Source organism: Chiloscyllium plagiosum, unplaced genomic scaffold (genome assembly GCF_037043375.1).
Source record: "Chiloscyllium plagiosum isolate Xiang-an unplaced genomic scaffold, Cpla_swu_hap1 HiC_scaffold_20, whole genome shotgun sequence".
Taxonomy (NCBI): Eukaryota; Metazoa; Chordata; class Chondrichthyes; order Orectolobiformes; family Hemiscylliidae; genus Chiloscyllium; species Chiloscyllium plagiosum.
In genome coordinates this window covers 72108224-72180312 of record NW_028270158.1, presented here as the reverse complement: position 1 = coordinate 72180312, position 72089 = coordinate 72108224, and the positions used below count along the sequence as shown (strand labels likewise).

General features: G+C 44.0%; 1 pseudogene; it reads left to right on the top strand.

Moving 5' to 3' along the window:
* The first annotated feature begins 56850 nt into the window (after positions 1 to 56850).
* LOC148146662 (uncharacterized) lies at positions 56851 to 58269 on the top strand (annotated as a pseudogene).
* Positions 58270 to 72089: the final 13820 nt, after the last annotated feature.

Here is a 72089-nt window from a genome sequence, read left to right as displayed (position 1 = left end):
CCTTTAGCTACGATGGGTTTGTTCATCGTTACTATGCTCCTCACTAACACGTCATCTACTGTATGCGTTGCACCCAATGTGATCTCCTCCACATTGAGGAGACAGGACACCAACTTCCGGATTTTTTCAGAGAATATCTCTGGGACACACGCACCAATCATCCCCACCACCCTGTTGCTGAACACTTTAACTCCTTCTCCCACTCCACAAGGCCATGCAAGTCCTGGGCCTCCTCGATTGCCAAACACTAACCTCCTGACGCCTGGAGAGAGAACACCTCATCTACCAGTTTGTGACCCTACAATCACACTGAAATAATGTGGATTTCACCAGTTTCCTCATTTCGCCTCCTCTCAACATACCCCAGGCAACTCGGTACTGCATTCTTGATCTGTCCATCTTCCTTCCCATCTATCCACTCCAACCTCGTCTCTGATCTATCACCTTTCCTCCTACATTCATCTACCTATCACATTCCCAGTTACCTTCGCCCCAGCTCCACCACCTCCCATTTATCTGTCAGCCCCATTGGTTCACAAGCGTCATTCATGATGAAGGGCTTATGCTCGAAATGTTGACCCTCCTACTTCTCAGATGCGACCTGACCTACTGTGCCTTTCCAACATCACACTCTCGACTCCTCACCTAGCCTACCTTATACCTTCCCCATCTTCTTCTTACGCCGACTTCCCTGCTTAATTGTCATCTTCTGAATTTCAAACTCTCACTTTTTCTTTGTCTTCTGCTATAACACTTCTTCCCCTTTCCTTCTGTTTTGTTTTTCACTGAAATGCAAACTCTCGCCTTCCTTTCATTCTCCGATTCCAGTTGTCTCATTTGCAATCTATTGTTTTCTAACTGCACTGCACTTGTCTGTTTCTCTGGCATACCTAAATATTTGGCGAAATCCATCACAATTTCAGCTTTATTATTATCCCTAGTTAAACTCAATTTTAGTCAGTTTTCCATTTCTATAAGCCTCGCCGTTTTCGGTCTTTTTAAACTTTCTTGGCAAATTTGGGAACCGTCTTCGACCAGCAGCACCCATTTAGCAATGTTAAGAGACATTTCCCAACTTTTGGTTTAACCGAAAACAAGCAAACAAAATTCAACAGATTTTTCACTTTTCAATTACGTTTTATTTAAAGACACAGAATACTAGTCCCCAAGTCTGTTAAAATCTGCTGGGACCTTTTGTTCATTAAATCTAGTCAGATCTGTATAAATGTATCCAAGTCATTCCAGATGTATCCACATCTCAGACCTGCTCTGTCCAGATCCTAGACGAGCCCCCAATCTGTTCGAAAGCGGAGGTAGAGGTATCTGTGAAAGCTAAAACGGAATGACCCAAAGGGGAGTGAATCACCTTATAATCTGCTAAGAGGAGTGTGAGAAGGGGTGTCATCTACTTTTTAGCAACTTCTAGTGGTTAAGTAAAATAAATCCCAGCACTCATTTTTACAATCAAAAAGGAACAATTTATTTCGCTAACTCTAAGAGTGAGCAGAATAACTAAGCTATTAAAAGATCGAACAATTCCCCTCTAACTACTAACTATTGCCAAATAAAACAGGATTCTAACGATATGGTATTCCAATAAATGCAAATTCCACTTAAACAACAAACAATAAAATTTAGTCTACTGAAATCAGAGCCATGTTACACGTCTTCTGGAACTTCCTGTGTCTTCTCCTCTGATCCTTCTGTCAGGAATGCTTACTGTATATTTTCTTCTGTCAGGAATTTGGATGGTGTGCCGTGGTACAGTAGTAAATAGATGGTGCTTTCTCTAAGAGCTGATATCTGTTTCCAGATGGCAGTTCAGTCGGTTTGAAAACTTACCCATTTACAATTGGATCGGTCCTGGGTCGTCTAACCATCAGATTTAAATTTAATCGAATTTTGGAAGCTACGTGCTTGGTTTAAACTGATTGGCTAAAATCAAAAAGGCTGTTGTCTCGGTAAAAACACTGCTTGACCATTCGATACAAAATGTTACAATTTGGGCGCTCTCTGAGTACCTGCATGTTAAGACGGCTGTTCGGACATTCATTTTAACTCTAAGCACCAAAAAGCATCTTTAAAGGGAGCACACCATGCTTTTCCCATTTTACCATTTTGCAGACAACAACTTAGCAATAACAGCATCAGTTGAAATAATTTGCGTTCTGGGGATGAGGTTCATGGTATTTAGGTGCATAGTGTTACTGCTGGAAAATTCCAGATTCTGTTTATTTATTTCATTTTGATGTATGAACAGCAGCAGTTGTTCATAGTTGGGATTAAACTTGTTATTGTAATGAGTTTGTTCATTGACAGAAATTTTAAAAGCAACAAAGCTGAGTAATGCTGTAACCTTGACCTCCCCAAGGACCTTCCACACAGTATAAGGCAGCGTCTCTGGAAATGCATCAGCTCAGCTTCTGAAAGGGACAGATCACCACTCATGGAAAAATGCATCTACCAATTCAACAAGTGGAGAAGGTGTTCTATACCATCATTGTTTTTATTGGTGTTCCTGGTATGGGATAATTACTTTTAAACATGTTTTAATCTACTGCTGATCTCTAGATTTATCTTTTGAGGAATAATGTCTCCAGCTCACTGACTGGTCATCCTTATCCAGATACTGGAACCATGGCAATGGGAAAAGCATGTCAGGCAGCATCTGAGGAGCAAGAGAGTCAAAGTTTCAGGCTTAACGCTTCATCAAGACCAGACCAGTGATAGCAATTCACCGAGCAGCATTTTCGGTACAATTCTCCACTAACAAAGACTCCCAATATCGCTGCTGCTGTATTTTCCGATCTCAGTGATCTGTCATCTGTTCTGGTATCAGACGATCTGAAGGTGTGAGGAGAGATCAGGCAATTTAGTTCTGAAGGGTCTGGACATGAACGGTTAACTCTGCTTACTCTCTCTAAGACAGATGCTGCCAGACCTGGTGAGAAATTTGTTTTTGCTCCTATTTCCTCGAGAATTTGGAAGGTTTAGCGGTGGATCTGAGCGAAGTCCTACAAGGTATTAACAGGAAAAGATGATGAACTGCATCCACTAGGTGTGGGGTCCCAAGGTGAGGCGACACAGTTTGAGAATTTGGGCCAGACCATTCAGAGGCCATGTTAGGAAGCATTTCTCCACCCAACGGATGGGAGAGGCTGGGAAATCTGTTCCACAAATAGCCGGGGATGCTGGATCAGTTATGAATTTTAAATCTGACATAGATTGATTTGATTAAGCAAAGGATTTGAAGGATATATTCCCTACTTTGATTTGTAAAAGTTCGTCTAACTACCATCCCTTCTGGAGATTCTCTCCTTCTCACCGTCTCTGGTAAGAGAATTCAAATTCTTACAGATTACCCTCCTGATCCCTGCACAATGAAATGTTTGAGATGTACAGTGTCAACATCACAACAGTCCTAACGCTCACATGTTGTCACTGAGAGAGCCCTGCATGTTCTGTACAGCTGTACTTTTGTAAGAGGCATGCAGTAGTCTTATTTGAAATCTTGTGCAGGTCTGATGATCTGTTTCCTGCTCCTCTTGTGGCTCCGATCAGGATTTGGTCCAATGCTAAGATTGGGGAAAGACCTGATCCAAGGAGCAGGGGAGAGTTTGGTTTATTGACAGTGAAATCGTCACTCTGATGACTGAGTGGGGAGCCAGGTTTCTAATCGGGTTCTACACCTGCCAGAGATAACGCTATGAACTGTAAGAATCCATTACAATTATTCAACGAGTAACTTTGGAACCAAACCAAAGCATAGAATTCCTTCTGCTCTCCTAGGAGGAGCAGTGACTGCAATCTCTGTGCCATCTCCGTAATCACAGGAATGATTGGGCTGGAGGACAATCGGAGGTGGATTGAACATCTTGGGTGGCACGGTGGCACAGTGGCTAGCACTGCTGCCTCAGAGACCCGGGTTCAATTCCCGCCTCAGGTGACTGACTGTGTGGAGTTTGCACGTTCTCCCCGTGTCTGCGTGGGTTTCCTCTTGGTGCTCCAGTTTCCTCCCACAGTCCAAAGATGTGCAGGCCAGGTGAATTGGCCATGCTAAGTTGCCTGTAGTGTTAGGGAAGGGGTAAATGTAGGGTGGTTTGTGCTTCGGTGGGTCGGTGTGGACTTGTTGGGCCGAAGGGCCTGTTTTCACACTGTAATCTAATCTAATCTTAAAATTCAAACTCACTCAACCCCAACCACAGTGTGTCAGGTTTTGGTGGTAAAATCTTATTTTTGCCCTCTGGAACAGACAGGTGACATTTCTGTCAGTAATTGACCATGTCTTTTCCCATTTCTCTTTCACAGTTAATTTGCTGGTGGTTGTTACTCTTCCCCGGGGAAAGTGCGGTATTTACTCCTGTACTACTCGTTACCTGTTGGTTATGGCAGCTGCCGATCTGATGGTCATTATCACTGATGTTATACTGGACAGATTTCCCTATTATTATTACCCACGGTCTTTCCTGGATATCACTCCTGTGTGTAGTGTTACTGGAGTCCTGCTACGTGTTGCGAGGGACTGCTCTGTCTGGTTCACCGACACTTTCTCCTTTGACCGGTTTGTGACCATTTGTTGTCAAAAGCTGAAAGCAAAATATTGCACTGAGAAAACTGCGACTATGGTTCTAGCAACAACCTGCACCCTATTCTGTTTGAAAAATATCCCCTTCTATTTTCAATATGAACCTTGGACGATCATCAACAATGTGCCATTCTACTATGATACAAAATTAAGCTACCATACTGAGACTTGGTGGGTGCCATTAGATTGGCTTGATACAGTTTTGACCCCTTTACTGCCATTCGTTTTAATTCCATTGCTCAATGCTCTGACTGTGCGACACATTTTAGTGACCAGTCGAGTCCGGAAGAGGCTGAAGAGTGAGAGCAAAGGAGAGAATCACAGAGACCCAGAGATGGAGAGCAGAAGGAAATCTGTGATTTTACCCTTCACTGTGTCTGGGAGCTTCATCCTCCTGTGGTTAATAGTTGTTATAGATTTCTTATATTATGTCATTCAAGGAATCAATACTGCCACATACCCACCTTTCCTATTTCACTTTAATAGCGTTGGTTACATGCTGCAGAACTTAAGTTGTTGCACAAATACATTTATTTATGCAGCAACATTATCTGGGTTCAGAGCAAAGATCAGTAATCCAGTAAAATACAAGATTGCACGATTTCCTCGTGTTATGAATAAATGAAACTCCTCAGTGAACCCCACAGGATGGTGCTATGATTTCCAGACCATGAAATGCTTTTCCTTATTCACTAGTGGGACATGGGTATCATTGACTGTGTCACCATTTATTACTCACCTTAGTTGCCCTTGATAAGGTGGTGGTGAGCTGCTTTCTTCAAACAATGCATTGCATGTCCTCTCCACAGAAACACATTGTTGTTAGGGAGGGAATTCCAGGACTTTCGCTGAGCGGAAAAGAAGGAACTGTGACATGTTTCCAATCAGAATGGCGAGTGTCTTGAAGGGGATATTGCAGGGGCTGGTGTTCCCATGTACTTGCAACGCTTGTCCTCTGAAGTAGAAGTGTTCATAGTTTATGGAATGTCCTGCCTGAGGATCTTTGGTGATATCCTGCTGTGCATCTTGTAGATAGTTCACACTGCTGCTTGGTCGTGGAGGGTTTGAATATTTGTAGACCTGGTGCCAATCAAGAGGGTTGCTTTGTCCTGGATGGTGTCAAGCTTCTTGAGTACTGTTGGAGCTGCACAAATCCAGGCAAGTGGAGACTATACCATCACACTCCTGACTTGTGCCTTGTGGATGGCGGATAGACTTTGAGGTGTCAGGAGGTGAGTTCCTTGCCGCATTATCCCTCGTCTTTGACCTGCTCTTGTAGCCACTGTGTTTATGTGGTGAGTCCAGTTGAGTTTCTGGTCAATGATAACCCCAAGGATGTTGACAGTGGGGGATTCTGTGATGGCAATACCGTTGAATATCAAGGGCAGTGGTTAAAGTTTGTCTTATTGGTAATGGTCATTGTTTGGCATTTGTGCAGTGTGAATGTCACTTACCACTTGTCGGCTTTAAACTGGATATTGTCCAGATCTTGTTTTGCATTTGATCACAATTTGATCAGTATCTGAGGAGTCGCGAGCATCGGCAGTGATGGGAGTGGATGCTTTTGAATGTGGTGCTAATCAAGCGGGCTGCTTTGTCCTGGATGGTTTTTGTGGACCTGATAGGAAGGTGACAGCACAGGAGGATCCTCCCGGTTGTCTGGCATGCCAATGTCTCCTGATTCAAGGGATACAGCTGAGGAGGAAACTTTTACACTTCCATCCCTCTACCCGGCAGCCTCGACCCTACCTTCGACATCCACTGCAGCTGCTCTCGAGTCTGTGACTCACTGCACTAGATTTGTCTTGACCTCTCATCAGAACACCAGTCCTGCTCCTCACTAGATCAGTCCCTTCGGAATATTTCTCTCAGCCTGCGGACAAAGAGCCTCTTCCTCTGCTGCCACCAACCTGCCAACTCTCCCCTTCGGTCTGCTATCAATCTCCGACTGCTGCTGATAACCAAGGGTAGTGGGTATTCAAGTCTGGCAGCCTTCAGACCCCAGGTTTGTGTTTAAGCATGAACCACTGTCAGTCCTGCAAGGCACAGATCATTTCCGACTGACCCCTGTGCTTCACCGCCATGATCGCCTTCCCCGTAACGCTTGTTTTAACCTTGGGAAGGTGGGGCCATTACATCCAGCCTTTGCCGTTGCCATGAAAAACAGGCCGGCGTCTCGTCATAAGCCGATAGTCTTCACTACCTGTAACTATTTCTCACCAGCCCACGCAAACTACCCGGTCGTCTCACGTGGAAAGAGTTTTTATAAATTGCTAACGATTGCTGTGGAGTGACATTGGCTATTCCGTGTTGCTCCTGTAGTACAATGAGGGCAGGATCAGTAACTTTCTCACACCGTTGTATTGATACGGCTGGTAGACATTTGTTTATTACAGCACAAGCAGTCATAAGGTACAATGGGACTGTCCGTCTGTGTAGTTAGGAAGGTGGACTATGTATGAGAAAATACCTGACTGAGAAAATGGTTTTAAGGGTTGGAGGCCTCTGTGAGAGATTGGAAATTTTAGTATATTCTTTGTGGGAATTGGGTAACTTGGTAAATTGTTTTGTACAAATTAATGGATTTCCAGTTTAAATATTTGGGCGAATGTAATGGTGCGTGCAGTGTAAGCTTTTGATATAATGGGGAATTGATTCCCAAACTATGATTTTGTCAACAAATGGGTGACATGGACAAAGAACTGACAAGCCATTATCACCTGATGGTGCTTTTAGTTACGATTGCATAGAGCAATTGGCAGAATTTTTAAAAAATCTCTTTGAATAGGAAACTGGAGCATAGAGAGAGAGGAAAGGGGTGGGGGGGGGGGCGAGTGACAGGCTGCTGGTTCTTGCTTTCAGTGGACAGAGTGTTAACTGTTCGTGGTCTGTTATGAATGTACATCATCATTACATGTGGAATTGTGTAATCTGTGTTTACTTTATCCTCTCGGACTGGAGATCCGTGAATGTTTTGATTTCAGTCCGCATGTTGGAAATTCATAGTGATTTTGAAGTGTAGTCTATGCCTTTTATTACTTTAGGTCGTGCATGGTGAATATTACTTCCCTTTGAGGGACTTTCTATACTGACTGAAATCGATCTGTGCCAGGCAAGGTTCATTAAAAGAAAAGTTGGATTGTAAGGATTGGGTAAAATTATCATGTTTGAATTTATCAGTTTGAGGTTTAATTTTCTGTTCAGAGTGAATTTCCAAACACTGTTTCAACATTTAAGCTAATCTTTAATTTGAGATGATAAAATTTTCTCACGGTACATGTACTTTGTGAAAATTGGAACTTTAGGAACGCAGTTCTGAAATCTGAGAAAACTGATGAAGATGTGAGGGTGATATCGCACGATATTAAGTATTGAAGTAGATGTGGGGTCACTTGCCTGTGTAAGTGCTATCGTAAGTAGGTTGAAACCATGTATGAAATGACTGGTCTGTACCCTCTATGTAGGTCAGAAATCTAGGGACCTGCGAATATTGCCTTTTGTGAACAGACAGTGAACCTAATTTGGGAGAGAAATTATGGGATAAAAGTGGAAATTATTAATTAAATAAAGTAGATAGCGAATGAAACGATGCCTAACTGGCCAGTTGGGGTAATAATGTTTGTGATTGGTGGTAGTGGAGGGATGGGTGGGGACAGATGCATGTACATCAGATGGAACTCCCAGAAGCTGGGAGACGTTAAAGGCTGGGTGGGTAGACAGAAGGTGAAAAACGAAACAGGAAAACCAGCATAAAAAGGCTCAGAAAGATACGCCTTGCTCGCCCTGATTTGATTAATAATTAGTAGGATACTGTTTACCTCCTCACAAGTCTCTGTTCACGGGGATGTGTGGTCCCACCCACTAAGGTTCAGAAAGGTCAATTGCTAGTGAAAGTTTTGGGTGTTTTGATCAGTGCTACTGACCATTCTCTTATTCGGGAATGCATTAGTCCCATCTTGCAAACCCGACCCCTTACGTCGCCCAAATGGTCGAGGGCCCTTTTGGGACTGGTAAGCTTTTGCAGTCAGCGGCTTCAGATATTACAACTTTTACGCAAGAGCTTATTCCATCTTCCTTTCCGAACGCTCCCCTTAAGTTTCAGCTGGCCGACTCGGGGACACAAGCATTTTCTGCCCTCAAAGATGCCTTGGCTACAGCGCCGGTGCTAGGGTGCCCACGGTATGACAGAACCGTTCAGTTGGATGTTAGTGTCATAGATGAAGGTTCCCCTGTCGCATTAGTGAGTAGAGATTTTTGACGTGATATTTCCCACTTGTATTTATGGAATCTGTTGTGGTCATCATTAATCATTTCTCAAATCATTCTGCGGCTGTTTTGCTCTGTTATTCATTTGGCGAGTGGGGGGAGGGGAGGTTGTATTTAAGACATTTAGACATAGGACATAGGACCTGTTTCTTTTGGCATTCATGCAGGAAGTACAGCTGTTTGTGGTGGTGCTCTGTCGGATGACATTGGTTTCCCACCTTTCGGTTAATTTTAGTGTATTGTGCCCCTAGAGGTTAGCGACTTTGGGGAAGATTCAGAGCTCTGAATCATAGGTTGGGATTCTAGATGTAAGTTTGCTCGTTGAGTTGGAAGGTTCATTTTCAGACGCTATCACAATGACATCACCAACACAGGAAATGACATCACCAACCCAAGGAAACCTAAAGACATAAATAGAAAGTGGGCCATAATGCCAGTGCTTAACCAGAGGCTCACTGATGATGTTACCTGGGATGGTGACGAAACGTCTGAAAGCGAATCTTCCACCTCAGTGAGCAACTTAAATACTAAAGTACAATGTTATGTATAAATACTGTTTAGTGATTTTCGATGCATTTAGCAAATGGATTGAAGCCTTCCCCTCCACTAATTGTACTGCACATACAGTAGACAAAATATTGTTTTTTGAAGTTATCCCCCACTTTGGGTTACCGAAAGTGACGAACTGAGGCAATGTACCACATAGAACATAGAACATTTCAGCCATTACAGGCCCTTCAGCTCTCGATGTTGCCTCACCCTGTGGAAACAATCTGAAGCCTATCTATCCTATACTATTCCATTTTCATTCATATGTTTGTCCGATAACGATTTCAATGTTTTTAAAGTCGGCGCTCCACACCCCACCTACTCTCTGAATAAAGAAACCACCTCTGAAATCTGTCCTATGTCTATCACCCCTCAATTTAAAGCTATGACCCCTCGTAGTAGCCATCAGCATCCGAGGAAAAACGTTCTCACTGTTCACCCTGTCTAATCCTCTAATTATCTTCATGTCTCAAATAAGTCACCTCTCAACCCTCTTCTCTCTAGAAAACTGCCTCATGTCCCTCAGCCTTTCTCATAAGACCTTCCCTCCATACCAGGCAAAATCCTAATAAATCCCCTCTGCACCCTTTCCAAAGCTTCCACATCCTTCCGATAATGGTGACCAATACTCCAAGGGTGGCCACACCAGAGATTTGTACAAGTGCAGCATGGCCTCATGGCTGTAAACCTCAATCCCTCTCCCAATATAATCTAACACTCCGTGTGCCTTCGTAACAACCCTATCAAACTAGGTGGCAACTTTCAGCGAACTGTGTAAATGGACATAGACACCTCTCTGCTCATCTACATTATGCAGAATCTTACCATTAGCCAGTAAACTTTATTCCTGTTGCTCCTTCCACAGTGAATCACCTCACAATTTTCCACAATACCTCCATTTTCGACCTCTCAGCCCAGCTCTGCAGCTTATCTATGTTCGTCTGTAACCTGCAACATCTTTCAGCACTATCCACAACTCCACTGGCTTTAGTAGCATCCAAACATTTGCTAACCCATACTTCAACGCTCTCACCTACGTCATTTATAGAAATGACATACAGCAGTGGACCCAAAACTGATCCTTGTGGTACACGACGAGTAACTGAACTCCAAGATGAACATATCCCATCAACCATCACCCTGTCTTCTTTCAGCTAGCCAATTTCTGATCCAAACTGCTAAATCACCCTCAATCCCATGCCTTTGGATATTGTGCGATAGCCTACAGTGGGGGACCTTATCAAACACCTTACTGAAATCCACATACACCACATCAACTGCTTTACGCTCATCCATCTGTTTGGTCACTCTCTCTAAGAACTCAATAAGGTTTGTGAGGCATGTCCTACCCTTCACAAAACCGTGTTGACTATTTCTAATCAACTTATTCCTCACTCGATCATTATAATTCCTATTTCTTCTAAAATTTTCCAACACTTTAACCACAACAGAGGTAAGGTTCATTGGTCTATAATTACCAGGGTTGTCTCTACTCTCTTTCTTGAACAAGGAGACAAATTTGCATTCCTCCAGTCTTCTGGAAACAATCCTGCAGACATTGACGACATATAGATCAAAGTCAAAGTCTCTGCAATCTCCTCCCTGGCTTCCCAGAGAATCCGAAGATAAATCCCATTTGGCCCAGGGGACCTACCTATTTTCACACTTTCCAGAATTACTAACAGCTCCTCCTTATGAAACTTAGTCCCATCTAGTCAAGTAGCCTGTATCTCAGAATTCTCCATAACAACATTTTTCCATTGTGAATACTGATGAAAAATATTCATTTAGTGTGTCCTCCAACTCCTCAGTCTTCGCGCACAACTTCCACGGCTTTCCTTGATTGGCTCTAATCTTACTCTAGTCATTCTTATATTCCCTATATACCTATAGAAAGCATTAGATAACAACTCTGTTTGTTCTAGCTCTAAGCTTCCACCCTAGCTCGCTGGATTTCTACCTTAAATCCCGATCTCTCTTCGTAACAATGTAATTAGTGCCTATGTATAGCACAACTTGGGGCTGCTCCCCCTCCCCTGCAAAGATCCTGAAAACACAATCTGAGACATCACAAAACCTGGCACCTGGGAGGCAATGCACCAACCATGGGTCTCTCTCATTCCCATAGAACCTTCCATCTGTCCCCATTGACTGTGGAAGCTCCAATGACTAATGCTCTGCTCATCTCCCCTCTTCCTTTCTCAGCAACAGGGGCAGACTCTGTGCCAGAGACCTGTACCCCCATGGCTTCCCCCTGGTAAGTCGCACCCCCCTCCACAGTGTCCAAAATGGTATAGTTGTTATTGAGGGGAACGGCCACAGGAGCTCTCTGCCCTGTCTGCCAGTTCCCTATCGGTCCCCTGACTGTAACCCATCTGCCTTAGTCTTGTACCTGAGATGTGACTACCTCCCTGTAACTCCTTTCAATAATGCCCCCCTCACCTCCGAATTCCATCGAGCTCCAACTCCAATTCCCTAACACGGTTTTTGAGGAGCTGGGTTGGGTACACTTCCCAGCGATATTGTCAGCAGGGAAATTAGTGGTGACCCTTACCTTCCACATTCTGCAGGAGGAGCATTCAACTGCCCTAACCACCATTCCCACGCTGCTAAATTCCCAAAGAAACTATTGAAAAATACAAAACAAAAAAAAAAACTAGGTACCTTACCAATCCAGCGGACAGAACCTTTTTTTTGGTTAGAGGAGGAGCATGGGTGGGAGACACTACCTAAGTATTGTGTCAGGAAACACACCACCCAAATATATTACTTCACTTACCCAGCAGTCCCGTGTCCGCTACTACTCAGCGTGCGCTCTGCCTCTTCACAAGGGAATTATTTAAATACGTGATTCACCTTCTTGTCAGCCCTTTGGTTGACGCTCCCGCTCTTTCTGCTGCTGAAACAAAAATGGAAGGCTCCAGAGCTCTCGGTAAGTTTTTAAATCAGTGATTCAACTTCCCGTCAGCTCCATGGTTGACGCTCCCGTGCTTCCTGCTGCTGAAACAAGCATTTCCTGGTTCGAATCATTACTGAATTATGTGATTCACTGTCAATTAAAAAGCAACTTCTCCGTGCATATCATTAGCATGCAGCAGGGATTGTGGAACGGGCCAATCATACTTTAAAATACAGATATCCAAATTGGTCAAAGAAATAGAGTTAAACTGGCTCCGAGTATTGCCCTTGGCAGTACTGCATGTGAGTGTGCCCACATTCGCAGACCAGACTGTCAGCTGCAGAGATAGCTTACAGTCGGCCAATGAGGATTCTTGGGATGCCCATGATAAGCCCCTTGACGGTGTGGATCTCCATGTCATGGGTGAGCAAATGCAGAACTACTTGGAACAGTTGACTCTTTCTCTGAAGTTTAGAACATAGAACATAGAAGAATACAGCGCAGTACAGGCCCTTTGGCCCTCGATGTTGCGCCGATCCAAGCCCACCTAACCTATACTAACCCACTATCCTCCATATACCTATCCAATGCCCGCTTAAATGCCCATAAAGAGGGAGAGTCCACCACTGCTACTGGCAGGGCATTCCATGAACTTACGACTCGCTGAGTGAAGAACCTACCCCTAACTTCAGTCCTATATCTACCCCCCCTTAATTTAAAGCTATGCCCCCTTGTAATACCCGACTCCATACGCGGGAAAAGGTTCACACTGTCAACCCTATCTAACCCCCTAATCATCTTGTACACCTCAATCAAGTCACCCCTAAACCTTCTTTTCTCTAATGAAAACAGCCCCAAGTGTCTCAATCTTTCCTCATACGATCTTCCTTCCATACCAGGCAACATCCTGGTAAACCTCCTCTGCACCCGTTCCAGTGCCTCCACATCCTTCCTATAGTATGGCGACCAAAACTGCACACACTATTCCAGATGCGGCCGCACCAGAGTCTTATACAACTGCATGACCTCAGGACTCCGGAACTCAATTCCTCTACCAATAAAAGCCAGTACGCCATATGCCTTCCTCACTGCACTATTTACCTGGGTGGCAACTTTCAGAGATCTGTGTACATGGACACCAAGATCCCTCTGCTCATCCACACTACCAAGCATCCGACCATTAGCCCAGTACCCCATCTTTTTGTTATTCTTCCCAAAGTGAATCACCTCACACTTAGCTACATTGAATTCTATTTGCCACCTTTCTGCCCAGCTCTGCAGCTTCTCTACATCCTGCTGTAACCTGCCACATCCTTCCTCACTGTCAACAACTCCTCCGACTTTTGTATCATCCGCAAACTTGCTCACCCAACCTTCTAACCCCTCTTCCAGGTCATTTATAAAAATGACAAACAGCAATGGTCCCAAAACAGATCCTTGCGGAACACCGCTAGTGACGGCACTCCATGAAGAAACTTTGCCATCAACTACTACCCTCTGTCTTCTTCCATCCAGCCAATTCCTAATCCAAACCTCCAACTCACCCTCAATGCCATATCTCCGTATTTTCTGCAGTAGCCTACCATGGGGAACCTTATCAAATGCCTTACTAAAATCCATATATACCACATCTACCGCTTTCCCCTCATCAACCTCCTTCGTCACCTTTTCAAAGAATTCAATAAGGTTTGTGAGGCACGACCTGCCCTTCACAAAACCATGCTGACTATCCTTGATCACATTATTCCTATCCAGATGTGCATAAATCCTATCCCTTACAATTCTCTCTAAGACTTTGCCCACAACAGAAGTGAGACTCACCGGCCTATAGTTACTAGGGTTATCCCTACTCCACTTTTTGAACAAGGGAACCACATTTGCTATCCTCCAGTCTTCTGGCACTACTCCAGTAGACAAAGAGGACATAAAAATCAAGGCCAATGGCTCTGCAATCTCCTCCCTTGCTTCCCAGAGAATCCTAGGATAAATGCCATCAGGCCCAGGGGACTTATCTATTTTCACCTTTTCCAGGATTTCCAACACCTCTTCTCTACATACCTCAAAGCCATCCATTCTACTTATTTGTGACTCAGTATTCACAACGACGACAACGCCCTGTTCCTGAGTAAATACTGAAGAAAAGTATTCATTCAGTGTCTCCCCAATCTCTTCCGCCTCCACACGCAACTTCCCACTACTATCCTTGACTGGACCTATTCCTACCCTAGTCATTCTTTTATTCCTAACATACCTATAGAAAGCCTTAGGGTTTTCCCTAATCCTACCGACTAAGGACCTTTCATGTCCCCTCCTTGCTGCTCTTAGCTCTCTCTTCAGGTCCTTCCTGGCTACCCTATAACTCTCAATCGCCCCAATTGAACCTTCACATCTCATCTTGAGATAGGCCGCCCTCTTCCATTTAACAAGGGATTCCAATTCCTTATTAAACCACGGCTCCCTCGCACGACCCTTTCCTCCCTGCCTGACAGGTACATAATTATCAAGGACACTCAATAGTTGCTCCTTGAACAAGCTCCACATATCATTTACACTCTTGCCTTGGAGTCTACTTTTCCAAGCCACACATCCTAAGTCATGCCTCACCGCATCATAATTTCCCTGACCCCAGCTATAACTCTTGCCCTGTAGTACACACTTATCCCTCTCCATCACGAGTGTAAAAATCACCGAATTATGGTCACTATCCCCAAAGTGCTCACCTACCTCTAATTCTAACACCTGGCCTGGTTCGTTACCCAGAACCAAATCCAGTATGGCCTCACCTCTTGTTGGCCTGTCTACATATTGTGTCAGGAAACTCTCCTGCACACATTGAACAAACACTGACCCATCTAACGAACTTGAGCTATAGTTTTCCCAATCAATATCAGGAAAGTTAAAGTCCCCCATAACAACCACCCTATTACTGTCACTCATCTCCTGAATCACCTTCCCTATCCTTTCTTCACAGATCAAAAGTCGCATTGCCCCAGAGAGGAAGAGACAATCGCCTCCCAATATCCACGAGTAAACCCAGGGGAATGTGTATTGTTTAATAACTGGGAAAGGAACAAATTGGGACAATGCTGAAGCGGCCCCTTTCAAGTCTTACTAACAGCACCAGCCTCTGTCAAGATTGAATGATGCTCGAACTGGGTCCACCTATCGGATTGTAAGATTACTACTCAAACAGGAATGGACACAGCATGAAAACGTTTTTGGTACTCTTTGGACTTTCTGAATTCTTTAATGTAGGTGGAAATTTGACGTTGAAAAACAAGCCTACGTGGGAACTGCATGCAAACACTTATCTACATATGTCATATATATATGCTGAAAAATTTATAAGTAATTGTTGGTTTTACATCTAGCTCTCCATCCATTCAAGGGAAGGAACATCTCTTCAACCCCACCCTTTTTATTTTGCAGAAACTATTGAGTGGATGTTATGTCGGAATTAATGGGGACGCGAGAATATAGGAATTGGCAGGTTATGAAATGGATACATTTTCGACATGGTATCACCCTGCATCTAATCATGACTCAGTTCCTCATTCCCTGACCGTCCATTCAAATGATGCTACAGGTTCCCTATGTATTAGAAATCAGGAAAGGGAAAGTTGATAGGACAAAGCAGGTTTAACTTCACATTTGACTGGCAAGGCCCAGTAGTGAACATTTCTGATAGTGCAATGTTTTTCTGTAATTTGTCCAGAGTATGGAATATAACTTCTAATAGTTCATTGGCCTGCTCTGCCCGACAACCTTGGATGACATTGGCTAATGATTTTACAGCTTTTAATGGCATATACTTTATATTCGGCACCAGAGCTTATCCATGGCATCCAACCAGTTGGATAGGATTCTGCTATCTGGGTCATGTGGTACCCTATGTGCATCATATGACCTTCCTTTAGCACTACCATCTACGAGCCAAAAGACTAATTTCCAAAACAGACCATTTCCTCACGATGTCCTCTCCACTGGATGGAATGGGCTGGGCATCCGGTGAATTGATTCACATGGCCTCAGCATTGAAACATGTGGCCAATGACACAGCTTTAGAAGCAAGGCCAACTGGACAAGTACTTTCTGAGGTCTCAACTGAGCTTATGGCTGTCCAGACTGTGGCATTGCAGAATCATAGATCATTAAGCAACACAGCGCAGAACAGGCCCTTTGGCCATCGATGTTGCACCGACCTGTGAACTATTCTCAGTCGTCCACCTACACTATCCCAAAATCATCCATGCGCTTATCTAAGGATTGTTTAAATCTCCCTAATGTGGCTGAGTAGACTACATCGGCAGGTGGGGCATTCTACGCCATTACCACTCTGCGTAAAGAATCTGCCTCTGAAATCTATCTTAAATCTGTCACCCCTCAATTTGTACTTATGCCCCATCGTACACGCTGACGTCATCATCCCAGGAAACACTGTATACCCTGTCTAATCCTCTGATCATCTTGAATGTCTCTATCAAATCTCCACTTAGCCTTCTTCTTGCCAATGAAAACGGGTTCAAATCTCTCAGCCTTTCCTCATGAGACCTTCCCTCCAGACCAGGCAACATCCTGGTAAATCTCCTCTGCACCTTTTCCAATGTTTCTACATCCTTCCTGAAATATGGGGACCAGAACAATACACAATTTTCCAAGTGTGGCCACACCAGCATTTTGTATAATTACAGCATGATATTGCTGTTCCGGAATTCAATCCCTCGACCGATGAAACCTAACACACCGTATGCCTTCTTAACAGCACTATCCACCTGGGTGGCAACTTTCAGGGATCTATACACATGGACCCCAAGATCCCTCTGCATATTCACACTACCAAGAATCTTTCCATCGACCCAGTTCTCTGCCTTCCCATTGTTCTTCCCAAAGTGCATCACCTCAAATTTAGCTATATTGAATGCCATTTGCCACCTCTCAGCCCAATTCTGCAGTTTATCCAAGTCCCCCTGCAACCTGTAACATTCTTCCACACTGTCCACTATTCCACCAACATTAGTGTCGTCTGCAAATTTTCTAATCCATCCAACTATGCCTCCGTCTAATTCATTATAAAAACGACCAGCAGCAATTTTCCCTTGTGGCACACCACTAGTAACCAGACTCCAGGCTGAATATTTTCTATCAACCACTATTTGCTGCCTTCCTTCAGAAAGCCAGTTTCGAATCCAAACGGCAAAAGTCACCCTCAATTCCATGCCTCTGCCTTTTACCCAACAGCTTACCATGTGGAACCTTATCAAAGGCTTTACTGAAGGCCATGTATGCCACACCAACTGCCCTACACTAATCCACATGCTTGGTCACCTTCTCAAAAAACTCAGTGAGGTTTGTGAGACACGACCTGCCCTTGACGAAATCATGTTGACTATCTGAAATCAACTTGTTGCTTACTAGATGATTGTGAATCTATTCTCTTATAATCCTTTCCAAAACCTTTCCTACAACAGAAGTAAGGCTCATTGGTCTAGAACTACCTGGATCATCTTTACTGCCCTTCTTGAGCAAGAGCACAGCATTTGCAATCCTCCAGTCCTCTGGTACCAAATCTGTGGACAATGACAACTCAAATATCAAAGCTAAAGGCTCTGCTATCTCCTCCCTAGCTTCCCAGAGAATCCTCGGATAAATCCCATCTGGCCCAGGGGACTTGTCTACTTTCACTCCTTCTAGAATCGATAACACCTGTTCGTAACTGACCTTGATCCTTACTCGTCTAATATCTCGTACCTCATTCTTCTCCTCAACAATATTCTCCTTCTCCTGAGTGAATACTGATGAGAAATGTTCGTTTAGCACCTCTCCGATCTCCACAGGGTCCACACTCAACTTTCTACTTTTGTCTTTGATTGGCTCTATTCCTGCCCTAATCATCCTTTTATTCCTCACATACCTATAGAAAGCGTTAGGGTTCTCCTCTATTCTATTTGCTAAAGATTGCTCATGTCCTCTCTTTGCTCTTCTTGGCTCTCTCTTTAAATCCTTCCTAGCTGACCTGTAACTCTCCACCGCCTCATCTGTACCATCTTGACTCATCAACACGTAAGCCTTCTTCTTCTTCGTAACAAGAGATGCAATTTCTGTTGTAAGTCACGGTACCCTAACCTTATCATTTCTTTTCTGCCTGACAGGGACATACCCATCAAGGACACGCAATACCTGCTCCTTAAACTAGCTCCACATTTCCATTGCTTGCATCCCCTGCATTTTGCTACCACATTCTATGCATTCTAATTCTTGCCTAATCGCATTATAATTGCCCTTGCTCCATCGATAACTCTTGACCTGTGGCATGTACCTTTCCCTTTACATCGCTAAACTAAACATAACTGAATTATGGTCACTCTCTCCAAAGTGCTCACCTATAACAAATTCCAACACCTGGCCTGGTTCATTATTAAGCACCAGATCCAATGTGGCCTCCCCCTTGTCGGTCTTTCGACGTACTGTGTCAGGAAACCCTTCTGTGCACATTGGACAAATACTGATCCATCCGATGTACTGGAGTTATAACATTTCCAGTCAATGTTGGGGAAGTTAAAGTCCCCATAATGACCACCCTGTTTCTTTCACTCTTACCCAGAATAATTTTGCTAATCCTCTCTTCCACCTCCCTGGAACTCTGTGGAACCCTATAAAAAACTCCAAGCAGTGTGACCTCTCCTCTCCTGTTTCTAACCTCAGCCCACACTACCTCAGTAGACAAGTCCTCATCAAAAGTTATCTCAGCCACCGTTATACTATCCTTGACTAACGAGGCCATGACTACCCCTGTTTTACCGCCTTGCCTGTTTTTAATGGAAGATCTGAACCCTAGAACATGAAACATCCATTCCTCACCCTGCTCTATCCATGTCTCCGAAATGGCCACAACATCGAAGTCCCAGGCACCTATCCATGCTGCAAGGTCACCTACCTTATTTCGGATATTTCTGACGTTGAAGCAAACACACTTCAAACCACTTTGCCGTCTGCCAGCACATTCCTGTGACCCTGAAATCCTGTCACTGTCCTTCCTCCTCTCTTCCTCCTATGCACTGCAGCTACACCTCCAGTTCCCATCCCCCTGCTGAGCTCGTTTAAACCCACCCGAATAGAACCAGAAAATTTCCCACCCTGGATATTAGGACCCCTCTGGTTCAAGTGAAGACCATCCTCTTTGTACAATCTCACCTTCCCCAGAATGATCCCTAATTATCCGAAATCCTGAAACCCTCCCTCCTGAACCATCCTTGCAGCCACGTGTTCAGCTGATATCTCTCCCTATTCCTTGCCTCGCTATCACGTGGCATCGGTAACAAACCAGAAATAACAACTCTGTTTGTTCTCGATCTCAGCTTCCACGCTAGCTCCCTGAAATCCTTCCTTACATATCTATCCCTCTTTCTACCTATGTCTTTGGTACCTACATGGACCACGACTTGAGGCTGGTCACCTTCTCCCTTCAGGAACCCAAAGATACGATCCGAGACATGTGGACCCTGGCACCTGGGAGGCAACACACCAAATGTGAATCTCGTTCACTCCCAACAAACCTTATATCTGAGCCTCTAACTATTGAGTCACTGAAATGTGCTTTTAAATTTGAAGTCAGAGTAGAGTTTTCTGGGAAAGGAGGGACTTCTCATTTTTATTTCCGTCCATCAATATAAGTCAGTATTTTCTCAGCACACAACCACCTCTTCTAACCTTAAACACCAGGGACATATCAGGTAAGCGTCTCTTCGTTTTTTTACTTTCTGATAAGGAGACTGGCTTTGGATTACCTGCTAGCCTCACCAGGAGGAACGTGTGCTGTTGTCAGTCAGGGGTGCTGTACTTACTTTCCAGATGCCTCTGAGGATATCATCAACCTGGCTGATCATATTAAACAACATGCTGATCAAACACAGAGAGGTGGCAGGGAATTCCATAATTACAACCCACCGGGTTGGTTTGATCACAGAATTTGATTGGATCATGAAGGCTTTTTTACTGATATTACTATTGCTAGTAGGAATAGGATTGTTTGTTTGCTTGTGCCAATGTATTTTCAATTGAATTATCAAGGTATCTGTGTAACTGATTGTCATGATATGACAAAAGCGGGGAAATGTGGAATTGTTGGAAAAGTTAAAATTGCCTGATGGGAAAATTGGCCTACTCCCCGGTTATAAAACAATAAGCTAAAGAACAATGGAAAAAGGTAAGAGACAGTGCTGAACTTAGCAGACATGACATAAGCTGAACTTATTAACCTTTCCTGATGAAGGGCCCTTGCCCACAACGCCGATTCTCCTGTTTGTTAAAATTTGATTGAACGGATGCACGTATGTTTTGAAAATCTAATTGTAGCCCAAACAAAGACATTCATATGCAAAAACAATGTTATCTAATGACGTGCACAACTCAATATTTTGGAAAGTCAATAGGACAACACAGGAGGTGGGGTGAAGTATCCAAGATGGTGGGAATCTAAGAGGTCTGCTTTGCTGAGCTCCGCATCTCTGTTCAGGAAAATTTGTACTCTAACCTCCCAACTTAAATGATTTCTACGTTAATTTGATCTTTAAAGAGTTTTTTGAAACTGGAAATCCTATATAATGTATAAAGATTTTTTAAACAAAGAAACTAAAGGTAAAGGCTCCAACAAGTCCCATGACACGGGACACTTACCTAAGAAGCCAGACACCTCCACGGCTGCAGCTGCAGCTCCCCCCAGTAGGCCTGAGCCTGGGATGGGGCTCAAGCTGGAAGGAGGTACGAAGGTGCTTTTGAGATGTGTAATTGCCTCCTGTGGGCAGGGGGAAGAGCCCATTGTTTAGTGTTTTGTATCTGGTTTAATTTGGTGGGTGTTTTTATAGATGTAGTTATTAGGATGTCAGATGTAATAGTTTTAGTGGAGATTTTTAGTTATTTTTAGATTTTGTGAATTTTCTTTCATTTATGCTCAGCAGCTGATAAGTCGAATTCTTCCTTTTCGGAGACTGAATTATGTTATATAGGGTCATGGCCGATTTTGTCCTCAAATGGGGCACCTGGAATTTTAGAGGGATCCATTCGCCAATTAAAAAGAAAATGGTGTTTCCCAGTCTTCGAAGGGAGAGAGTGGACATTGCTCTTTTGTAGCAGACTCATCTCAGTGATAAAGAACATTTGAAATTGCAGCAGGGTGGGTTTGATGGGGGATAATTCTCTTCCTTTAATACTAGGACCAGGTTGGCGGCTATTCTCATCGGGAAGAATCTTCCACTTCAGTTGCTGGACAGATTAAAGATGAGCATGGGTGGTTTGTCATTCTTAAGGTATTAATACATGGAGAAGCGGATGGTATGCTGAATGTGTACTGTCGCCCAGCGCACCCTCTTAGATTTCTGATAGACGCGTTCTCAAAACGGATGGCTCTTGCACCGCAGCAGCTGATTAGAGGAGGAGACTTTAATTGCCTTATGGACCCCACAGTGGACCCCATCAACACGTTCTACACAACCTAAACAGCTGGTGGACGTATGTGCGGAATTGGTGGATGTTTGGAGGCGTCTCTACCCCATGGGCAGGGACTTAATGTTCTTTTCTAATCCACACAAATGTCATTCCAGGATTGATCTTTTCCTCGCCCCTGTATTATCCTTGGATTTGGTAACGTCCTGTACATTTGGAAATATCACTGTTTTGGGTGGTGCTGCAGTCTACTTGGGAACTGAACTTAAGAGTAGTGTGGTAGGCTTTCTACATTGGCGAATGGATCCCTTTATTCTTAGAGATAGTGAGTTCATTGAATATGTTCTAACCAAATTTAAGGTATTTTTATCCATCAATTCAGACACGGCCAGTAACCTGTCCATTCTTTGGGAGACAGCTAAGGCTTAAATCAGGCTCATTTCTTACTCCGCTAGTCAGAAACAACAGAAAGGGGAGCAAAATGCCTGTTGAGGGGAGGGTAAAGACCACTGAGAAGGCGTATTTGATAAGCCATCATTGGTTAAGTTGCAGTGGGTTACGGCTGTTCCTTGAACTCGTGCTTACACAGATGGTAAGGAAGGAGCTCTCCTTTGTGAAACTGATTGAACATGGTGACAAGCGGGCAGGTACCTACTGTATCTTTCCAGAAGAAATAATGCCCCCCAGGCCATTACCTCCATCAGAGATGGGAATGGGATGTGACTCTAAAAAGATTAATGCAGCATTCCGGAAATTATATTTTGAGCTATAGCAGTCTGAGCGTTGTGAGGATGCATGGGCTAAGATGGAGTCCTCCTTTAAGAACCTGGATCTTTCAAATGTCACTCCTGAACAGGCATCTGTTCTTAACGCAACTTTAACAATACAGGAGGTGTACGAGGCAGTGAGAGAGGTGCACAGGGAAAGGTGGCACAGTGGTTAACACTGCTGCCTTATAGTGCTAGATGCCCGGGTTCAATTCCCGCCTCAGGCGACTGCCTGTGTAGAGTTTGTATATTGTCTGCGTGGGCTTTCCTCGGGTGCTCCCACCGTCCAAGAATGTGCAGGCTAGGTGAATTGGCCATACTAAATTGCCTGCAGTGTTAGGTGCAGGGGGATAGTGGGTTGCTCTTCGGAGGGTTGGTGTGGACTTGTTGGGCTGAAGGGCCTGTTTTCACACTATAAGTAATCTAATCAATTTATTGATGTTGAATGAATAAGGTGTCTGGCTTTGACGGTCTTCACAGTCATGATTATCTTCCACTACCCTGAGAGAGGCTAATATTTCTCGCATTCTTAAGAAGAGGAAGACTTCAGCGGACTGTGTCTCTTATAGGATCATCTCACTTCTGAACTCTGATTTCAAAATTTTGACCAAGGCTCTCACTTAAAGATTGGAAACTGTGCTGCCTTCCATTGTTAGGAACATTCAGACTGGTTGGAGAAAGGTCGTAAATTCTCAAATAATGTCAGGAGGTTGCTGAATATGATAAATATTATTCAAGCTTGTCAGCAGCATTCTGTTCAGGGAATTGTGGTCTCCTTAGACTCAGAAAAATCATTTGAACGTGTTCAGTGGCCACACCTTTTGTTTACGTCCTGGAGCGATTTGCATTGGGGGAGGTTTTTATTACGTGGGTGAGGGCCTTTATGCTGCACCCGTGGTGGCGGTTCTCACCAATGGTGTGAGATCTAGTAATTTTGATATTTGTAGGGACAGTCGGCAAAGCTGTCCCCTCTCACCATTACTTTTCACGTTGGTGATTGAGCTGCTGGAGATCCTAACATAGTCACCCCAACAGTAGGATCTAAGTTGCATAAGATCTCATTATTTGCAGATGATGGTTTGGTTTCTCTGTCGAATCAACAGGTTTCTGTATCCTATCTTATACAATGCATCAACTCATTTGGCTCCTTTTCAGGCTACAAGATTAATTTCTTAAAATCGGAGGCTCTGCCTATGGGGCGGGGGTGGGGTGGGATGGGGTTTGTGGGTGCTCTGAGGAGAATATCTGAGGTGGGGGGTGAACTACAGTTCCCTTTAAAATGGTCACAGGATGATCTTTCTTATTTTGGCATCTTTATTACTTCTGCCTTTGATCAGTTGTTTCAGGGCAATTTTGCTCACTTGTTTGACAGGATTAAGCAAGATTTTCAGTGATGGGAAGCTCTTCCAATATCCTGGCTCGGTCGGGTATCTCCTATCAAAATGAATGTTCTCTCCCGTTTGCTCTATCCAATACAAATGCTTCCACTGACGTTCCCAAGGCAAATATTCCAGCGTCTTAATGGAGGGGTTAGCTCTTTAATTTGGCACAGTAGGCGGCTTCTTATCAAGTTGTCTAAACTACAGTTGTCACATGGGTTCGGGGGAGTGGATTTCCCAGATATTAGAAGATAGCAATTAAGTTCTCTTCTATCGTTTGTTCGTGATTGGACCTGTAAAGACCTGACATCAATACGGCTAGATATTGAGGCCTTAAAATGTCCCCTCATCAGCCTTTTATTCTTGGATAAAATGAAGACAGTGGAATATTGCTGTAAACTGATTGTTATTATTGTTAAGGCATGGAGGAGAATTGGGCAGAAGGAGGGTAATATGTCCAAAACGTCATTTCTTACCCCAATAGTAGATATGCTGAGTTTTCAACCGAGGGCAATGGACCCTGGATTTAAGCTCTGGGCAGCTAAGGGAATTCTCCTGGTTGGCCGATTTATTTGAAGGTGAAATAATGATGTCGTTTGACTACATAATTTGTAAACATGGTCTGGATAGCAAATACTTTTACCGGTTTTTTCAGGTCAGAGATTTCATTAAGAAAGGGACCACACTCTTGACTAACCGCTGCGGATCTATCATGGATTAACACGCTTTATCATATGCTGTGGAACGATCCTTCGGAAGACGATGAGCAGCTTTGCGAGGTTTGGGAGAGGAAATTAGGTGTTGAGATTTCTATGGTAGCATGGGGGCACATTTGCGAGAATACGAGGAAGGTCTCGACTTGTAATAGGGGCCATGCCATTCAGCTAAAGATTTTGCATAGGCTCCATTTGGCCCAAGAACGTCTCTCAAAGTTTAAGATGGGAGGATCCCCCATTTGTCCTAGGTGCAAGGTAAACATCGGTACTCTCACTCATTGTTTATGGTGTGCCACAGGCTCCGTGCATATTGGGGATCTGTGGCAGGGATCATAGAGAGGGTCTTGAGGGCTGCGGTTAAGATGGACCCCTGTCTCTCTGCTCATGGGCATACACAGTATACTCTCTATGGATGCTCATGGGGAAAAAACACTTTCTAATATCCTCACTTGCTGCACGAGTAAAAATATTATTCAATTGGTGGATTTCTGAACCCCCACCCGGGGTCTGTTGGGTTGGCTTAGGCTTATTATGAAACAATTCCTTCTGGAGTTTTTCACAAATACGGTGCACTGGAAAGGATAGGATATGACGTTCCTTTCTGGACAGCTCGGATAGGGCTTTTGTGTCGCCATGGCGTTCTGATTTAGTGTCTAGATGCGCTTGAAGGAAGAATTCGGAATATTTTGTGTGCAGGTCGAGAGATAATATTTTGTTGTGCTGAGCTGTTTTGCTTGTTTATTTATTCATTAAATACGTTTATTGATTTTTCTGTTTTGCACATGGGTATTTTGGTTGTATTATTGTTGCTGTTGTGGTTTTTTAAATCGTTTTTGTTGTTATATATATGGAGATGAATGGTTACTGGTGTTGTAATTTATCTTTCTTTTTATGGTTTTGTAAGAAAATAGAAGTTTAATAAAAATATATTTAAATAAAGGTGAATTGGAAGCACTAGCTTTCGGAGCACGACTCCTTCTACAACCACCTGATGAAGGAGCGGTGCTCCGAAGTTGGAGTATAACCAGGTGTTGAGAAATTTTTTAACATTTTACACCCCAGTCCAGCACCGACATCTCCAAATTATAAAAAATGACAACACAGAACAAAATTCAATGTATTGGCCTAGCGAATGACAAACGTCTAATGATAATTTCTGTCAACTACTGATATATTTTTAAGTATAAAAAGCTTGCTAAACCTGCTGCAGTACTATTATCAATAAAAACTGATTTTTATTGAATGTTGGTGATTTGTTTACTCTCACAGGTCCCAGGTGATTTAGCTAATTTCAATCCAATTCCACAGGTTCCCGTTTTTAGGCATCAAGCTGCCCAATTATAATGGGCAATAGACGCCAATGCAGTCTAATCAGAAAATTCCTGTCATAGGATGAAGAGTCAAAATAGTGCCATCAAGTTCCCCTGTGTTGAAAGTGCTCTGCTGGCTTCCCAACACCACTGCACATCAGGCGGGAGGGGGTGAAAACCCTCAAGGATTCAGAAAAGGAGACCGGGAGAGAAACATCTCACAGTACCATCCAAACTGACAGCACCATCTAAGCAGAGCAACACACAGATACAAACATCTACACAATGCTGCTGTGAAAAGGGTTGTAATTGGATTAAGGTCTCTCAGTGTAGAACATAGTGAGAAATGTCGTGCTCCCTCTGCAATGTGGAAATGATTTGTCTTTGAACAGTATTCCTAGCATTATACACATTAAACATAATGTTTCTACTGCAATTGTATCGACACCTCCGAGTGAACCGTTTCGTAAGGAGACAGGGTGAATTTTATTGCACTTTCTGCAGCGTACAATGTTTTCTGATGTTCTCTCACAAATTCTAAGTGAGAAAGAATTCAAAGGTGGAGGGTATGAGACTAACACTGAGCATGTTCATCTCATTTTCCTCATATCTCAGAGACAACATCGTAAGGGATTGGGCAAAACTGCTCTGTGAAAGACATTCTTTGAAGAACGAAACAAATGTGCAATGTAAAAAAAAAGATGTCACCCCAAGAAATGTCTGCTGTCTGTGCAGTGGCATGGGGAGCCCAGCAGAGAGTGGGTGTTGTATCATTTTAAACACAAGATGGACGGAGAGATAGAGAGAGAGATAGAGAGAGAAGTTCCACCCCCAAACAATAGAGCCCTCAATTGGACAGAGACACAGATATACACAGAAACATAAAGATATGTGGATACATTTCCAGGCTGAAGCAAACCCCTGGGACAGGGTCTGTACGTCATGAGAAACCATCGAGGGAGCTGGGACCCACTGGAATACTGAGTATAACTCCTTCAGTCTGTCACTTGTAAACTTGATGTTTGTTTCCATCTAACTATTGCTCTTCTCTCTTTCATTCTCTGTCCTTCTCTCTGTATTTCTCCCACTCCCCTTGTCTCTCTCTATCCTTCTTTTTCAAACTCTCTCTCCCCCTTTCTCTATTCCCACTCTTTGTCTCTCTCTCTCTCTCTCTTCCTCCCTCAGCCTCCCATTCTTCCTCACTTTATCTCCATTTCAAATCTGAAAGTGCCCACCAAATTTTGAACCCCCTCAAAAATATTTTATCCCCCATTTTCACTCTGCTCCTAAAAGTATGCCGTTCCCCAAATATTTGCCTCACCAAATGTGCACCCCCAAATATTTTGCTGATCGCAATATTGCGCTGAGCCCTATTCCCTGGGGCAGAGGTAAATAAGTCTGCGTGAACTGACTGGCCTGTGACTGACTGCTTTAATGCACAGCAAGATCCCAGTGCCAGAATTACAGAATTCATACATCACAGAGGTAGTTCTTTAAGCCCGTCATGTCTGCACCCCCACCCCTCAATTAAATGATTCATTTACTGTCCTGCTCTCAGGATTTTTCCAAATGGCATCATTGACTCCCCTTCCTGTTGAGATTTTTCCTCTGCTCTGAGTCACACTCTGCCTCTTGTGCTGTCCCTCCTCTATTTGTCTCTCCTACAACAGCCGCTCCCTCTTCTCCACTCAATAAAACCCGTAAAACACTCCCCGCTCTCTCAGATCTCTCCTTTTTGACCACTCTCCGGCTCATGAATTTAATGGCATGGCCACTGTCTAATTGACCCCCTTCCCCTCCCCTCGCAGACTCACAGCCCCTTGGCTGAAGGACATGGTGCAGAGACTAACTGGCTTTTTGACTGATTACTGTAACACACAGCAAGTTCCCAGCTTGCAGATATCTCCTGGCCGCACAATCAATGAGAAAGGTACTTCATGCCCCTACCACTCCCCCGTCGAAGATTTACCGACCCGAAATAAGACTCAGACAAGTATTTGAGTTGTCTAAAGCCAATCTTTATTTAATCACACATGGGAAGAGGTACTATAAACAAATATAGGACGCATCTCCAAAATGTTATTCAAATTACAGACTTTTATAACAAAACCATGAGAAAGCCTGTACATGACTTTAGTAACAAGCATAGTTATGATATATGCTGATAAAAAAGAATGAAGCTACATTTTTACAGTTACATATTCAGTATAGTAGAGATCACAGCTTGTTCAGCTCACAGAAACTGTGTGTTCCATCCCAAAGATTCTAGCCAAAAGGGTCTAAACTCGCTAAGGCTCTTTGATTATGACTACAATATATCTGCTTGACGAACAAGTTGTTTGCTTTAAAATGGTTACTGCTTTATGATTTTAGCCAAATGTCTCTATTTTTAATAATAATAATACATTTTAATCGTTAACTATTTTGTCTTTTCTGTAATCATTAAGCTATTCTATCTTTCATGCTGGCCAAATAATGTTTTATTCTTGCACATCCCCCTCCCCCGTTTGGACAACAGTGGGGGTAACATCCGGGAGAGGTGGTGGAGAAGGGTAGATCCCACTGCATTAACAGTCCAACACCTTGTGGCACTGAGACCAAATGTTTCCAATGTCCCTTCGCTAGTCACTGGGGCAGAGCAGAGGAATCTGGGAGAAAGAGGGAGTGAAAATGCAGTGAGAGACAGATAGAAGGAGGGAAAGAAGAAGAGCAGAGACAAACAGAAAGAGGGAGAGAACAAGAGAAGGACAGAGAGCGCGGGAGGGAGTGGGAGAACAGGAGAAGGACAAACAGACAGACAGAGGGAGGGAGAGGACGAGAGAAGGGCAGACAGAAAGATAGATAGTAAAAACTCAGGGTAAAAAAAAATCAAACATTTACAGACAGAAAGAGGGAATGGGGGAGAGAAAACCCAGAGAGAGAAAAAGAGAAGGGCGGAAAGAGAGCAAGAGCGAAATCCCAGGGAGAATTATCAGACAGACAGAGAGAGAGATGCAACAACAGAAAGGGAGTGATGAGAGAAAGTACTGTGGTGTTGCAATGCAGTCAGAATGATATACAAACAAGTACAGCAAGATCCCAAAGAATTGAGAAAGATGCTGGGACAGAGATCGTTAATGATGTTGGTTTTGGAAAGATTGCGCAGTTAAGAATTTCTGGAAAAACATGGCGAGGTGACAAAGAGTTTTGGAAGGGATTTTTTTATTTACTCACTGGAAAAGAGTGTCGCTGGTTAGGCAGCATTTATTGCCCATTGCTAATTGCCCATAGGGCAGTTAATAGTCAAACATATTGCTGTGGGTCTGGAGTCACAAGCAGGTCAGGTCAGGTAAGGACGGCAGCTTCCTTCTCCAAAGGACATTAGCGATCCAGATGGGTTTTTCCACCAATCAATTCTTGGTTATCATTAGAGTCTTAATTTCAGATCTTTATTGAATACAAATTCCACTATCTGCCACGGCAGGATTGAAACCCGGATCCCCGGAACATCATTTGGTTTCTGGGTTAACAACATTACCACTAGGCCATAACCTCTGCTGCAGGAGAATATGAAGAAGGCAGAGATATGAAGGATGGTGAGAGGTGGGGTTTAAAGGCAAGCTGTGGGAGTGACAGCTGGGAACATGGACGTAGACATGAGACAGGGAGTCAATGAAGTCTGTGAGATCAGACTGTGCAGCAGCCACTCTCCATCTTTTTGCCGCTTTCTCCTCCCAGCCCACCAAACAGCCTGAACTCGAGAATTATTTTCCGAACGAACAAGGAGATAGGACTGTTTTTCATTATTATCTCTGATTCCAGTTCTGCTCTGAAAATTCCTCACGGTTGAATGATTTGAATGTCTCTGTCTCTGTATTGTCAGAGTTTCCGCTCCCAAATCAAATGTTGAATCAGTCATGATATATTGAATTGCCTACTTTTGTTCCTATTTAGGATGGTCTTATGTTCTCAATGCGACATCCACCTCTTGGCCCAAACACCTGAGGCTAGGATAACACAAGGGACTGATCTGGAGTGCTCCACTCTTCCAAGAGTTTCTGAGGGAATCCGCCTTTCAGAATTTGAATTCCAGACTCTGAGTGAGAAGTAAAATCTCCTCGAGGGTCCTCTTAATCTCTCACCACGAAATGGAGCAGTCCAGTCACGGGGAAGCAAACGGCAGGCCAAATGTACTGTCTTTTCCAGGTCCATTTGGGAAGACACATGGGAGGGGCTTGTTTCCTTCATCAGATTCCAGTGCTCTCCCTCTGGCTTGAGAGGTCTAAATAAATTTACTCCTGACATCTACAGAGGTGCAAGTTGGCTATGATTGGGTTATACAGAACATGCCCCTTGGATTGAGCTCAGTTAGCTAAGTGCAAAGTGATGACAAAAGCATGAGTTCAATTCCCATGCCACCTGTGGTCACTATGCAGGGCTCTCAACTCTTCCCCTCACCTGAGGCATGGTGACCTTCCGATTAAACCACAACTAGTTACACTGAGAAATAGCTTGGGTAGATAAGCAGGAGGCGAGGAGAACACAGCAAGACAAGCAACATCAGGACGTGGAGAAGTCCACGTTTCGAGCATAACTCTTCAGCAGAACTGGGGGTGTGGATAAGGGGAGCAAATAAAGGTGCGCGAGGATTGTGGTTGGGTAGACGGGCAGAGTGGTGAGTGGTGAATACAGGTAGAGGATATGGCTTGGTTGGTCGATGGGAGAATCTTTCAGATTGGTAGCTGAAAGGAATGGTTAGTCAGAAGAAGGGAAGCCAGGAGGAGTGGCTAGAAAGGAAGTCAGGGAATGGGAAAGGAAGCTATTTGAAATTGGAGAGTTCTCCAGGCTGTAGGCTACCCAGGTGGAAGATAAGATGAAGTTTCTTCAACGTGTGGTCAGATTAACTGTGGCAACAGAGGAGGGTCATGTCAAAGAGGGAATGGAAAGGGGAAATTGTAATGAGTGGTGACTGGGAGGTCAGGTTAGCCCTTGCGGGCCTGGCTGAGATGCTCAGTGAAAAATGCCCTTAGTTTATGTTTGGTCTCGCCAATGTAGAGAAGACCAGATCGGGAGCATTGGATACAGTAAACTAGCTTGGAGGAGAGTTTGGCGAACCTCTGTCTGACCTGGAAAAACTGTTCAGAGCCCTTGATGGAGATGAGACGGATGGAGTTCCGGCAGTCTTTGTGTCTTTTAATGTTGCAGGGGAAGGTATCAGGGGTTTGGAGGGCTGGTGGGGGGAGTGGCGGTAACCAAGGACTGTCGAAGGGAATGGTCCATGTGGAAGGAGACAGAGGTGTGGAGTGGAAGATATTCTTGATGGTGGGGTCCAGTTGTAGTTGGTGCAAGTGTTTAAGGATGATGTATTGGATACAGAGACTGGTGGGTGGAAGGTGAGGACAAGGGGGTTCCTGTCTTTGTTGCATTTTGGGGGAGCGTGTTTAGAGTAGTGGAGTGAAGAATTTTCATGAACCCCTGGTACCTTCCCTGCAACCGTACAACTTGCAAACTTTATGGCATATTACGCCTCCACACCTCCATCCAGGGCCCCGAATAGTCCTTCCAGGTGAGACAGAGGTTCATCTGCCTCCCTTCCAACCTAGTTTACTGTGTCAAGTGCTCCCGATATGGTCTTCTCTATATCAGTGAGAATAAATGTAAACTAAGGGCACGTTTCACTGAGCCTCTCAGTCGGGCCAGCAAGGGCAAACTTGACCTCCCACCGACTGCCCACTACAATTCGTCTTCCAATTTCATTTCCGACTTGACCATCTTCGGCCTCCTCCGTTGCCACAGTGAATCAGACCGCACATTGGAGGAATAACACCTCGTCTTCCGCCTGGGCATCCAACAGCCTGGAGGACTTAACATTGAATTCTCCAATTTAAAATAACCTCCATTCCCATTACCCAACTCCCTTTTCAGCACTCTCCTCTTCCCTTCCATATCTCTGACCGAGCCTTCCTTCCAGCTACCAACTGGATTCATTCCTCCCATCGACCAACAGGGCCGTACTCTCCATCTGTGGTAACCCATCACTACCACCCCACTCCGCCCGTCTCCCCACCCACAACCCGCCCCCATCCACCCACCCTTTACCTGCAGCTCCCTTTTCCCCAACACCCTTCCCCAGCACTGAAGAAGGGTTATACCTGAAACGCTGCCTTTTCCACTTCCTGATGCTGCCCGGCTTGCTGTGTCCTTCCAACCTCCTGCCCGTCTGCCTTGGATTCCAGCATCTGCAGTTTTGTTTTACGCTAAAAAAGGAATAGCTCAGGCAAATAAATTGAACTGTCAGATGGATGGACCAAGTCTGGAAGATTTTCTCCAGTGGAACAGTGGAACACAAGAAGACCGTAAACACCACAAGATGTAGCAGCAGAAATAAGTTAAAAATCACATAACACCAGGTTACAGTCCAACAGGTTTAATTGGAAGCACTAGCTTTCGGAGCGGCGCTCCTTCATCATGTGGTTGTGGCGTCCGAAAGCTAGTGTACCTCCAATTAAACCTGTTGGACTATAAAGCAGTGTTGTGTGACTTTTAACTTTGTACACCCCAGTCCAACACCAGCACCTCTAAATCAGCAGAAGTAAGTGATTCAGTCACCAAGTCTGCTCCAGCATTCAATCAGATCATGACTGATGTGATCATTCTCAATCTAACTTTCCTGCCTTTAGCCCGTACCCCCGCTACTTCATTACTGAAGATAAACCTGTCTTTCACCTTGGAAGATCATGATCCCAGTTCTAAAACACAAGTTGCGACCAACTGTGAGATCACTTGCTTGAAATAGTCAAAGTAAAATGTCTAGAGATTTTTCAGGAGAGTAAGATTTTTGTTTGTCTTCATAATAAGCATAAAATAAAACAAAGTTGGTAGTTTTGCCAAGATACTATCAGTGGATCTGAAACGTTACCTTTGCTTTATCTCCACAGATGCTCCCAAACCCGCCGGGTTTCTCCAGCGATTCCTCCTTGCGTCACTGGGCGGGACCTCACGTCCTAGTGGATGGAAACATGAGATTGAAGGGCGTTCTGACCATTCCGAGCTGGACAGGGATCTAAGGTCCGACCTAAGGGGGGAGGGGGGGAGGGGTGGTAGGGCGCTCGCGGAGTCTCGAGGCGAGCGGCCGTTTAACGGACTCGGCGTGAACGAGCGTCGCGGCACCGAGTGTTGGCGCTGCTCACTGCTTACACTCGGAACCGCGAAATGGCCTGTGGTTTCGGCAAGAGCGGAGTGAGTGTTTTTTTATCCTTCCAGTGACGCTAAGAAAACAGGTTCGTTTTTAGTCAACAGACTGTTAGCGTGCAGACAGGCTGGAGGAGGTTGTATTTAACAAGTTATCGGGTGGAAGGAGTCAGTGAGGTCAAAATGCCAAAAATAATTAACATAACACGCAAACAGAGCCTTCGGCCCCAAAAAAACAATAATAAAAATTGCTGCAAAATTTCAGCAAGTCTGACAGCCCCTGTGGAGAGAAATCAGAGTTAACGTTTCAGATGCAGTGGCCTTGCATCAGGATTGACCTTCGGCCCAACTCGTCCAGACCGGCAGAACTTGCTGAACAAAGTTACTAACTTCCTGTTGGTCAGCTCACGAGATATTGACAGATTTGTTGGCCAATCAGAACGGGAAGAGGGAGCTAAGGCCCGTCCTGAAGGCGAAGGGATTTTTAGGGCGCGGCATTAACCGACTGCCCGCGAGCTCGTAGAGAGGCGCGGCGTTAACCGACTGTGTACGAGCTCGCGGGGAGGCGTACCGGTTTGCAGCTTGAACCTGTGCATGCGCGATATTTAATGCGGGAGCTGACGGTAGGTTTTCGATTGGACTGGAGTGAGAGTTTAATTCTTTTATCCTACCAGTGAAAAAATAACTTAGATATTAGTCTAATTGTGCTGACGTACTGGGGAGGAGGTCACATCAGATAGTATCTCTATCCCGACGAATGAGTGGAGCCAAGTGACTAAGAAAGAAATCAAACAGCGCAGAATTTTTAAAAAATTTGTTTCAAAATATAATTTATACATAGACATAAATCTCTGGGACCTTTACAATTGGTCATGCCGTTCATATATGTACATTGCATGACTTAGCATTACAGAGAACAGATTGAGTTAATCGAATTTAGTTATCGTAATTACAGTTCTGTCTATTAACCATCCAGTCTCTTAGTATTTAGCTGAGGCTTCAGCGGAACCCAACTACTGAGTTGGACCGCTGTTATACGATAGCATAGGACCGTTCTTTAACCCCCAGTTTATGGGGTTACCATTGTCCATTTGACTGTTCTGTCTCTGGGGTGGCTGTCTGCATCCCCATGGTGAGTGCGAACTGATGGCCCCTCGCAGGTCTAAGGTAGCTGTCCAGCTCCTCACTGGGGTCATTTACCTGCTCTGGTGTCATTGAGCCAATGCAAGGTTCCGCACCTTCCTGTTCTGTGTCTGACAGTGGGACTGTCAGAGGATCACGGCTCTCAGTTAGCTGTAGCTGGGGGACAGTGGGTACCTCTGCTTCTCACTGGGGGGGATCCGTTGTTTCCTGGTTGAGAGGAAATGCCGTCCTCTTCACCTACGGCGCTCTGTCTCTTCTGGTGATGACCCTCCTTGCGCCCGTCTTCACCATCTGAAGAGCTGACTGTACCTCCCTCGTGCAGCTGTCGCTTTCCCCCTTTGCTGGGAGGATTTGGGGTCCTGGCAGGATTTTATTTTCCGGTTTTCAACAGCTATCCCCTCCTCTGCCTTCTCGATTACTTCCTCTTCCATTGCTTCCATCTGTCCAGCTAGAGCTAGGATCAGCTGCTGTTTCTCACCGCTGGCAGCCATCTCCTCCACTCCAGCCTGTTTTTCTTTCTGGTTGCCACCAGAATCCGTTTCCCTGCTCGCTGGGTGGACCTTTCTGGTCTTTGTGGGCCCACAGCTCACATTGCCACCTCCAGCCATCTGTGTGTAAATGCCTTCCCCCCCCCCCCCCCGTCTGGAGCAGGTCTAGTACATGTGGGCCGCCTCTCCGCACAGGTTGCAGCTCTTTGCTTCCTGAAAGACCTTGGTCAGGTGACCCTCCAGCTTGCAGTTCCTGCAAATGTTCACCTTGCATTCTGCCGCCATGTGGCCTGACCTCCCGCAGGTTCGGCACACTTTCGGCTCCCCTGCATATGTCAGGTAGTCTCTGCTCCCTCCAATTGCGAAGCTGGAGGGTTGGTGGAGGATGTTCCCACTGGCATTGACCCTCAGAGTTACCCTGACCTGCCGCTTGCTGGTCCAGATCCCGAAAGGGTCGACCACATCGGTGCGTTCTCCCTCAACTTGGACATACATTCGCAGGAAGGTCAGGACATCAGCTGCTGGAACATAGGGGTTAGAACATATGGATTGCAACAATCCGACTCCTCAGTGCAGGAAGCACACACAACAGGATCACTGACAGGATGGAGAACAGAGATCCCCTTCCTTCTCCTTGAAGACCTTCAGGAGCAGCTCGCACTGCTTCATGCTCCTGAAGGTGACGTCGAAGTAGCCTGCCCCACGGATATCCTGCGGACAGTACACATCCTTTTTTAATTTCAAGAATATACTTTATTCATAAAATTATTTGGATGTCGAAACAATTGGTCATGCCGTTCTTGTGCACACATTACAATGCTTTACATACAGACTTCGAAATTTATTTTTCATACATACAAGTCTGTACATTTACTATGCAGCTCTTCTGCCGAGGCGTCAGTGGAGACCCATGGGTGGGCTCCCTCGTCTTCTTAGACAGGCCGATGTTACACTGTGATCTTTTCCCACCGCACCTTGGCGGCAGCTGCCCCAAGCTTCAGTGCGTTCCTCAACACGTAGTCCTGGACCTTGGAATGTGCCAGCCTGCAACACTCAGTCGGGGTCAACTCCTTCAGCTGGAAGATCAACAGGTTTCAGACCACCCAGAGAGGGTCTTTCACCGAGTTGACGATCCTCCAGGCACAGTTGATGTTCATCTCAGTGTCCGGCCCGTGGAATAGACCATAGAGCCCGGATTCCCTCGTCACGGCGCTGCTCGGGACGAACCACGATAAACACCACTGCATTGATCTCCAGACTTCTTCTGCATAGGTACATTCCAGAAGGAGGTGTGTGACAGTCTCGTCCTCACCCCCCCCCCCCCCCCCCCCGCAGCCGCTTCGAGGGCAGCGTGCAGTGTGGCTGAGAGTCCGGGCGTGCATAGAGGATCTTACAGGCAGAGCCCTTCTCCCCACCAGCCAAGCCAGATCTAGGTGCTTGTTGGAAAGTTCTGGTGATGAGGCATTCTGCCAAATGACTTTGACAGTCCGCTCAGGGAACTGCTCGATAGGATCCGCCCTCTCCTTTTCGTGATAGGTCTCAAGGAAACGACGTGCTGACCAGTTCAACAGACAATAGATAGACAATAGACAATAGGTGCAGGAGAAGGCCATTCTGCTCTTCGAGCCTGCACCACCATTCAATATGATCATGGCTGATCATCCTTAATCAGTATCCTGTTCCTGCCTTATCTCCATAACCCTTGATTCCACTATCCTTGAGATCTCTAGCCAACTCTTTCTTAAATGAATCCAGAGACTGGGCCTCCACTGCCCTCTGGGGCAGAGCATTCCACACAGTCACCACTCTCTGGGTGAAGAGGTTTCTCCTCATCTCTGTCCTAAATGGTCTACCCTGTGTTTTTACGCTGTGTCTTCTGGTTCGGCACTCACCCATTAGCGGAAACATATGTCTTGCCTCCAGAGTATCCAATCCTTTAATAATTTTATATGTCTCAATCAGATCCCCTCTCAGTCTTCTAAACTCAAGTGTATACAAGCCCAGTCGCTCCAGTCTTTCAGTGTAAAGTAGTCCCGCCATTCCAGGAATTGACCTCGTGAACCTACGCTTCACTCCCTCAATAGCCAGAATGTTTTTCCTTGGTGAGGAACAGTACTCGAGGTGTGGTCTCACCAGGGCCCTGTACAGCTGCAGAAAAATCTCTTTGCTTCTATACTCAATCCCTCTTGATATGAAGGCCAGCATACTATTAGCCTTCTTCAGATACCTGCTGTACCTGCATGATTACCTTCATTGACTGGTGTAAAATAATACCCAGATCTCTTTGTACTGCCCCTTTACCTAAATTGATTCCATTTAGGTAGTAATCTGCCTTCCTGTTCTTGCCACCAAAGTGGATAACCATACATTCATGGATTTGTGGTCAAAGGTGTTTTTCTTCATAATCTTCTCCATGAAGGACAGATGACACGGAACAGTCCAACTACTTGGAGCGTTCCACAACAGCGAGGCCAGGACCATACTTTGCAACACTGGGGACAGGTAGAACCTCAGTATGTAGTGACACTTGGTGTTTGTTTACCGGGGATCCACGCCCAGCTTGATGCAGCCACACACAAAGGTGGCCATCAGGGTGAGGGTGGCATTGGATGTATTTTTTCCCCCGTTGCCCAGATCTTTATACATCGAGTCTCTTCGGACCCGGTCCATCTTTGATCTCCATATAAATTAGAAGATGGCCTGGGTGACTGCTGCGGCACAGGTTCTGGGAATTGGCCAGACCTGTGCCACATATCACAGCAATGACAGTGCCTCACACCTGATGACCAGGTTTTTTTTCCCGCAATGACAGCGACCGTGGCTTCAATCTGCCCAGTTTCTGCCTCAATTTGATGATAAGCTCCTCCCAAGATTTGGCAAGCGCCCCAGCCCCCCCAAACCAAATACCCAGCACCATCAGGTGGTCGGTCCAGTTCCCGATGAGCATGGCCTCAGTTTACCTTGGCCCCCGAGGCCCGTTCGAACTGGTCACAAATGCACATGAGTCTGTGCACAGACAGCGGATCCGATCAGAAAACAGTGATGTCATCCATGTACAGGGATGCCTTGACCTGCAAGTCCCCGCTGCCAGTAATAGTAACCCCTCTCAGGCTCGCATCCTTCCTGATGGACTCGGCAAATGGCTCTATGCAGCACACAAACAAGGCAGGAGAGAGAGGGCAGCCCTGCCTGACTCCAGATCTGACTGGGAAGCGATCTGAATCCCACCCATTGATTGAGACTGTACTAATAATGTTGATGTAGAGCAGTCTGATCCAATTCCAGATTCCCTCCCCAAACCCATTTTGGAGAGAACATCTCTCATATACGTGTGTGATATCCTGTCAAAGGCTTTCTCCTAGTCCTGCACGTAGGCGATCGTATCCATGAGGAGTGCGAGACTGTCAGCGATCCTCCTTCCCGGTACAGCACAGGTTTGGTCTGGGTGAATCACCCACCGCAGAGCAGACCTGACTCGGTTGGCGATTACCTTTGACAGAATTTTGTAATCAGCATTCAACAGTGAGATTGGTCTCCTCATTTTGAGTTCCTCCCTCTCCCCCTTCGTTTGTAAATGAGGATGATGATGCCTTTTCTCATGGCTTCACTCATGGTAGCTGCCCGAAGAATACTGACATACACCTCCAGCAGGTCCTGGCCAATGAAGTCCCACAGAGCAGAATAGAGATTGACCAGTAAGCCGTCGGTTCCGGGAGTTTTATTCTTTTCGAAGGACACGAGGGCCATTGTCAGTTCGTCCAGAGATAGCGGCTGCTCCAGCCTCTCCCGTGTTCTGTCGTCTAAGACCTCCGTGATAGAGGTCAGGAACGACTGGGAGGCCGCGCTGTCGGTTGGCTTCACGTCATACACACTGGCATAGAAGGATTTGCTGATCCTCATCACGTCAGCCTGAGAAGACGTTATTGAGCCATCTTCTTCTTTCCGGCTGCTGAGCACAGAGCTCTCTTTGTGCACCTTCTGGAAGAAGAAACGTGAGCACGTCTCGTCCTGATCCACCGAGAGGCCCCTGGACCGGAAGATTATCTTGGAGGCCTCCGAGGCAAAGAGCGAGGCTTGCTGGCCGTTCACCTTCCTGAGGTTCCCCATGACATCGATCCCCATCGTCTGCAGCAGTCGCGGTTTCTACATACTTTCGTGGAGGTGGGACAGTTTTCCCCTCCTCTCTCTCGCCTCCTGAACATCTTTGAGCATGAAGAACCTCTTGATGTTCTCTTTACTGTTTCCCACCAGTCCACTGGGGACTCAAAGAGGGGCTTCACTGTTCTCCAACCTGCGTCGTCCCTGTTGAGCTCCTGAATGTTTCCCGGCTTCAACAGGTTTGTGTTCAACTTCCACGTTCCCTTACCAGCCCGGTGCTCGTCCTGTAGGTGACAGTCGTCCAGCAGGAGGCAGTGGTCAGAGAAGAACACCGGCTTGACGTCGGTGGATCTGACCGAGAGCGTTCGGGACACAAACAGGTAATCAGTCCTTGAGCGGATAGGCCTGTCTGCCCGTGACCAGGTGTATCTACGCTGCGCTTCATCTGCAGGGGTGCTGAAGATGTCGTGCAGCTTGGCATTGTTTACCGTGTTGTGGTGAAACGGTTAAAAATTATGTCCCAATACATGTGTGAATCTAACCGGAATGGAGGTGTTGCTTAGTCCCGTGTGAATCTTATTACACACCTCCCCGTGTGAATCTTCTTATCTGTATGTAACCAGAATGGAATGTGTTTTTTAGCCTTGCTCTGCTGTTCACATGAATGTTTATATCTGGAAAAGAGTATATCAGCTGGAAAAGTCTCCAGTTCGGTGAGTCTGCTCCGGGGTTACGTTTAACCGCCGAGCGTGGGTTGTTGGCAACCGCTCTACGAGAACTGACGGCTCCCAGTTCCGGTAACATGTAGAGTGAGTATAAGCCAGACCCGTTGTAAGTATGAGACCTGGTTGTGGCGACCCTGCGGGGAATAAAATGCTCATATTCTAGCAGACTCGCCTCTTGGTCGTTTGTTCTGTGTCAGACTACTCTCCTACGAACCTGACCTTGAGAATTTTTTAAAACACGTGTCCATCAGGGCTCTGGACGTGACATCCAGTTTACTGTCACCCCCCCCCCCCCCCCCCCCCCCCCACCGCCGGATCGTCCATCTGCATCAATGATACAGTTGAAGTCTCCGACTAGAATGACCAGCCTGGACGTAGCCAGCAACTGTGGAAGTTGCTGCAGGATGGCCAGCCATTCACTCTTACCTACTGGGGCGAACACATTAATCAGTCTCAGGGAAGCATTCCTGTACATGACGTCGGTGACGAGGAGGCGCCGCCTACCACCTCCTTAACCTCGGAGATGGTGAAGTTGCCTCCTCGCAACAGTATACCCAGTCTGGAGGCGCGGCTATCGTTGCCCTCCGACCAATCTGATGGCCCATGTGCCCACAAGCTCGACCATGTCCTGCAGCTGCTGAGGTGCGATATCCCACGCTCCTGCAGAAACAGGACATCGGCTTTAACGTTGGCCATGAAGGCCATCATGAAAACACATTGCGTAGTTGATTTGATGCTATGCAGATTGATGCTGGCAATTCTATCCCCACTTTAACAGTTTACAAGGTTACCAGTGTCCATTTGCTGCTTGTCTTGCCTCTCTGGGGTGGCTGTGTGCATCCCCGTGGTGATGGTAAACTGCTGGACCCTCCCAGGACTGTGGTAGCTGTCCGGCTTCACGCTGGGGCCATTTCCTCGCTCTGGTGTCTTCGGGTCGGGCCCAGAGTCCGCACAGTCCAATTCTCCTTCTGACACAGGGCTGTCATAGGACCGTTGCTCCCATTTACCTGGAGCTGTGGGCAGGTGGGTACCTCTTGGTTCTCACCGGGTGGGGGGTGGTCTTTACCCATCCCCTCAGAGGGACCGTCTTTCCCTGTTTGGGTGGTGCCGGTCTCCTTTTTCACTTCGGCGCTCTGTCTCTTCCTCTGGCGACGACCCTCCTTGCACCCGACCTCACCATCGGAAGATCTGTCACTATCCTCATCGTGTAGGTGTCGCTTCCCCCTTTGCTGGGTGGCTTTGGGGGCCTGGCAAGGGTTCCTCTTCCTGCTTTTTACAGTAATGCAATCCTCTGCCTCCTTTGTTCCGTCCTCTTCCATTTCCTCCGTCTGTCATGAAGGAGCTTGGATTGGCTGCTGCACCTCTCTGCTGTCTGCCGTCTGCTCCCCTCCAGACTGCATTTCCTTCTGGGTGCCGCCAGACACAGTTCCCGTGCGGTTTTGTGGTACCTTGCTGGTGTTAGGCGGTCCACGGCTCGTGTTGCCACCTCCGGCCAACTGTGCATATTTGGAGGCCCCTCGTCTTGGGCAGGCCTTTTATATGTGGCCCGCCTCTCCGCAGAGATTACAGTTCTTGTCCTCTTTACATTCTGATCGGGTGGCCTTCCTCCTTGCAGTTTCGACAGACGGTTACCTTCCAATCCGCCGCCATTTGGCCTGACCTCCCGCAGGTTCGGCACACATTTGGCTGCCCTGGGTATGTCAGGTAACCTCTGCTTCCTCCGATGGCAAAGTTGGAGGGTGGGTGGAGGATGTTCCCACTGGCATCAACCCTCAGGGCTATCCTGGCCTGTTGTTTGCCGGTGCAGATCCCAATAGAATCGACCACATCGGTGTTTTCTCCCTCGACTTGGACGTATCTTCTCAGGAAGATCTGGACATCCGCTGCTGGGACGTGAAGGTTAAACATATGGATTGTAATAACCAAACTCCTCTGCGCAGGAAGCACACACAACAGGACCGCCGACAAGATGGAGAACTGCGGTTCCACTTCCGGCTCCTTGAAGACCTTCAGGAGTTGCTCGCAATTCTTCAAGCTCCTGAAGGTCATAGCCTGCCCCTGTGAAATCCTGCAGGCAGTACTCGTCCACTGCTTTGAACCCGCAGCACTCCAGCAAAATCGTAACAAACACCGTCCCATCGACCGGTGTACGGTCCTCCATATTCTTCGCAGTCACCCTGACTGTGTTGCGAATGCCCTGGCCTGTGCTGCGAGCAGCTGGTATCTGAATTGGCGTTAGGCCAAAGCCAGCATAAAGATCCACCAATAGCAGGTCAGCACAACCAAACGAACCTCCAACGTCCTATCACGATCCAGCGATGATCTCCAGCAGCTCCAACAACTCACAACACGACACCCGTGGTATCTCCCCTGCCAGCACACGTCCGCTGCGTCGAACCTGCAGCACTCGAGTGGAATCTCTTTCTCTGGTCCTCAGGAACTACACATATTCTGAGCCAAAAGGCTGAGAAGCGATCTCTGATACCATTTTCTTTAAATTTCAAAAATATACTTTATTTATAAAATAATTTGATGGTTTGTACCGTTGGTCATGCCATACATACGTAAACATTTGCATACAGAGATCAGACTTTATCATTCATAAATACAGGTCTGTACGTTTATCAGTCATATAACCATACGTCTAGCTGAGGCATCAGCGGAGCCTAAATGACTGCGTGGGCCCCCTGTTCTTCATTGGCAGGCAAATGTTAAATGGTGGTCTTTCCCCACCGCGCCTTGGCGGCAGCTGCCCCAGGCTTCCGCGCGTCCCTCAACACGTAGTACTGGACCTTGGAATGTGCCAGTCTGCAACACTCAGTCGGGGTCAACTCCTTCAGCTGGAAGATCAACAGGTTTCGAACCGCCCAGAGAGCGGCCTTCACCGAGTTGATGATCCTCCAGGCACAGTTGATGTTCGTCTCAGTGTGCATCCCGGGGAACAGACTGTAAAGCACGGAGTCCCACATCACGGCGCTGATTAGGACGAATCTTGACAAACACCACTGCATTCCTCTCCAGACTTCTTCTGCATAGACACATTCCAGAAGGAGGTGTGTGACGGTCTCGTCGCCCCCACAGCCGCTTCGCGGGCAGTGTGCGGTGCAGCTGAGAGTCCGGGCGTGCATAAAGGATCTTACAGACCGAGCCCTTCTCACCACCAATCAAGCCATGTCTTGGTGCTTGTTGGAAAGTTCTAGTGATGAGGCATTCTGCCAAATGGTTTTGACATTCTGCTCAGGGAACCAGTCGATAGGATCCGCCCTCTCCTTTTCCCAAAGGGTCTCAAGGATACTACGTGCTGACGACTTCCTGATGGACTTTTGGTCAAAGGTGTTTTTCTTCATAAACTTCTCCATGGAGGACAGGTGGTATGGAATGGTCCAACTACTCAGAGCGTTCAGCGGCAGCGAGGCCAGGCCCATCCTTCGCAACACCAGGGATTGGTAGAACCTCAGTACGTAGTGACACTTGATGTTTCTTTAGCAAGGAAGGCAAAGTTTTGACCATAAAATGGCTTCCCGACAGATTGTGTTAGAATCTCTTCAATGTTAGGTTTTGAATAATTTTAAGCTGGGACCAGATGCCTGCTTTTTATCTTAAGCACAGACTGGTTCTTTACCTGAGGCTGAAATGTTACTGCAAGGTTGTATTTAACACGATTAGTCTCGAATTAAACATGCCTTATTTTCAAGTTGATGATTCAAATTCAAATAAGACCTAAGATCTGACTAGTCAGAATTGACAGTGGGGCTGTGTGTAAGGTCTGTGGAGTGGTCTGCAAGAACAACAGGTAAGTTAAGGGTTCATCAATATTACCTTTTACAGAGTTCGTATTTAATAACTGTTAATGGCTACTCAATATCATCATAAATTCCCAAAATGTAATTAAATTCAATTCATTTGCAGATTAGTACTAAGAATTAATTTTCTATTGGCTCCAACTGCCTCAGCACTAAAATGGCCTCTCTCGCTTTCTCTCTCGTGTCCTTTTGAACTCTCAAGTCAGGGTTTTGTAACAGCAAAGACTTTTTTCTCTCTCTGTGTCTTCCCCACTTGCAAGGGGTAATACGAATCCATTATAAGTGCCAGCATCTACCTGTTAATTACAAAAGTTTTGATAGTACCGACTTTCAATTCAGGGTCAGAATCAAACACTGTCATTAATTTCACAAGGGAACGGCTATGAATGTTATCACTTGGTTTCCTGTTCACACAGATTCACCGATGCTAAGGCAAATGCTCAGGCATCTGTTATCACTTGGTGAACCCAAGTGTCCCTGTCTTTAAGTTCCACTCTTTTTCTCAGCCTTCCTGCCTGTCTATTTTCTAGTGCAGTAAATGTGTTCTATAATTCAGCATTACATTTTAGTCTAAATGTTTAAAGACAAGTTAAGGTTATACACTTCCTCATGTGGCTTCACACCATTACTAAAGATGTTGGAGGACAATGGCTTAATTGGCCTATCACGAGACAGTTAATTCATATACTTAGGTAATGATCTGGGGATCTGGGTTCAACATTCCCCATGGCAGATGGTGGAATTTCAATGAGTCTAATGCTGACGATGAAATGGTTTGGGAAGGCAATCTGTCATCCTTACCTCGTCTCGCCTACATATGACTCCAGACCCATGATACCCTGGTCGATTCTTACCTGCCCTCTGGGCAATTAGAGAAGGGTTGTAAATGTTGACCTTACCAGCCACACCCACATCCCTTCATTGAAAAAAAAAATTGGAGATTTTCATGCACAGCCAACTCCATGCTGCTGCCAACTGCTCCCTTTTTAGATGATTCGCAGTGATTCGACATACCCACACCCATTATCACAAATATGAAATGGTCCACTCCAAATTTAATCCAGTTTTGAAGGATTGTCCACTCAATTCAGCGTAGTTTACTGGAGTTTGACACACAGACCAGTCATCAGCACAGACAACCGAGACAATAGGATCAGTCTCCTGGCTTTTAAACCATTTGGAATTGAGAAATTTATTGGACTTGGCAAAATAATTTATAACAGGGATTATCTGCTCAGCACCGAGCATCCATCCTTTCAGCCAAGACATTTCTCTTCCTCTCTGCAAATCGAAACATTCCCTGAGACGCTAACCACCTCTCGGGTTCAGAAATATCCTCCTGCAGATTTGGGAATGTGAGCTTTAATGGCCAGGCCAGTATTCATTGCCCAGTTCCATTCACCTTTGTGATGGGATTGGAGATAAATCTTTTTGAACGTCTACATTGCCTGAGATACAGGAAAACCCACAGTGTTTTTGGGGCACAGTTTCAGAAGTTTTACCCAGCAACAGTGATGGAATGACAATATTTTTTCAGTCAGAATGAAATCTAATTTGAAAGGTAATTTACGTGTGATTGTGCTTCTCTGCATCTGCTGTCCTTGTTCTTCCGAGAGGTCATGGAAGGTCCTATTCAAAAGAGTCTTGCACAGTTCCTGGTTTGCATCGTGTCGGTGATGTTCATTGCTGGTCATGGTGTCATTGGTGAAGAGAGTGAGTACTGAATGATATGTCTGCCAATCACCACGACTGGCAGTCTGTCCTGTACAATGTGGAGTTCTGTGATGGTTACACTCAGTGCTGCATTTGACCATGGAGACCATTCCATCCCAGCCCTGAGCTGTATTTTCTGGATGGTGGACATAGATTGCAGAGGCAGGCAGGGACCATACATTCACAGTTATCACAGTATCTGACATACTGCTGTGGCTACAGCACGTGTGTGGCTGGACCAAGTTATTTCCTCGTCAATGGTTGGTCCAGGTTATTAATAGAGAAAGAAATCTGCTGATGCTGGAATCCAAGGTACATCTACATCTGTAATTTTGTAATTATGATGAAGGGAAGGGCATTGATGAGGCAGCTGCAGATTTTAGGGGCAGGCTGCCACCATGCAGAGCCCAGCAGAGATGTATGGCAACTGAGATGATTTTCCTCCAACAGCCCTATGCAATTTCACCTGTAGTTAGGATGAAACCAAAGAGTGTTGTAATCTCATTCAGTTCAGTTTTTCAAGGGCTCCTTATTGTGAACATGTGCTCATAATTAATATATTAAATAGCTGAAGATTTCTTTTCAATGATTAAAATTTAACAGTAAAAATAACTGATTGAGGAACAAATCAACAGTCCTTCTATAAATGCAAGGGAAACAATTCTGAGTTTGGTGCATTACAGCGTTAACATGTGGAGATGGTAAGGACAGCAGATGCTGGAAGTCAGAGTGGATAGAATGTGGAGCTGGAAAGGCACAGCAGGTCAGGCACATGCAGCTGTGTTGGAAGGTCAGAGGTTATTGTACAATAAACAAGCAATGAGTGACAGAGTTTGGGCTCCTGGCTGAGTCGGAATGTTTGTCACTGCCACACTAAAATAAGAGAAATGCTCCTAATGCTGGAAACTGATCTTGTGAGCAATGTTATTGACATAGAGTATACAGACGCATACAGATATAAAGGACTTTGTGGCACAGATATGGAAAAGTTGCTTATTTGGTGAAACAGACATTTTTATACCCATTCTATTGGTATGTTTAATTTTATATATTGCCTTAAAGCTGATTGATTTACGGGTTACTTCCTCCTCCCAAGGGAGACACGCATCTCAAAGGGAAGAGCAGCAATCTGGGCAATTATGAAAAGATGATTCATCAATTATTCATCCAAATCTAATCAAATACAGATGTGAAATGGAGTCAAAATTTCCAGCTCTATATCCATTCTAACTAATGTACAAAAATAATTTAATGTCACCACATCTAACAACTTGTCCGAACCTTGCTGGAAGAATAATTAGTAACAAAAATATTATTTGATTCAACAAAAACCGGCATTTTATTGAATCAAAATTGTGGATCTGCAATTTAATTTCATAAAGATATCATACCTGCTAATGTTCACTGGGACATTTCAATTTGTAAACTGCGCATCAAACATACACAGCCAGCTGCAAAGTTGTTTCAATTTTCAATCCGTTGCATACCGTTACTGGATCTGAAACATTAACTCTGATTTCTCTCCAAAGATGCTGCCAGACCTGCTGACCTATTCCAGCAATATCTGTTTTTTTGCTGTTATTATTGTCTTCTCTACTGCACTAACCTCTGGCACTATGGCAGTCTTGTTCTCTGGATCATCCAGTCTCATCAGATACCACATGAAATTTGTCTGATATTTTCTTACTCAACACTCCAACAATGACATTTTCCCGTAAATGAACTATTTTGGAATTGAAGAACTAGGACCTTATTGCATCAAAGAGCTTGATCCCCTGCGATCTTCCCCTGATGTAAAACACACGGTGCCAGATGTGTTCCAGCCAGCAGGGTTGATGCAGCATCCCTGACATTTACAATTTGCTTTGGGAATGAACAGCTCAGTATTATCATTACTGCAAAAATTTATAAACTGACAGCTGGCAACAACACGTCCCTTCAATACTAACTCACTCCCACCACCAACTCAATTTCTACCCCTCAATAGCCACAAATCAGTCCATATGGCCAGATGTTGTTAATCCTGAATGGACCCTTGGAGCAACACAATATCAATTATCCTAAATCACACATCAGCCATCCCAAACCAACTTGTTTTTCATCAGTGAAAAATTCAGTTGAATCACCCAATCTCCACCATTCTGAGCCCTGTGGACCAGGTAGAAGAACAGAAATTTCACAAAGTTGATGGTGTAACACTATGGCTTCATAGTGAATCAGTTTTAAAATGTATGTCCTCTGTCAGTACCAACAACGTAACAATAACAATAATCAAAATAATAATAAGACTTATCCAAATTGGTAACCAAAGACTAAATAACAATCCCAAACGAATGTACATGGGAGCCCCTTCACATTGACCAGTATTGTTGCAGGAATATCAAAAGGTAACAGCAAAAGAGAGCAATGTGGGAAACATCCTGTTGGACAAAGTTGTTTGATCCTCTGTGTGAGAGCTGCTACCACTATACCCCAGATCTCAGTGTTTGCCCTAATAAACTCCACACCACAGCACTGTCCAATGTTTTACAAATGGCACAACACTCTCGTCTTTTTGACAATCAAAGAATTCAACATTACGCATTATAATTGGAATTTTGGACTAAACACCCCTCCCAGTGAACTGTCCTCACAAATATCATGCCCCACACATCCACTGACTGAAATACACAGACAAGATGGTCAAAACTACCATGCTGGCATTCATCTCTCACTCTGCAATGACTTGCTGAACTCGATCATTGCCCACCTGTTGTATCTGGGCTCCCTATTGGAGCGAGCTACCTGAGCAAGACCCACCAGTATAATCCTTTTACATCAAGGAATGGCAAACACCAAGTATCACTAAGAGGTGGGCTGGTACAAAACCCATCGGACCAATGATAGGCTTTGAACTCCCAAAGAGAGAGAGTGGTCTTGCAAAACACTTTCTCAACCAGCCAAGGTCGATGCACAGCCAAACCCCATCAATGTGGCCTCAGGGCAAACCCACTCTGCACAGTATTGAGAAACAGACAATGCTGCACATTACTGGGGAACATCCCAATCAAATAACTATTTTATTCAGACTCAGTAAGTGAGGATACTGGCATTTGACATCAGTAGTTGCCTTGCCAAATGGAAGTAAAATGAATAAGCGGCATAAAGTGGAAGTAAGTCTGATTTAATGCAGAGATGTATAAAACTTAAGTTATTCCAAGATTAACCACGAATACCAACAATAGCAAGGATGGTGTAGTATACTTTGGCGACCTTTTGTATTGGACGATACATTTTGTTGTTTGTGAAACAACCTCTTCCTGTTGCTGGCAATCTGTCAGAATGGGAGAATTCCCTCAAAATAGGAACTGATACGGTTCCATTGATGTATGTTCTAATTCTATATGGCATCTCCACATGGAAACTGTGATGATATCTTCAAATTTTTAATTTCATTTTGAACAAATAGATTATGACAACAGTTTTATTTTAATGATGTGATATCATTGAGATTGGCCTCTGTAATTGAATATCCAAAAGATTGGATTAATCTGATCCTAGTAGGCATCAAAGGTAATTTCAATTTGTCTTCAATCGACAATACTTGTATTATTTCACATCCTATCAATGCCATACATACCTAAATATCTTCTGATTTTTTTTTTCTGTGAAGCCCTTCATTTTGCTGAGGCTATTCAGCCCATCAGTACCTCATGCTGTCCAGATCCTTGAGAGCTGTTGTACTGCACCCTGTTATCCAACTGCTGTTCTTGTTCATTGAGTTTTACAACTCATTTGGGAAATTCTATCTCTGAACAAGCACTCTAATACAGAACTTGAAGCTGATACTGACCACAACAAGAATTGCAACTTATACTCAAACAAATGCGAGAAAAGAAACCAAATCAGAACCTTACCTTCGGAATTATAGAATGACAGAACCACATAGAGCAGAAGAAGCTGGGTGGCCCTTCATATTTGTTCCACCAACATTATACTGAATCTCCATTCATCCCACTTTCCAGCACTTCGCCCGTAGCCTTGAATGTTATGACATTTCTCGGGCTCATCAAGCATTGTTTCAAGGTTTTCCGTTTCAACTACCCTCCCAGTTAGTGTATTGCAGGCTCCTTCCATCCTCGAGGTAAGAAGAGGTTTCCACATGTTCCCCACTAAGCCTTTCAGTTTAAAATTATCCCGCCTTGTTATTGGCCCTTCGACAACGGGGAAACAACTACTTCCTATCTGCACTGTCCATGTCTCACATAGTATTATATACCTCGATTCGTACTCTAAAGAAAGCAGCCCGAGCTTATGAGCCTCCCTCTTCAGAGCTGCATTTTGACACCACAGAAACAATCTGAGTGAATCTCATTTGCACTCCCTCCAGTCCAAACACTTCCATCATCTGGTGGAGTAACCAGAACTGCACACAATTCTCCAACTCTGCCCTCAACAAAGTCCTGATTGATTCAGTTTTTTGAAGCGGGAACCAAGAAGGTAGATGAGGGCAGTAGAATAACCATTGTCTACATGGACTTGAGCAAGACCTTTGACAAGGTATCATATGGGTAGGTTCTTGAGTAAGGTTAAATCCCATGGGATCCAGGAGAGCAAGCCAACTGGATCCAAAATTGGCTTGATGGAAGAAAGTATTATGTAGGTGTAGAGGCACTTTACCTTTAAGGGAGTTGAAAAGCTAAAAAAAAGTCTGCCTGACAAAGCATAAAGTGTTCTGAAGAAGGTAAGAATGGAACACATGTTCGGCACAAATAGAGAAGATAGGTTTCCTTGAGACAAAAAGAAATTCAAATTCGACAATCAGTTTAAATTATGTCCTAAGTTACGAAATTACAATCAAGTTTCAATTTATTCTGTTAATAATATTAAAACCAATGAAACGATCTGATGTTTTAGGGTATAAAACCGGACATTTTTGACCAGTTGACAGAGAACTGCCACGGACACTGCTAGCACAAGCGGTCGCTGAAATGTACCTGTCTGGGGAAGTGTTTGCACAGCAGAACATCGAAGCCAACACGTAGAGAATCTATAGAGAAAAATCTACAAAGGAGATGCGGCAAAGCTGACTGGGTTTGAAACAGGATTTTCTTTTGTAAACCTTTATCGGAAGTTTTTGTCAGACTAGTATTGTAGACTGGGAGGAAAAAGATACGTTTAAGAGAAAGGAATTGGAAATAGATGTTGGTTTCAATATTCTTTGTTAAACTTAACGAATAAAGTTGTTAGTTTTTATTTTAAATAGTGACCTCTGGGATCGTTCTTTGCCTCTTGAATTTCAACAGATTACAGCACGGGGTGAATCTTTTCTGTGTTGCTGGTTTAAATTAGCAGTGGGGTTTACCCCATGCCATACCAGTTTGGGGGCTTTTGTGCATGATTTGAACAGGTTTAGACAGATCCGCGCTAGGATTTGGACAGGTTTGAATAGATTTGTGGAATGAGAAAGCCCAGTAGATTTAAATACTTGCAGGTTGGTGTCCTAGATCTTTAAACAAAATGTAAGTGAGATAATTTGTTTAATTTCAGTGACTTGAGGTCGGTTAAACTAAAAGTGAGAGAAATGGCTCTTAAAATTGCCAAAGAGGTTGTGAGATTTGAAGATCATTCGCAAATTTGTCAAGAAAGTTCAGAAGGAAAGAAAAATGCCATACTTTTAGAATTAGTAAAGATGTTAAATTTGGTTTGACCAAGGACTAATGTAAAGTGGAAATTATAAGGGAATTACGCAAACACTTAGGTCTGTCAGAGAAACAGACAATTGCAATAGAGGTAGAAAAACCTAAATTACAATAGAGGAAAATGTAGTTAGGATATAAACAAAGAGATAGAAAAGGAAGAGAGAGAGAAAGAGAGCGAGAAGGAGAAAGAGACAGAGAGATCCAAAAGAGAAAAAGAGAAGATTCTTAGCTGAGCAAAGAGCGAGAGAGAGACACGAAAGGGAGAGAGAAAGAGAGAGAGAGAGAGAGAGGATTAGGAAAGAGAGAGAAGGTTCACAGCTGAGCAAAAGAAGAGAGAATTTGAACTTGAGAGGTTGCGACTTAGTCAGCAAAGCCAAGTTAACAGGATGGAGATTAAAAGAGAAGGTAGTAATATTTCCAAATATGTCAAAACTCTGCCGCATTTTGATGAGAGTGATATCAAAGCATTCTTTATTTCATTTGAAAAATTGGCTGGACAGGTCGAGTGGTCCGATGTTTGTTAAGACTAAACTGGGAGGCAGAGCTTGTGATGTCAGCTGAGGGGTCAAGAGATTATGAAGAGGTCAAACAGGCTATTTTAACTGCTTATTAATTGATACCAAAAGCATATAGACAGTGGTTCAGAAACAAAAAGAAGGAACCAAGTCAGATTTATGCGAAGTTAGAAAGAATTAAACATAGTCATTTTGAGAGATGGGTGCATGCTTTACAAATACTGGCCAACCTCCAGTATTCCAGCACCTCACCTGTGACTATTGATGATACAAATATCTCAGCTAGAGGCCCAGCAATCACTTCTCTAGCTTCCCACAGAGTTCTAGGGCACACCTGATCAGATCCTGGGGATTTATCCAAGTTTATGCGTTTCAAGACATCCAGCACTTCCTCCTCTGCAATATGGATATTTTGCAAGATGTCTCCGTCTATTTCCCTACAGTCTATATCTTCCATGTCCTTTTCCACAGTAAATACTGATGCAAAATACTCATTTAGTATCTCTCCCATTTCCTGCGGCTCCACAGAAAGGCCGCCTTGCTGATCTTTGCTGGGCCCTATTCTCTTCCTTGTTACCCTTCTGTCCTTAATGTATTTGCAAAAACTCTTTGGATTCTCCTGAATTCAATTTGCCAAAGCTATCTCATGTCCCCTTTTTGCCCGCATGATTTCCCTCTTAAGTATACTCTTACTTCCTTTATACTCTTCTAAGGATTCACTCCATCTATCCTGTCCATACCTTACATATGCTTCCTTTGGTTTCTTATCCAAACCTTCAATTTCCCTATACCTACCAGCCTTTCCTTTCACTCTTAAATGAATATACTTTCGCTGGATTCTCGCTATGTTATTTCTGAAGACTTTGCATTTTCCAGCCGTTCCTTCGCCTGCAAACATTTGCCCCCAATCAGCTTTTGAAAGTTCTTGCCTAATAGCGTCAACATTGGCCTTTCTCCAATTTAGAACTTCAACTTTTAGATCTGGTCTATCCTTTTCCATTATTATTTTAAATCTAATAGAATTATGGCCACTAGCCCCAAAGTGCTCCCCCATTGGCACCTCACTCACCTGCCCTGCCTTATTTCCCAAGAGGGAGTAAAGTTTTTCAACTTCTCTAGCAGGTACATCCACATAGTGAATCAGAAAAGTGTCTTGTACACACTTAACAAATTCCTCTCCATCTAAACCTTTAACACTATGGCAATCCCAGTCTATGTTTGGTAAGTTAAAATCCCTTACCATAACTACCCTAATTTTTTTACAGATAGCTGAGATCTCCTTACAAATTTATTCTCAATTTCCCTCTGAGTATTAGGGTGTCTCTCATCCAATCCCAGTAAGGTTATCAACCTTTCTTATTTCTCAGTTCCATCCAAATAACGTCCATGGATGTATTTCCGGGAATATCCGCCCTCAGCACAGCTGTAATGCTATCCCTTATCAAAAATGCCACCCCTCTCCTCTCTTGTCTTCCTTTCTATCCTTCCTGTAGCATTTGTATCCTGGAACACTATGCTGCCAGTCCCGCCCTTCCCTGAGCCATGTTTCTGTAATTACTATGATATCCCAGTCCCATGTTCCTAACCATGCCCTGAGTTCATCTTCCTTCCATGTTAGGCCCCTTACTTTGAAATAAATGCAGTTTAATTTATCAGTCCTCCATTGTCCCTGCCTGCCCTGACTGTTTGACTCGCTTCTGTTCTCAACTGTACCAGTCTCAGATTGATCACTTTCATCAGCAGCTCCCTGGGTCCACACCCCTCCACCCCACCTTGCCTGATTAGTTTAAATCTTCCCGAGCAGTTCTAGCAAATCTCCCTGCCAGTATATAGGTCCCCTTCCAATTTAGGTTCAATCCGTCTGTATTGTACAGATCACTTCTACCCCAAAAGAGATTGCAATGATCCAATAACGTGAATCCTTCCCCCAAACACCAGCTCTTCAGCCATGCAATCATCTGCTCTATCCTCCTATTCCTGCCCTCACTGGGTCGTAGCAACGGGAGTAATCCAAATATTACTACTCCCGAGGACCTGCTTTTCAAATTTCTGCCTAACTCTCTGTAATCTCCCTTCAGAATCTCAACCTTTTCCCTTCCTATGTCATTGGTTCCAATGTGGACAATGACCTCTTGCTGGCCCCTCTCCCATGTGAGAACATTCTGCACCCTCTCTGAGACATCCTTGATCCTGGCACCAGGGAAGCAGCATGCCATTCTGCTTTTACGCTGCTGACCACAGAAAGATCTGCCTGCACCTCGATCTAGAGAATCCCCTAACACAATTGGATCCCGACGTACCCCTCATTGCATAAGAGCCAGACTCAATATCAGAAACTTGACTGTTCGTTCTGTGTTCCCCTGAGAATTTATCACCCACTATGTTTTCCAAAGCAGCATACCTGCTTGAAATGGGGAGATCCACAAAAGACTCCTGCAATAGCTCCCTGCCTCTCTTACCATTCCTGGAGTTAACCCATCTACGTGACTGTATCTGAGACTTCCCCCCCTTCCAAAAGCTGCCATCCATCACATACTGTTGATGTTGCAAATTCATCATTGCTTCTAACTATCTCTCCAAATCTTATTTTTTTAAAAAATTGGATCAGCATTGTAGAGTGGGAGGTAAAAGATAGATTTAAAATAAAGGAGTTGTCAATAGCTGTTGTTTTAATATTCGCTGTGGGACTTAAATAATAAAATTGTTAGTTTTTACTTTAAATAGTCACATCTGGGATAATTCTTTGCCTCCCGAAATGTAACAATTTATGGCACAAGGTCAGCTTCTGTGTGTTGGGTTTAAATTTGCAGAGGGGTTTACCCCGTGTCATAACAACTGATCATTTTCAGCCCTATCTCATGGTTGATTGAACCATAGGTTTGATGCCACAGGCAATTTGGTGACACCGGGATCACTGATTTGCAATCCAATTGTCTTTGTACCACAAGCTCTCACAGAGTCAATGATTCATGGAGATTGATAGCATGGAAACAGGACCTTCGGCCCAATATTTCCATGCCCTCTAGTCTTAGACATTCCTACCCTGGGGAAAAGCGGTTGGCTGTCAACTTTTTCCATACCTCACATGATTTTACTCGATTTGAGTGGTTGATTTGTGCTTTGGGGATAGGTGAAGAGACTGGGCTTATTGCTGCTGGAGTTGAGACAAGTTAAGGGTTACCTGATCAAAGTGTGTAAGGTCTCTAATGATCTGGACATGGTGGATGGGCAATGGATGTTTCTCCTTGTGGGGGAGTTCAGACTGGGGATATGGTTTTAAAATAAGTGGCGGGTCACCCTTTTTGGACAGAGATGAGAATTTTTTTTTAGGGCTGCGTAACGTTGTCCCAGAATGTGATAGGGGTGGGGACGATGAACATGTATAAGTTACAGGTAGATTTATTCCCTTGCATAGCAAGATTCTGAGGGTACTCTGGGACGATGGGAATATGGAACTCTAAAAGTCAACTCACCAGCTATCATCTTCTGAAATGGTCGAGTAGGTTCCAGTGAGCAAGTGACCGACTTCAGTTCCAGTTTCATGTGTTTCTGTATAACAACTCGATATCTAAATCTTTATTATTATGATTAATAGCAGTAATGTTGAACCCCTGTTGTTTTGCACGTGAGTGTGTCAGAGAGAGAGAGAGAGGGAGACTGTGTGTTTCTCATGGTGCTCCTGAGTATGTTGATGTGAGACTGTGCCTGTCTGCCTGCATGTGTCCATCCAAGTGCAGAGGCTGAGTGCCGATGATCCCATGGTGTAACTGTCTATAAACCCCAACATGTCCCTGTCCCAGTAATAATTCACAAAACAAACAGACCACTGTACACAGACACACACAGACACACACTCTCACAGTCTCTCACACTCGCTGCCAAATAATCACTGCTCTCACTGTATCACACACGGTCACCGACTCTGACACACACACCATACTCTCTCAAACTCAATTTCCTGCACTCAGTCTCTCACACGTTGCAGCAATCACCCTCACACTCACACCCCCTCACTCTTATTTTATCACTCTCATTAAATCACATTGTGCACTGTAGTCACACACACACCATGAACTTTCATGTCCTTGCACACTCAGTCACTCACACAGATGTCCTCACATGCTCTTCCACATTGTCATACATCCTTGTGCAGAGACACCCTATCACATATTCATACAATTTTATCTGTAAAACCCTATGCTCAAATATCTTGACTGAAGGGTCGATAATAAGGGGCAAATTTTAAAGTGAAAGGCAGGAGTTTTCAAAGTGATTTGAAGATTGTTTTCCCAGCAGAGAGTGGTGGGAACCTGGAATTTACTGTGTGAGAGGGTAATTGAGATGGCAAACTTCCCAACCTTTAAAAAAGCACCTGGATGAGCACATGGTATAGTCAAGGCTCTCAGCCTAGTGTGGAAAATGGGATTAATGTAAGGATGAGTGCGGTTTTGGTGGCAGAGACTTGATGGGTAGAATGGCCTCGTGTGCACGGTATTAGTCGATGATTCTGTGATATCACCTTCCTAACATTCCCAACTGGATGGAAGCATTCTATAGTCTCACTGCAAATTTCCTTGTTTGATTCTCTCTATTTTGCTCAATTAGATTTCTGGTTCCAAACGTCTACATGGACAGTTTCCAATATCTGGGAGGGGAACATTGAGCCTGACCCAGCTGGGTGAATTTCCATGTGCTAATCTGACACACAGGGATTGCAGAAATCCAAATATTCGTTTGGATTTAAAGTTTCTTTGAAACTGTGTGTGCGTGTGTGTGTGTGTGTGTGTGTGTATGTGTGTGCGTGTGTGTGTGTGTGTGTGTGCGCGTGTGTGTGCATGTGCACGTGCGTGTGCGTACATGAGTGTGTGCGAATGTATGCATGTGTGTGCACCACAACTCTTCTGCATCATGAGGGCAGTTTATCCTCTACCCCATGTTAGAGTAATTCCTGTGCTCGTTAGAGTTATCCTTAATGTTAGATTTTGTGCATTGCCAGGAATATGAGGGCAGTTTATCTTCTACTCCATGTTAGAGTAATTCCTGTGCTCGTTAGAGTTATCATTAATGCCAGATTTTGTGCATTGCCTGGTTGTGCCAACCAGGAGTAATCTTAGATAATGGTTCTGATCACTGCTGATGACATTACACCATGCATTGTACTGTGAGGAAATTAACAGGGGTCAGTACTATTATATTACACTGTCATTCTTAGACTAAACAATATTATTAAATAACAATTGATTGAAGATTTTCTTTAATTTGCATAATTCCACAACAGCAGTGATTAGTGGAATGATCTATCCAGCCTTCACAAAATATTCCCTACACTTTGGGTTCACGTTCTCTTCTCTGGGTTTAATGTTTGGGAATTCATGGCATGAACTTTGGAATTATCCCACCTGATGATCCAGCCGCACTGAGCTAGAAAGCCATCCCTTGTGTGTTAAAGGACTGCCACTAATTGTTTTGACACAGCTATTGTGTGGTCTCATTTACTCTCAGGGAGAGATGGCTTAATTTATGAAGAAGGTGAAATTAAAGATCTCAGATGGATTTCACAAGAAGCCAGAAAATGTGAGGAAAAGTTTTCATTCTTCATGAAAGAATGGCAACAATTCTCCAGATAAAGAACATTTGCTATCCTGTTATTGCAGCCTTTGGCATACTTGGTAAGACAATGTTATTTTTCTTGTGGACAGTGAATGTCATGGTGTTCATGTAGCGGATTTCAGGAAGAGTCCTCATTGCAGAGTTACTTAGCCATCAGAAAGAACTTGGGAAGACAGATTCAGTGATGCACATTTACTGAGCAGCTCCTCCAGGATGAGTATCAGTGAAAAAAATCAAATCTTGGGTGGTAATACAATATTTGTGTCCAAACGGAATGTTTTATTGGAATCAAGAAATATTTAGCAATTATATAGAAATTATTTAGACATTGCCATCAATGACATATAAAGTTTCTTGGAAGAGCACCGACATTAAATTTTCAATGTTGTTTTGCCCTCAATTGTCAGTCCGTTCGTCTACATTATAAAATAAGTCTTTGGGAAACTCGATGTAAAATCACCTCCAGCTATTTCCCAAACATTTCATGTGGCGTTTCTTACAGCAAACCTACTGACCATTGTCATTCTCGCCAGTGGAAACTGTGGACTTTCTAAATGTGTCTTGGCTTACATGATTGCCATGGCAACTGCAGATTTCCTGGTGACATGTTTCAATGTCATTGTGTATCACATTTTGAGTTATCACTTTCCACACTCATTTATGTCCGACACTGCTGTTTGTAAGTTCATTCTCTGTGTTAATCCAGCCACATTGGATATGTCTCTGTGGTTCATTGTGTTCTTTACAATTTATGGGTTTCTAACAATGTGTTGTCAGAAATTTAAATCAAACTATTGCACAGTCAAAACTGTCACTGTGATTTTTACCACCCTGTCAGCTCTGATTTCTTTGGAGAATATATCCTTCTGGTTTACCCATGACTCCAACTGAATAATTTCCAGCATTGCCTGGGGTGGTCGCTCCAATATGGCCTTTTATACATCGCCTGCAGGTGAGGCCTACTCTTGGCTGAAATATATTTTAGTTGCATGGCTGCCTTTCTGTTTGATATTCCTGTTTAACTCTTTGACAGTCCAGCGTATTGTAGTGACCAGCAAAGTCCTCAGGGCACTGCGGGGGTCTTAGCAATGAGAGTAGCACTGACCCAGAGATGAAAAGGAGAAGGAATTCCATCGTGTTACTGTTCAGTGTATCAGGCAGTTTTGTCCTTTTGTGGCTAAGAGCAGTTGTTAACTTTTTAACCAGCAAACTCACAACAACAGTGTATTACTGAGGGGATCACACAGCTCCAACACATATTGCCACTGAATCTGGGTACATTCTCATGTATGTGAGTTCCTGTACAAACCCGTGTATTTATGTAGCTGTACAAATCAAATACAGGGAAGAGATGAAGGAGCTAATGCAATCTCCTTTCCATTTGATCTTGATTTTGGTTAAAAAAAAAAGTTAAGCCAAAACTTTCTTCCCAAACTAAGTAAATATCAGCCTATGTTCTCACTCAGAATAGCCTATTCTGATGTGGCTGAGGATTGCACTTGTGCAAATTAAATGTTATCAAAATACATTTATTGAAGCTGTACGCCTGCTCATTTTCTCAGGGTTAAATAGTCGTCATGGTGTTTACCTTCTGTCCAGTCAAATCGTTGCCACTGTTTTACCTGCCAGGGGCTAACATCACAACAACTTCTTTTCATTCAGCAGCATCGCTATTTTAATCATGAACAGTAGTTCAGCCTCTGAATTGGACAGCCTCACCTCCAGTTCCCAGATGGATGGGACTGCCAGCTTCTGATTCTATTCTGACCTAACCTTCTGAGAGAGGATTGGTTAGCTGGTTTATGATACACAGTGATGCCAACAGCATGGGTTCAATCCCTGTCACGGACTGAGGTTCAATCCCTCTCACTGACTGAGATTACCACAAAGGATTCTCCTCCTCAACCCAAGGATGGGAAACAGAACCAGGAAATAATGTCTGTGTCAGTCTAACGGTTATCGTCGGGAAAACATTGCTATACTGCCTTTTTAAAGACTTGCTGTGAAATATTTAGAAATGAGGTAAAGTAGTTTTTTATGAGAAGCAAAACATGCTGGCCAAATAGTCCATAACATATGAGGATACATCAAGCAGGATGGATAAAGGGTGGCCAGCGCATTTGTATTTCTAAAAGACATTTTATAATGTTCCACATATAATGCTACAGCCTGTTCTCACAGCACATGGTGATGTGGTGAATGTACTAGTTTAGAGGGATAATTGAGTCATGATGAGAAACAAATTGAGGAAAAATGGGTCATTTGCAGGTCATTAAATTGTAACGAGAGATCAGTGCTGGTACATTCATAATCACAAACTGTACTCAAACTAATACAGAGTCAAGAAAGAAATTAGTGAGTCGAGCAGTAAGAGTCTCGATCGGGAACATATAGTTAAGCAGTGAAAGTAATGACTGCAGATGCTGGAGATCAGAGTCAGAAAGTGGTGTTGGAAAAGCACAACTGGACAGGCAGCATTTGATGAGCAGGAAAATCGACGTTTCGGGCAAAGTCCCTTCATCAGGAACAAGAACATACATTTAAAGCGAGTAAAGAAAAAAATAGCAGATGGATTATAATACTATGCATTGTCCATCTCGTATTGAGCATGGACAAGCAACATATTCATTAGCAGAAGAAGACTGGAGAATGTTGAGATACAGAGCAGTCTGGGTGAACTGCAAAATAATTTTAAAAAATTGTGATTGGACAAGTACATCAAACAATTAGGAAGGAGAAAGAAAAGCTTTTATTTGATGATTGTTGAAGAAAATCTCGGAAAGAGACCTTCAGCATTGAACAACTTTATTCACCATATATCTATCATGGGAAGCAGTTAATGAACTGCTCGAAATACAATCAGCTGCAAGATTTTCTACAGTCTTTCAGCTAACACAAAACTGGCAAATAGCCACTAGATGGCCTACTCGCCCATTCATTGGATAACATAAAGATGTTGCCAATATATATATATATTTTAAGGTATATCATTTAGGTTGGTATAAATAATTTGTAGTTACATTGCTGATTTAATGACATTTCATAAGCAAAACATTTCATGAGTTATGCAGAAAACTTAATTTATAATAATATTTTTTTCTTATGGATACAAACCTAATCTCTTTATTTCCAAGGTTGGGTCAGACAGTCATACATCATCATTGTCACATTGTTCGTTATAAATTTCTGTGAGTTATGATGTTTTAGCCCAGCTACTGCCTTTGCTGTTTGAATTCATGTTTCGCTGGATTTTAGAGTATATCCAGGGAAACGTCACAAACAGCGCAATACACAACTGATCTTGGAGGAACCTGTTTGGGAGAGGTGACAGCGCAGAAGCAGGTAAGTGAATAGTTTTAAGTATAGCCTTGCTGTAGATCTATAACAAGAGTAGAGTGGGTTCTTTCCTGCTTAGGGTGTTTGATTGAGATCTGCCTCTTGATTAAACTTTGAAAATTTAAGCCGTAAGTATGAAGTTAGCCTGGAGAAGTGTTTTGTAGAACAATAATACAGTGCTATTTCCTGGGACTGTAGACGTGGGAGTTTCAAGAGATTTTATGTGCTATTGAGAATGAAATCTGCAATAAATGTTTTCGATTGTGAATCCTGTCAGATCGAATAGATTGGTCGGAGTGACAGTTAAACACAATTAAAAATTTACAAGAACAAGGGGGTGTGATGGATGGCAGTTATATGAAGGGAGAAAAGCCGCAGATACAGGTAGATGTGTTAACTCCAGGAAAGGTAGGAGGGTAGGCAGGTAGTGTAGGAGTCTTCTGTGGCTATCCCCATTTCAAACAAGTATGCTGTGTTGGAAAATGTAGGGAGGTGATGGACTCTCAGGGGAACGTAGAAAGAACAGCCAAGTTTCTGGTATCGAGACTGGCTCTAATGCAAAGAGGGGTACGCTAGTTTCCAAGAGATCGATTGTGCTCGAGGACTCTGTTTCTGCGGCTAGCAGCAAAACATCAGAATTGTGTGTTGCCTCTCTGGTGCCAGTGTCAAGGATGTCTCAGAGAGGGTGCCGAATTTTCTCAAAGGGGGAGAGGGACCAGCAGGAAGTCATTGTACACATTGAAACCAATGACACAGGAAGGGAAAAATATGAGATACTGAAGGGAGAATATAGACAATTAGGCAGGAATTTAAAAAGGAGATCCTTGGTATAGTAATATCTGGATTACTCCCGGTTCTATGAGCTATTGAGGGAAGGAATAGGAGGATAGAGCAGATGAATGGGTGGCTACGTAGCTGGTGAATAGGGAAAGGATTAACTTTTTTGGATCATTGGAATCTTCTCTGGGGTAGATGTGACCTGCACAGGATGAATGGATTGCACTTGAATTGAAAGGGAACTAATATATTGGCAGGGAGGTTTGCGACAGCTGTTCAGGAGTATTTAAACTAGTAAGGTGGGGCGGGGGTGGGGGTGGAGTCGGCACCCAGCGAAATAATGAGGAAAGAGATCAATGTGAGACTCGCACCGTTGAGAAAAGAAGCAGTCAGGGCAAGCAGGGACAAAACAGAGAACATGGTAGGACTGATAAATTAAACTGCAATCATTTCAATGCAAGGGGCCTAACAGGGAAAGCAGATTAACTCAGGTCATGGCTAGGAACATGGGACTAGGATATAGCAATTACAGAAATGTGGCTCAGGGATGGACAGGACTGGCTGCTTCATATTCTAGGATACAAAGGCTACAGGAAAGATGGAAAGGGAGGCAAGGGGAGGGGGGTGGCGTTTGAGAAAAGGGATGGTGTTACACGTGTATTTAGGGAGAATATTCCTGGGAATACATCCAGGGAAGTTATTTAGGTGGAACTGAGAAATAAGAAAGGGATGATCACCTTATTGAGATTCTATTATAGATCCCCTAATAGTCAGCTGGAAATTAATAAACAAATTTGCAAGGGGTTTTCAGTTATCTGCAAGAATAATTGGATGGTTATAGTAGGGGATTTTAACTTTCCAATCATAGGCTGGGACTGCCATAGCGTTAATAGTACAGATGAGAACATTTGTTAAGTGTGTTAAGAAGTGTTTATGATTCAGTATGTGGATGTGCCTAATACAAAAGGTGCAAAACTAGACCGACTCTTGGGAAATAAGGCAGGGCAGATGACTGAGATGTCAGTGGAGAAGGACTTTGGGGCCAGGAACCATAATTCTATTAGTTTTATAATAATGATGGAAAAGGATAGACCAGATGTAAAAGGTGAAATTCTAAGTTGGCAGAAGGCTAATTTTGAAGGTATGAGTCAAGAACTTTCAAAAGCTGATTGGGGACAGATGATTGCAGGTAAAGGGAGAGCTGGAAAATGGGAGTCCTTCAGAAGTGAGATAACGAGAGTGCAGAGACAGTATATTCCTGTTTGGGTGAAAGGTAAGGCTGGTAGGTATAGGGAATGCTGGATGACGAAAGAAATTGAGGGTTTGGTCAAGAAAAAGAAAGAAACGTATATCCAGTATAGACAGTAGAGATCGAGTGAATCCTTCGAAGAGTATAAAGGCAGTAGGAGGAAAATTAGAAGGGAAATCAGGAGGGCAAAAAGAGGACATGAGATAGCTTTTGCAAACAGAGTTAAGGAGAATCTAAATGTTTTTTACAAATACATTAAGGACAAAAGGGTAACTAGGGAGAGGATAAGGTCCCACGAAGATCACCAAGGCAGAACTTGTGTGGAGCCGCAGCAGATGGGGGAGATACTAAACGAATATTTTGCATCAGTGTTTATTGTGAAAAAGGAGATGGAAGATATAGAATGTAAGGAAATACATGGTGACATCTTGAAAAAATTCCATACTGCAGAGGAGAAGGTGCTACAACGCATAAAAGTGGATAAATCCCCAGGACCTAATCAGGTGAACCCTGGAAATCTGTGGGACGCTAAGGAAGTGATTGCTGGGCCTCTTGCGGAGATATTTGTATCATCGATAGCTACAGGTGAGGTGTCGGAAGACTGGAGGTTGTCTTTAAGCAAAGTGGTAAGGAAAAACCAGGGAACTATAAACCGGTGAGCCTGACATTGGTGGTCAGCACGTTGTTGGATAGAATCTTGAGGGAGAGGATTTGGATGTATTTGGAAAGGTAAGGACTGATTAGGGATATTCAACATGGCTTTGTGCGCGGTAAATTATCTCTCACAAACTTGATTGATTTTTTTGAAGAAGTAACGAACAGGATTGATGAGAGCAGAACGGTAGATATGGAATTCAGTGAGGCGTTCGACACGGTACCCCATGGGAGATGGGGTAGCCAGGTTAGATCTCATGGATAGGTGCAGAACTAGCTATTTGGATACAGAATTGGCTCAAAAGTAGAAGACAGAGGGTGGTGGTGGAGGTTGTTTTTCATACTGGAGGCCTGTGACCAGTGGAGTGTCACAAGGATAGTTTGTGGGTCCTCTACTTTTTGTAAAGTACATAAATGATTTGGATGCGAGCATATGAGGTACAGTTAGTAAGTTTGCAGAAGACAGCAAAATTGGAGGTGTAGTGGACAGCGAAGAGGGTTACCTCAGATTACAACAGGATCTTGACCGGATGTGCTAATGGGCTGAGAATTGGCAGATGGAGTTCAGTTCAGATAAATGTGAGGTGCTGCATTTTAGGAAAGCAAATTTTAATAGGACTTATACACTTAATGGTAAGGTCCTAGGGAGTGTTGGTGAACAAAGAGATCTTGGAGTGCAGGTTCATAGCTCCTTGAAAGTGGAGTCGCAGGTAGATAGGATAGTGAAGAAGGCATTTGGCATGTTTTATTTTCTTGGTCAGAATATGAGTACAGGAGTTGTGAGTCATGTTGCGGCTGTGCAGGACATTGGTTAGGCCACTGTTGGAATATTGCATGCAATTCTGGTCTCCTTCCAATCGGAAAGATATTGTGAAACTTGAAAGGGTTCAGAAAAGATTTACAAGAATGTTGCCAGGGTTGGAGGATTTGAGCTACAGGGAGAGGCTGAACAGGCTGGGGCTGTTTTCCCTTGCGCGTCAGAGGCTGAAGGGTGACCTTATAGAGGTTTACAAAATTATGAGGGGCATGGATAGGGTAAATAGACAAAGTCTTTTCCCTGGGGTCGGGAATTCCAGACCCAGAGGGCATAGGTTTAGAGTGAGAGGGAAAACATATAAAAGAAACCTATAGGGCATCTTTTTTCACTCAGAGGGTGATACGGTTATGGAATGAGCTGCCAGATGAAGTTTTGGAGGCTGGTACAATTGCACCATTTAAGAGGCATTTGGATGGGTATATGAATAGGAAGGGTTAGTAGACATATGATCCGGATGCTGGTAGGTGGTACTAAATTGTGTTGGGATATCTAGTCGACATGGGCGTGTTGGACCGAAGGGTCTGTTTCCATACTGTACATCTCTATGACTCTATGACTGAAAGCCATGTTTCCACAGTGCAACATGACAAATTAAAGCGGATTAATGTTAACCCACCAAAGATGCTATTAGTCCAGGTGACAATAACCTACTGAAAGAACGAGCTTTTAAGGAGCATCTTAAACAGGAGAAGGAGCTTGGTAATGAGAAAGACTTAGAGAGGAAGTCTAGAAGTTTCATGACACAGATTATTTCCAATTGTCAGTCTTGCTGTTGCTTCTGGCAATCTTTCCTGCTATTTCACGTTTGACTTAATCCAAGAAATCTGTGCATTGTGAAATATCTGCATCGAGGCTGGACCCCATTATCAAGTCACCCTTCATATATATGTGCTTAACAATGTGTTGCTGGAAAAAGCGCAGCAGGTCAGGCAGCATCAAATGGAACAGGAGAATCGACGTTTTGGGCATAAGTCCTTCTTCAGGAATAACTCATTCCTGAAGAAGGGCTTATGCTCGAAACGTCGATTCTCCTGCTCCTTTGATGCTGCCTTACCTGCTGCGCTTTTCCAGCAACACATTTTTAAGCTCTGACCTCCAGCATCTGCGGTCCTCACTTCCTCCTTCATGTATATGTGGTCTGTACATTGATCCGCCAACTCAAACCCAGTCCCGAGAATCAGAAAACATTCTGATTCTACTATTTTACATGTGTCCGCCAGTGCTCCCTGATTTGTCCAGGTTAACAACCCAACCTATCACTATGGGCAATTTAGCATGGCCAATTCACCTGACCCGCACATCTTTGGACTGTGGGAGGGAATCGGAGCAAACCCACGCAGATAGTCGCTGGAGGCTGGAATCGCACCCGGGACTTTGGTGCTGCTAGGCAGCAGTGTCAATCACTGAGCCACCGTTCCGCCCTAGTCAATGAGATCCACGTGACCCTGCTTCCACTCACTACAGATTTACAACACAGCAGAACATGTAACACTTTCATAAAAAAGAAATTAAACAAAATTTACACCAGTTTAAGAAAACAAAAAAATCTATGGACGGTCTTGGAACATTTTGGAGAGACCAACGAGAATTTAATTTCGAGTATTCGGAGGACAACATGTTTATGTAGGTCATTGCAGTCGGTGGATAATCAGGAAACAGGATTTGTTGGGAAACCAAACAAGGAGGTGGAAGAGACTTGGACAATGCAAATGTGTAGAATTTATAACCTCATGTCAGGCTGATATGGTGCTAGAATATAACAGTCCAGTGGTAACAATGGAATAAATGAGCGTTTCATCAATGATGAGCTGAGGCAAGGATAGGTTTAGGGGTTGTTTTGCAGATGGAAAATGTATTCCTTAGTGATGATGCAAATCTCTTTTTGAATTGATCTCAGGCTCAATTATCAAAAAGGGTTTCATCCAGAGGCAGTTCCCATTGAGCTCCATGGAGTCAGTGAGAGCCACACAACATATTTATGTAGGTCTAATGATGTCGGCTTATGTGCCACACCCAACCCCATTTATGATCATAGGAACCCATTTGTCACCGGGCTATCTGGTTTGGCCTTGGATTCCCCATTATCACAATTACTGATTCGTGAAAGGAAATTATTAAAGAAAGGGAGTGATATCAGCATCAAATCAACAGGATCTCAATGGAAACAGACAACATTGCTGAAAATACAGTTGTAGGGAAATGACACTATTTGTTAAAACAGTAATTTAAATTTTTATGATGGAAATGATTTTTTACAAATGTTGTCTCTATCTGTGGATCAGAGAATTCCATGAGGAAGAGTGAATAAGAGCCTGTCATTGTTTTCCCCACATTGAGCAATGATACTTTCCTTCAGGTGTTTTTTTGTGTATCCAGTTCACTCACTGAAAAATGATTGCTTGAGATGAATAGTTTTTGTTCATGTCTAATTGTTCAGTGATGTTTATATTGTTCAGATTTCTACTAACTGTCACACATTCCTCGCAGCACTTTACACTGGCTTCCCCCTCACCCCCCTCCCAGTCTCTTTCATTTTGTTCCTCAGATGGAGTCAGTCCTTGCCCATGAGAAAAGGAGTGTTATGTTGCTGCTCCTCCTTCTCCTTTCGGGCCATTCCTCACGTGAACTCCTCATTCCATTATCTGCTCCATCTAATGTTGACTCCCAGTTACTTGGATTTATTCATCAAGTGAATTATTTATACCACTGGATATTTCACAACATACATTACCTGGTTTCTGAATTTTTTCTGTGCCATCACATAAATAACTGCATTTGAGCAGCAGCTTAGACTCTGAAGCATGAAGACGATTCGTTCAAAGAGTTTAAAAACAGTGGAACCCAAGGAATAACCAGCCTTAAAGGTGTATAAAATATACCCCAACCAGAGAAGTATGAAGCTAGCAGATATGGCAAAGAGTAAAATCACAGATTTCCTTCTGCTCTCTGTCTCTGGGTCATTTTCTATTTTTTTCCTGACCGCTCAGTCCCTTGTGCATCTTAATGGCCTGGAAGATATGTCTGACAGTCAGAATGTTGAGAAAGAGAATAAAAATGAATGGAAGAAATGGTATTAAAAAAGTCTCAAAATATTTAAAACTTGCCCACCGATGGTCATAATAATAACTCCACCTGATATAACAGTACCATGGAATATTATTGGTGATCTTTCCAGGTTTAAATTGAAAGTAGTGGGGAATGTTCTTTAAAGAAAAGAAAATGCAGATTATTGCTAGAACTCTCATTGCAGTTTTCTCTGTACAATACTGAGATTTCATCTGATGAAAACAAATGGCAACAAATCGATCAAATGTAAAAGCAACAGTGAACCAGACAGAACAATCAATGTTCAAGAGGACCTGGACATATATAACACTACAAATAGGAGTAATGTTCAGGAAACGCCCTGGATAATAATAGTAAGTAAACCGACGAAGTAGGACATCAAATACAAGGAACAGTAGATCAGATGTTGCCATGGCTACCAGATAGAGAGTGGTGCAGGCAGAAATTCCACACTTGTCCCGAGCCAAGAATACAATCACCCATAGACTAACTGTAAGACAGGGAAAAGAAAGTCGGAAATTTGAAGTTACGAATCCAATATTCTCTAACCCTAACCCAGAGTATAAGAGAGAGAGTTTATTACAAAGATAATTGCTGTTCTCTGTCAAATCAAGTTAAATAATTCGAACAACAGCAAACCACTCCATTTATTTAATAAATAGTTTGCATTTTTAAAAGACATGAGGAAGTACATGAGTTGCAGTTTATTCTCGGCAACATGGTCTTGTGTTCAGTGTTTTATTGGGGTAGGCAGTGGTTGATTCATAGATTACTCTGGCTGGAGTTTCCCCATAAGACCATAACATTCACAGAAAGACACCGTGGAGGAGTAAAGCAAGCAATGAGAAACATCTCATACAAACATTGATTGCAAAATTCCTGCATTCTGTTTTGGAGTTTCCACAGCTCAAATTGCCATCAGAATTGTGCATCCACACTGTATGAACTACAGAACAAGGCATTATATCACTTCACAGTGACGGAGAATGGATGCACTCCACAGTATGAAATAAAAAATAAACACATGATAAACCCATCCCACATATACGGATTGAACATCTTGACAATCTGAACCATTGCAGATGCTGGAATCCAGATTAGACAGACAGGAGGCTGGAAGAGCACAGCAGGCCTGGCAGCATCAGGAGGTGCTGAAGTCAACATTTTGCATGTAACCCTTCTTTAGGACGAGGGGTGTATGTGGGGGTGATCTGCAGATAAAGGGGTTGGCGGGAGCCGGATAATGCAGTGGGAATAGGTGAAGACAGACAAAGGGTATGACCTGGTTGGTCAATGGGATGAATGAATTTGGTGGGTGGCAGGGCATGGTGGCTTGCTGTGTTCTTCCAGCCTCCTGATGCTGCCTGGCTTGCTGTGTGCTTCCAACCTCCTGATGCCGTCTGTCTTGCTGTGTTCTTCCAGCCTCCTGATGCTGCCTGGCTTGCTGTGTTCTTCCATCCTCCTGATGCTGCCTGGTTTGCTGTGTCTTTCCAGTTTCCTGCCTGTATACGTTGGATTCCATATCTGCGGTTTTCTTTTGTCTCTAACCAAGTTGTTCCATTGCGAAGCCTCTTCAAAGGATGCCCACTTTGAAGAAGTTCTCTGCATCCCTCTGATGTGCACTCAGTGTGTCCCTCTCTCACTGCCAAATGCCACGACCTTCTCAGCCCTCCAGCTCTTTGAACATGTGATGCCTGCCACCAACCAGATCCATTCCTCCCATTGACCAACCAGATCATAGCCTCTACCTGTCTTCACCTATCCCCATCACCCTGCACCTGCCTCCCAATTTATTTGCAGCATTTCCTATACTCACTTGTAGTCCTAAAGAAGGGTTACACCCGAAATATCGACTTCTCCAACTCTCGATGCTGCCTGGCTTGCTGTGTTCTCCCAGCCTGCCTACCATGAAAGCATGCACCAGAGAATCCAACCAACCTGTACCTATTGAAATACCCAATGCAATCATAAGACTTGAAAATTTGGCATGGATTCAGCCCACCAGTCCAAGTCTGTGCACACAGCCGCAACACAGATAAAATCTGAATACATGCAGCATTGGTCATTGCAAGTTTCTGATTTAGAAAGCAGGCACTTTATCTGGGATTAAACAAAACTTCCTGCCTGATGGCCAGACCCACATATCCAAACTCCTCTCCTAATTGTAAATTCTTGTTCGCAATGTATATGTTTTGGAGCAGAGTATTTCTTTACAGTAAGTAAAATTCCATAAGTAACATTTAACTGTAAAAGTAGAAACATGGGATTGAGATAAATATAGTGAATGTTTCTATAAATTCAAGTCAAACACTCCTGAGTTTGTCAGACTTTCGAGTTAACACGTGGTTGTGTTGGTCGGTGCTGCCTGGGTACTTTCAGTGAATTTCTGCAGTGCATCTTGTAGATAGTACACACTGCTGCTACTGAGTGTCAATGGTGGACAGATTGGATATTTGTGTATGTGCTGCCAATGAAATGGGCTGCTTTGTCATGAATGGTGTCAGGCTTCTTGGGTGTAGTTGGAGTTGAATTCATCTAGACAAGCGGGGTCAGGTGGGGAGTGCACCATCACACATCTGACTTGTGCCTTGTAGATGGTGGATAGGCTTTTGGGGAGTCAGGAGGTGAGTTACTCACCATAGTATTCACAGCATCTGACATGCTATTCTAGACACTGTGTTGATGGGTTGAGACCGGTTAAGTTCTTATCCAATGGTAACACCCGGATGTTATTAATGAGGGATTCAGTGACATTAACACTATTGATTGTCAAGTGGTGGAGGGTAGATTTTATCTTATTGGAGAGAGTCATTGCCTTGCATTTGTGTGGCGTGAATCTTGCTTGCCATTTCTCAGCCCAACCGCAGATTCCCAGCATTTCTGGTGGCACAGTGGTAGAGTGGTGAGCAATGCTGAGTCCAAGCACCAGCGACCCACGTTCGATATCAACCTTGGAGGGCCATCTGTATGGAGTTTGCACATTCTGCCCGAGTCTGTGTTGTCTTGGGTTCGCAGGCTTTCTCCCACAGTTCAAAGTTGTGCAGGCTTGGTAGTTTAGCGATATTAAATACAGGGTTGTGCCAGTCCGGTGGGGATGTGCGATGGTTGTTGGAGTGTTTGGTGCAGACATGATAGGCTGAATGGTCTCTACCTGCAGTTTTGGGACACTATGATTCCATGATATTTTCTCGATCTTATTGCATTTGAACATTGACTGAATTTTTCAGTATCAGAGGAGTTACGATTGGTGCTGAACATTGTGCAATCACTGGCGCACATCCACACTTCTGACTTTATTATGGAGGGTAGGTCATTGATGAAGCAGCTGAAGATGGTTGGGCCAAGGGCACTACGTTGAGGAATTCCTGCAATGATGACCTGGAGCTGAGAAGTCTGACTTCCAACACCAGAACCATCTCTTTCCGTGCCAGGTTTGACTCCATCCACTGGAATATTTACACCCTCATACTCATTCCAGTTTTGCTCGAATCCTGGTACCACAATCAGTTGAATGGGGTCTCGATGTTAAAGGCTATCACTCTCACCTCACCTCTGGAATTCGGCTCTGCAATTCAATTTCTACACTGATAGATTCTCCAAAAAACAGGACACCATTACAACCAGAGAGTACAGCTTAAAGTTTGAGATCCCCATTCCATGATCAGTAATCCCAACACTCAGAGTGATTTCTGGAAACCTGGGGTCCACATCATACATCATTTCAGTAAATCACTGGCAATGAAAAGTGCCTGCGAGCCACAAAGATGTTTTTGTGGTTTTTCTCGTTTGAGGAATTACACCACAGAGTTAGTTTAGCATGTTCACTACATAGATTGATGTCACACATTATGAAATCATATTACCCCAGTCCAGTGCCCAGTAAGTCAAGGTTTAAATGTAACCATCATGCATAGCTGTGTAGCAGCATGAAGACAACATCTAACATTAATTAATATGATCATCTGGGGAAGGAAAGACTGAACTTCAAGGAAGAATAAGCATTCCAAGAGAGCCCATTGCAGAATAATAAAACCGCAGAACACTCAGTCTTCTCTATTGTAGTAATCTCTGGAATTTTGGGGCAGCAACATTTTTTTTATGAATGTTGCACAGTCTTATCAGTAACTAAATGAAATTAGTTTAAGATTTTGAAACCCAGAACTCCAGCAACAACATTTTCCTTTACCTGAACTATTGAAGAATCTGGGCGTTATTGCATTAAAACATTTGATCCAATATGTCATACCCCTGATGTAAAATATACCGTGCCAGATATGTCCCAGCCAGCAAGGTTGATGCAGCAGATCTGACATTTATAATGTAGTGTGAAAATGTTTAACTTTGTGTTATTGATACTGCAAATGTGCGTAAACTTCCAAGAGCTAGCTGGCAAATGCATTTCCCTTGCATACTATCTCACACCAAACCCAACATACTTTCCATCCCTCAATAGACACAAAACAATCTGAAGTTACTCAGCACTTAAATGTGACCTCCACTACATCTCCAATACTCACCTTTATACAGCGATTCGGTCAAAAGAAAAACTTTCATTCATCCAGAAGGAGCTGAATATATTGAACTGTCTTGTATGGGGTCAGTTCTCCGAATGTTCATCCTCAACCCACACCGGGTGTAGTCATGAAACATTTCCCACAAAGTGAAATCAGGTGAACAGTCAGACACCTTGACTTTCCAATTATCCAGAATGCAAGGAAGGTGGGACAAACTTTCTAAGAAGCAGATTCGCTTAAATTGACCAGCAAAATCTGAAACTGCATTGATGTAACTGCATGATAATGTGAAGGTCCTCCCATTTGCATTCATTTCAGATTATCATTAAGCCTTTGGCTACCAACCTAAATGCGTAACTGTTTTCATCATTATTATTGATAGTACTAATAATGAAACTATTGTTACTATTTAGTCAGTACTGATATTTTTGGAGATGAAAACTTTGGATATATTTTTAAACAGATTCAATCAGATTATATAGTTACATCACAGACTGGATCAACTTTTGAAATCTCTGACGTGGAGATGGTGTTGGACTGAGGTGGAGAAAATCAGAAGTCACATGACACCAAGTTATAGTTCAAGAGGTTTACTTGAAATCACAAGCTTTCAAAACGTTGCTGTTTTGCTTAAAAAGCGAAAGTTGGTTTGGGGTGACTCATGTGTGATTTTGGATATTTGCCTCCAAGGTGATGAATCAGGTTCAAAAACATCCGGCAGACGGAGTGATAGTCCACCCTGCTGCTGTGACCTCCAGTTGACCTTATGTTCAGCCATATGATAACTGAGGGAATGTATATATCTGTAACTGTCTCTGTGG